This window comes from Melospiza melodia, unplaced genomic scaffold (genome assembly GCF_035770615.1).
Source record: "Melospiza melodia melodia isolate bMelMel2 unplaced genomic scaffold, bMelMel2.pri scaffold_18, whole genome shotgun sequence".
Taxonomy (NCBI): Eukaryota; Metazoa; Chordata; class Aves; order Passeriformes; family Passerellidae; genus Melospiza; species Melospiza melodia.
This window is the reverse complement of record NW_026948525.1, coordinates 11,051,667-11,123,025: the sequence shown is the minus strand read 5'-3', so window position 1 is coordinate 11,123,025 and position 71,359 is coordinate 11,051,667. Positions and strand designations below refer to the sequence as shown.

The following is a 71,359-nucleotide window of genomic DNA, read 5'->3' as shown; positions in this document are numbered from 1 at the left end:
TGGCCAGCAGTTTAATGTTCCTGAAAGCATCCAGTGATCAGTCTCCACACAGCAGCCTTGAGCTCCTGGTTCCTCAGGCTGTAGATGAGGGGGTTCAGGACTGGAGGCACCACTGAGTACAGAGCTGACAGGGCCAGATCCAGGGATGGGGAGGACATGGAGGGGGGCTTCAGGTAGGCAAATGCTGCAGTGCTGAGGAACAGGGAGACCACCGCCAGGTGAGGGAGGCAGGTGGAAAAGGCTTTGTGCCGTCCCTGCTCAGAGGGGATCCTCAGCACAGCCCTGAAGATCTGCACATAGGAGAAAACAATGAACACAAAAGAGCCAAAACATAAACAGACACTAACTGCAATGAGCCCAAATTTCCTGAGATAGGATTTGTAGCAGGAGAGCTTGAGGATCTGCGGCATTTCACAGAAGAACTGGCACAGGGTATTGCCATGGCACATGGGCAGGGAAAATGTATTGACTGTGTGCAGCAGTGAATAGAGGAAGGCATTGGCCCAGGCAGCTGCTGCCATGTGGGCACAAGCTCTGCTGCCCAGGAGAGTCCCGTAGTGCAGGGGTTTGCAGATGAACACATAGCGATCATAGCACATGATGGTCAGGAGGAAAAACTCTGCTGAAATGGTGCAAGTGCAGGGCAGCTGGAACAGGAGAGAGGGACAGAGCAGCTCCCCTCAGTCTGCACTAAGCCTCAGACAATCCTCCTGCCTCCCTGGACTCTCTGTTCTCCCGCAGTGCAGCAGAATCTCTTGTTCTGCCTCCTGCAATCCCCATCCCTTCATGCAGGCAGCTCCTTCTGCCTTGACTCAACATTCTTTATACAAATCCCAAAACCAGGACTGGCCCCTGCCCTTAATGTGCCCCTGCACTGACTTGGGATCAGGGCTGACTCCCACGTGTCCTGCAGACCAAGGTCCAGCTCCTCACACAACATTGGCCAGCAGCAATCAGGGCTCCAGCAACAAAGGTGAAGGAAGGTCTCCTAGACACAGACAAGGGGGAGGTGTTTAGAGGCAAAAAAGGGTCTATGAAAAAGGGCTTTGACTCTTCTGGAGAAATCTCCCCCCAGTTTTCACTGTAATTCCTTTTTGAAAAGGTTTCAATGTCCTGAGGCAGCAAATGTCCAACAGCAGCTCCATCAGGCACTTCCTCCTGCTGGCATTGGCAGACACACGGCAGCTGCAGCTCCTGCACTTCTGCCTCTTGCTGGGCATCTCCCTGGCTGCCCTCCTGGGCAACGGCCTCATCATCAGCGCCGTAGCCTGCAGCCACCACCTGCACACGCCCATGTTCTTCTTCCTGCTCAACCTGGCCCTCGCTGACCTGGGCTCCATCTGCACCACTGTCCCCAAAGCCATGCACAATTCCCTCTGGGACACCAGGAACATCTCCTACACAGGATGTGCTGCACAGGTGTTTTTCTTTCTGTTCTTCATTTCAGCAGAGTTTTTCCTCCTGACCATCATGTGCTATGATCGCTATGTGTTCATCTGCAAACCCCTGCACTACGGGACTCTCCTGGGCAGCAGAGCTTGTGCCCACATGGCAGCAGCTGCCTGGGCCAATGCCTTCCTCTATTCACTGCTGCACACAGTCAATACATTTTCCCTGCCCATTGCTGTGCTCAGCCTGCACAGGAGGAGCCCAAGGGCTGGGCCTGGCCCTGCAGCTGGAACTGCCATTGCAGAGAGCCCCTTAGCAATGCCAGCAGCACCTGATCAAGGCAAGGAGAGAGAGGGAGCCAGGCCTGAGGAAAAGCCTTTCCCTGGCCAGCCCTGCCCAGCCCCTGCCAGGCAGCAGCAGGGCAGGACAGTGGCCCTCAGGCCCTGGTCAGCAAGGAATGGGCACATGGCCAGAAAGATGCCCTTCATCTCTGGGGCTGCTCTGCTGGCCCAGGAGGGACTGAGGGCCCCGAGCTCCCGGGCTGAGGGCTGTGCTGGCTGTGAGGGGACACAAGAGCTGTGCTGCTCAGGGCAGTGTGTGCCCTGCAGGGCAGGCTCAGCAGGTGCCACATCTGCCCTGCAGCAGGGCTTCCCTCAGCACAGCCTCCCTCCCTCCCTGCCTGCCCACGGCTCTGCTACTGGAGCTGTCCCAGCCCCAGCTGCTCCTGTGGCCCCGGGCTCCTTCCCTGCCAGAGCTTCCAGAGCCCAGCCCAGCCCCTGGGCCAGCCCTGCCCTGCAGCTGCTGGGCCCTGCAGGGATTAAAAACAGCTCCCCCAGCCTGGGCACCATGGAAAGCTGACGCTGAATGGATCTGGGGGCTGGGCAGGTGCAGGCACTTGCTGAGGTGCCAAGGAATCCTCAGGGTGATGATTTAAGAGTCCCAGCCCCTGCTCCCAGCCCTGTGAACAGCTGAGTTTCCATTGCCCCCAAGCTGAGCCAGGGAAAAGTGGAAGCACAGATTCAGGAAAGCAGAGACCCAAGTAGGAAACTCCTGCCCTGAATGAGTTCATGACAAGTCCTCTCAGAAATGAGCAGGGCATGAGCTGGAGCTCTGAGCAGCCCTGGCTGCAGCCCCAGCTTCACCCCCTGCAGCCGTCCCTGGCAGCAGGACCCATCCTGCCCTGTCCCTCTGACGGTGCCCAGGGCAGCCCTGCTCTGCAGGACATCCTCCTTCTCCTCCTTCTACTCCTCCTGTGCCGCAGAGAAACTGGGAGAGTCCTCCTGACACATCCCCCAGGCTGTGGGGTGTGCTGGCTTCAGGAGATCCCTCCAGGAGCACAGGGGACATTGCCCTGCACCCACACACTCACCATGCACAGGGCTGTGAAGATCTTTCCCCAAGTGAAGTCTCAGCTCAATGTCTTCCCAATCCGATTGCTTTCAGCCTGTCTCTGCCTGGCTCCTGTCCCCTCAGTGCCTGCAGGCAGAGCCCTCAGCCCTGCTAGGCTGGGAGAGGAGCTGGTCCTGGGAAGAGCTGTTCCTTTAAAGCTCAGCAGCACAGACACAGCACAAGGACTTTAATGAGCCTCTTGGGGCTTGGGTTTTTTTTACATCAGGCTCAGTCCCTGAGAGAACGTTCAAAAAACTTCTCAAGAACTCAAAGTTAAATTGAAACACTGAACTTAAAAAAAGTTTTAATGGGTTCTGTGGAGAGACACGACTGGGAAAGTGTCCCCAGGTTCCACTTAGAGCAGAACACTGGAGGCATTGGCAGTGGTGACAGCTGGGGACAAACAAGGCAAAGGTGTCTCTGGTGCTGAGCACACCTGGATGTGTTTGAGGAATGCCAAGGGCCCAGGCCTGAGCCCCAGCCCCTGGCCAGGCAGATCCTGTCCCTCCCTCCTTGCTCAGGGCTCTTCCCAGGATGGGCACTGGCATGTGGGGATGGGCAATGGCAAGGGCAGGAGCATGGGGCGGCCCCTGCCAGGCTGCTGAGCAGGGACAAGAAGGCAATGAGGCCCCAGCCCTGCAAGGATCACTTGTCTCCTGCTCCTGCCTCAGGCCCAGGGCCAGCAGCCACGGCCAAAGTGCTGCCCAAGGTGGCTCTGGCAGGGCTGTCTTGCAGCTGCTGCCCATCCCTGTGCCCTGTGCCACCCAGGCTGTCCCACGGTGTCCCTGCCCTGCGCCTCTGTCCCTGCAGGCTGTCGGCATCCCCCGGCTGCCCCACCTGGCTGGGCCCTTCCTTTGCTGACAGTTCTGCCTCCTGCCTGCCCACACAAAGCCTGGGGCTGACCCAGGCTCTTTCTGGGGGATGTGTTGCACCACAGCCCTGCCCTGGGAGGGAAATTCTCATCTCCTCATGTCCAGTCTTGGTCTCCCCTTCTACATTTGTGGTATAATTTCTCTATCTGGCTGTTTCCCATTATGGAGAAAAAGCTCCACCTTTTCCTAATCCACCCTTCCAGCCCTTCCAAGACACTGCTGTTCTCTCCTCAGTCTCTTCACAGGTGAGCCCTGGCACATCAGCCTCCATACATGAGTTATGTTCTTGAGGCCTGTGTTATGGTTTGGGCCTGGCAAAGTCAGAGCCCCCATGAGTACACCTTTTCCCCGGTGTCTGCTGTGAGATGTGACCAGGAATAAGCAAAGCAGGCTCCAACTTAAACATAAAGAAAAGTTTATTAACTAAGCTACACACAAACAATTACTAAACTACACACAAAAGAAGAGAAAAAAAAAAAAAAGAAAACACGAGGAAAATGAAAACCTCACAAAAAAACACTCTCCCCCTCCTCCCCCCTAAATTCCCAATACAATACATCCTCCAAAATCACCAGTTCTGGGTCCAACACCACCCTTTAGATTGCTCAAACTTTCAACTCCTCAAGAGGAGAGGGAGTCCTTCCATGTGTCGTGGTGGCCTTTTCCGTCCTTGTTCCGGTGCTCTCACCACCGAACAGGGATCAGGACTGCTTCCAGGGTTGTCTTTTTAAGGATGCTTTGTCCAGTTCCAGAAAAGCACAGTATCTCACCTTCCCACCTTTGGGACATCTGTCCCCCCCATATTTTATATACCCCCTGGGGCTGAGGGGTACCCACACTGAATCTTCTTTGGCACTGGGACATTTCTCCCCCTGGACTCAGTCTCTGTATCACACGGAAACATGGCTCTGTCCATGGCTACACGAAAGAGTCCAGCATAAAATGCCACTCCATCTTCTCCATTCCTTCAACATCTCTCACTCTCTCTCTCTGGTCCAGACCTCCATCACTCGTTCATTTCCTTCGTCCTCCTCCACTCTTATCACTCGTCTAGGAAGGGTTAATGTTCTGTAAGGTTTTCATTGTCCAAACAACGTGATTAAAAGTGTGCCGAAAGGGAGAAACGCGACCCACCCCAAAGCCTTGACCACAAGGGTCGCTGATATTCCAATTGGCCATGCAGAAGCCTTTCAGATAGGCCGTTCAGCCGGATTGGACTCAGACCCAATCCTTCGTATGTTAGAAGCTACCTTCCTATCCCTGAACGAATCCAACCCTAACCTAACTGAATCCTGTTGGCTTTGTTATGATGTCGAACCTCCCTTTTACGAAGGAGTCGCTCTAAACACTCCCTTCAGTTACTCCACAGCAGACGCACCCAACCAATGTAGGTGGGACACCCCTCGCAAAGGAATCACCCTGAGTCAAGTGACAGGCCAGGGCAGATGCTTTGGCAATGCAACCCTAGCTAGGCGGAAAGGCAACCTCTGCACCGAAGTTGTCAAACCCAACGGGAAAAACAATAAGTGGGTAGTCCCATCTGCATCTGGGATGTGGGTTTGCCAGCGATCTGGAGTGAGTCCATGTGTGTTCCTTGCCAAATTCGATGACTCTAACGACTTTTGTGTCCAAGTTCTGATTGTTCCTATGGTCCTGTACCATGCAGATGAAGAAATGTATCGCCATTTCGAGGAACCCAGTCGGCTTCACAAAATAGAAATAGTAACAGGTATATCTATCTCAATGCTGCTGGGCCTAGGAGCAGCCGGAACGGCCACAGGAGTCTCAGCCTTGGCAACCCAGCACCAAGGACTGTCACAGCTGCAGGCAACAATTGACAAGGACCTGCAGAGGATCGAGAAATCCATCTCCTTTCTAGAGAAGTCAGTCTCCTCGCTCTCAGAAGTGGTCTTGCAGAACAGACGAGGACTAGACCTCCTGTTCATGCAGCAAGGGGGGCCTGTGGGCCACCTTGAAGGAGGAGTGCTGCTTCTATGCAGACCACACGGGAGTCGTGAGAGACTCCATGGCAGAACTCTGGAACAGACTGGCTCAGAGACAGAAAGACAGGGAAGCCCAACAGGGTTGGTTCGAGTCCTGGGTCAATCGATCACCATGGCTAACCACCCTAATTTCTACCCTAATAGGTCCATTGGCAATGCTACTTTTAGCTGTCACCTTCGGACAATGCCTGCTGAACAAGCTAGTCTCATTCATTCAGACCCGCCTAGAACGGGCCAACATCCTGTTCATAGGCTGTGAATTCGACCAGGGAACACTGCCAGTCACAAGATTTTCTACCCAGGTTTACCAAACCCCTTTCTTTGTGAACAACCCCATGCCTCATTTCAGTGCCTATGTATATGACTACTTCGTTCATTTGTGAAAAAGGAGGGGGGAGATGTAGTAGATAGGGTCAGGCGCTCGGAAAATCTCGCGATGTCACGGAAAGCAGCAGGATTCCTCTCCCCCTAACGCCTAGTGATAAGGGATCACCCAAGAATGTTGTCCCCCCTAACATTAGTAACTTTCTACTCCTTACTAACCAATTACAGTAAGGTAAGACCCCCTGACGTAGAGAAAAAACTTTCCCAGTATAAAACCCGACGAGGCGGGACAATAAAGGTCTTGAACCATCCACCATACTGGTGTCTGTGTGTGTTCTTGGCCCGAGTGACCCTGGAGAGTTTGGGTCGCCATGCCGTTTCCTCAGAACCAGGTCGCCTCGCCTTGCATCAGAAGGCAACAGCATCCACACCAGGGAATGCCCTACAAGTATGGGGAATGTGAGAACAGCTTCAGTCGTAGGTCCCAGCTCATCATCAACCAAATAATCCACACTGGGGAGAGGCCCTATGAGTGTCCCAAGTGTCAGAAGAGGTTTCAGACCAGCTCCAATCTCCTCAGCCACCAGTGGATTCACACTGAGGAGAGGCCCTTCTGCTGCCCTGACTGTGGGAAGGGCTTCAAGCACAACTCCATCCCCGTCACCCACCGGCACATCCACATTGGGGAGAGGCCCTACGAGTGTCCCCAGTGTGGGAAGAGTTTCTTTGGCAGCTCTGACTTGACCAGACACCAATGGAGACACCGGTAAGGGAAGTCCTGCAAGTGCTCCAACTGCAGAAGAGCTTTGTGCACCGCTCTAGCTTCATCCCCCATGGGAGGATCCACATTGGTCAGAGCCCTGGTGACCCACATTTCCTGTGATCCATGTTGGGGGGACACCTGGCTGGTTATCCTTTTGGTTTGGCCCTAATTTTCTTCTGATTTTTCTTTATCACTTAAAAACACCTGAAATATGACAAAAAAGAAAGTAATTGATCAAGGATATCTAAAATCCTACTATTTAACAGGTGTTTGAGGAATATTCTGGAAGATTTGTGTGTTCTTGGGGGATTTCAGGAAGTGTTCTCCATATCCTTGCACTCCAGAATTCAAGATAAATTGGTCTGTCACCTCAAAATTATTCAATCCCACTGAAAACACCTCGATTTTACCCCAAAATGGCTCAATTCATGTCAAATTGTTCCCACCTCAGAAAAACTCAGTCCCATGCCATATCTAGTTGATTCCACAATCTCCAGGGTGAGATGGTGTTGGAAGGAGACTGGGAGAAGTGAGATGGAAATTTTTGAGGGTGTGGGATTGGGATTGTGTAGGTCTGGGTGTGTGTGATCTATTTTGATAGTAAATGAAACTTTCAGAACTATCGATTTCTGTCCCATTCATTTTCCATCAGTTCCAGTTCTGATTTCAGAGTGCCATCTTCTCAGCTGATTGTGTTGGTGTTCTCCTTTCTCTCCTGCCTCACTTTGCCTGCTCTGTTTCTCTCTCAGTGTCTCCCTTAACCCAGGGCAGCTCCCACCAAAGATCCTGCCCTGATTTACTTCCCAATCCATGAGCTACATCAACCATGGGTGAAGTTATGAAGGCTGGCAGTGAAATGTCATTGTAGGATCTTGCTGCACTTGGCTTTTGGCTCCTTCTTAAGAGCTTTGCCTTTGAGGGCAGGAACATCTTTTCCTGGCTGGGAACTGGAATTCCAGCCCCTGGGAGTGTGTGCCATGGATCCCAGAGGGGCATTCCTGAGGCTCCCAGGGTGCTGCTCCTGCCATGCCTCCCAAGGAGCTGTGCAGGGCCAGGGGACAAGGTCCAGCAGCTCTGTTGGTTCTGCAGTGCCACAACAGCCGCTGGTTCCATGAGTGTCCATACTGCAAACAGAGGTTCCTTGGTTCCCATGATGCCCTGCTGTGTCACCATGGATATTTAGTGCCATGAAGTTCTTCAGTGTCACAATGGCCTCCCTCTCTCCATGAGCTTCCGCAGTGCCACAATGGCTTCCTTGGATGGGCAGTGTCATCATGGACCATTGACTCCATGCAGTCCCACTAGGACACCATGGACTCCTTGGTTCCATGAGGTTCCGGGAGTGTCTCCATGGTCTCCTTGGATCCACAGTGTCACAATGGTCCACTGGATCCACATGGCTCTGCTGTGTCACCATGGGCCCTTGGTTCCATGGGACCCCAGGGTCACAATTGACTCCTTGCTTCCATGTCACCCTCTTAGGGTCAAAATGGTCCCTTCATTCCATGAGGAATACAGAAGTTTTGTAGAAACATTGAGCAAATCCTTCTTAATAAAACTGGGAACATCTGTTTGCATTCAAAAGAGATGTTAATGGTGACGGTGGCACCAGCAGCCTCCATCTGCAACAGAGATCCAGGGAAAGGACAGGGACAGAGAATTCAGCTGCAAGACTCAGAGAATTCTGCTCCCAGAGACCATTTCTGCTCACACTGTCCCTTGGAGAAAGGTGACACCATTCCAGGCAGCCTGGACTGAGCAGGTGGCTCCCGAGTTGGGTTTGTTGTTCAGGAAATCTGCTCAGGCTTTTCCATTTTTTCTGGTTTGAAAGCAAAACCAGTGAGAGACTCCAAGTCACAATTACAATTTATTAGGAAAAGAAAAAAAAAAACAAACAACAAAATGCATTCAATAATACAAAAGAAAAAACATTGACAAAGTCAGAATACCACTTGACACCCTGTTGGTCAGGGTGTTGTTAGCAGTCCAGTTGGAATGGTGGCTGCAGTCCTCCTGGAGTGGCAGATGTGGTTATGTTGGAGCAGTGATCCTGTAGTAGGCTGTAGTCTTCCTCTGAAGATCCAGTGGAAATGGCAGCTGTTCCCTGGGAAATCCAGTGGAAAGGCAGCTTGTTCGGTCCCAAACCCCAGATTATATCCTGGTGGGGATGCTTAACTTCTCCCCACTGGGCGGAGCATCTCACAATGAGCTAAAATCATTCTATAAGTCATGGGGTGGGTCAAGAAATGGCTCCCAGAGGGAGTTATCTCTGAGTCGCATGGCAAGGCATTGATTGGCCCATTTACAGGAGATAAGGAAAAAGTAATGCCATTCCTGCTTTCAACAGCTCTTGAGGATTGGAATAGAATGCATCTTTACATTGTAACCTAGGACATCTATCACTGATGGAAGGGTGGGATGGAATAACTTCATATTTGAGGTCATTTTGAGCTCTGCTGGGGGTTTCCCGAGGTCTGGTAGTGCTGTTGGCTTCAGGAACAGTTTGGGCAATGGCTCTGGGACTGAGGGCTGGGTGAAAAATGAGAACGGTTGTTAGTCTTGTATTTACAGTCTTTTGCTATATGTCCAGTTTTCTCGCAGTTATAACAGTTTCCACTGCCTTTATTACATTCTGTATTGAGGGGAAGCACATTTAATGCAACCAGTGCTTCCATTGCACCCTGGCCTGTGGCCTTGGCTAGGCTGGAGTCACGGTCTGAGACTGCTTGACAAATGCAAGCATCAACCATCTGAGTGATGGTCGGCTCATGGACAAGGCGGAGGGTGTCCAGAACCTTTCTGCACTCAATAATGGCATTACAGAAAGCTAATTTGCTAATAAGATAATCCCAGACCTTTTGATCATCTACCTGTTTTTCCAGCACTTTATTAAGGTGATTGACAAATTTGATGTAGCTCTCATCCAGGCCCTGGCAAATGTCAGTGAAGTCAATGTGGGATGTAGAAGTGCCAGGTGCAGGAGGATAGACCTTGCAGCACCTTTGAGATCTTCCAGTATTGACCGGGGGAGGACTTCAGCCTGATATTGCAGTCTAGTATAGTCTCCTTCCCTGGTAACACAGTCCGTTGTGAGGTGTTGTCACCGTTCTTCCTCAACATAACCTTTTGGCAATTCATTAAATTTATTTATCCAAAGTTGTTTCCACAAAATAAACTCAGCAGGTGACAATATAATTTTTATACACTCTATTAAATTTTATGGTACCATCGTGTGGGCAGTAAATGGTGCATCCAGCAAATTCTTAAAATAGGGAGAACTCCTCCCATAGTCCTTTGCAGCATTAACTAAGTCCTTAATTTCCCTATGGAGGTAGAGAATCCAAGATTCAGATGGCACCTGTGCAGTATAAGCAGGGGCAAAACCTAAATGGGAATCCATAGGGAATAGATTTAGGTTTTGGCCCCCGCTTATACTGCCCAGGTGCCACCTGAATTTTGGATACCACCTCCCAGTCCCCCTCCTTCGCAGCTTTGCTCCACATCCTCTTCCAAGAATCCTTGGGCTCATCCTCACTCTCAGATAAGCTATCGCTCTCTTCCTCTGCAGAGGAAGCAGGTCTGCTGGGAGGGGCGTAGGGCATTCAGCCAACTGGCAACACACTGCGTTGAAGGCCTTTGGTAGCCAAAATGGCTTCCTTCCAGTTGGCCCCATGTCCAGTTCCAGGGTTGGAACTCAACATCAAGGTGGGGCCTTTCACAGGGGAGGTACGTGGAGCAAAGGCAGGAAATGGGGATGAAGGCCAAAGGGAATCTAAAATGGTGGTCTCTCTAACAGGAGCATTGCCATCTTGTGATTTATAGGAAGGGGGATTAGGATCAGGAGATGAAGTAATGTGGGTGAGGGAACATCTCAGGGCAGCATGGCCACTACCACCCTGAGGAGAGGACAGAAAAGGAAGGGAGATGACAGGCAGCAGATGGCTTGTCTGTGCCAAAGGGCGAGCTCCATCTCCTGTCCTGTTCTCAGGGAACATGGGTTTGGGAACGTGGTGGGAGGATTGAATAAACCAGGACAATGGGTTGGAACCATGAACTCGTTACATGATCCCATAAATTGAATGAAACAACAGATACAATTTCCCAACTTTTAAAACCCCTTGACCCCTTGTGTTTGTAAAATATAAAGCTTTTTCCCAACAGCATCCCAAAATAGTAACTGATAGATAGAATCAACAGACATATCAGGAAACTCCTCAAATAACCATGAACAATACCTTTTAAACTCCCCTCAGAAAATGAACTCCCCTCTAAATTTAAAACTCTCCAACACTTAACAAAAACATCCTTTGCAGCTTGGAACTGATTATTTTCCATAGCTGCACCCAATGAAAGAGGAAATGCCCATCCACAGGAACGGAAAATAAAAAGTCCAAACCCCTGGGAGCTCTCTGCCACTCAGTCACTCACTCTCAGTCTCACAGGCACAATCTTCAGCCAAAGTGGGGCCTGTGGGGCTGTCAGCAAAGCTGGTCTCACAGATGTTGAGGGGATTGTTGACTTCTTCAGTGAGATTCAATAAAACTCAAGTCTCATTTCAGTGTTGTGGTTGACCTGAAGGGGTACAGCTTCCAGTGACATCTGGCTGGCAGGATCACTGCTGGAGATGCTACCGGGGACCTTAACAAATCATGTCCCTGTTTGGGTGCCATGTGTAGCATCATTGCTCTGCTGAGGCCCTTGTAGCATCCAGCACTCATGAGCCCAAAGCTCACTGCTACCTTAGAAAGCTGACAGAACAGGCAGGATGGGTTTTCATATGATCTCCTGCAAACTGGGTTTATTGGTACAGGAACAGGGTACACAGCTGAACAGGGTCCAGGGATGAAGACAGGGTGTAGGCTGAGGGAACAGGGTCTTATATGGGGTAGTGAGGGTGGAGCTGAGAGTCAGAGTCCAATGGATATGGGGGAAAATGGTGCAGAGAAGGGGTCAGAGCTCAGGTCAGCCAATAGGGAAACAAGGGTGGAGGAATGCAGCAAACTAGGGTCAATGGAGGGACAGAGGGAGAACATTCTAGGGCTAAACAAATGTAGGCAATAGGAGTTGAACTAGGATAATTAGGCCAATGGGCCAATGGGGTAACATAACGTGACATGAATCATGTGTCTGCAAAGATCAATGGGAGAAGAAAGCATCTCACCCTAACCTGAAAGCCTATTCCTCTTATCTGGAACCAGTCCACCATGTCTAGGGGATTGAGACTCTGATGGCAGGGCTCTGGGCCTCCACACATCCTCACAGCTGGCCCAGGGCAGGTCTGGAGTGGTCTTGGTGGCAGCTTGGGCTTGGCACACACTTGAGGAGGGTGTCTGTTTTCAACAGGGAGCTTAGGAGTTTTAGATTACTAAAATAAAAGAAGAAAAACCCCACTCTGACTGAGTGCAGCAAGTTCTCCAAGATAAGCTGACCCCAGGTGAGTGAGGAGAGACAGGATGGGGTTTGGAAATGTGGAGCAAGGCTCTCCACACTGGGTCAGATCTCAAGACACAGCTTCTCAGAGCAGGCCAGACCTCCTTAGGAAAGCCCCTGGGTCTATCAGTCACAGAATGCTGCTATCATTTCTTCTCTAAAGAGAACGATATACGCCTAAACCAGGAATATGGATTTATTGGAAGCTATTTGAAATATTTCTCTGTAACAATAGAAAAAGAACTTCCTAGTGAGCTGCACTACAGTAGAGGGAAATCAAAGCAAAACCATGGTTTGTCAGCATGTACTTGATCATAATGAGCCCCATGGTGCATTTGGAGCTGAGCACTGAAACCTCAGGGCCTGAGAGGAGATTGCACAAACCTTTCCAGGAGTGAAAGACGGACAAAAAACCCAAAGTGTCTTGAGGCATGAATGTGTCCCTCTGAGGTCCATCCCCAACACAGGCTCCTCATGACTCCTTGGAGGAGAGTATTGGAGGCCAGGATGGCATGAAATCCTCTCAGAGACTCAATGTAGAAAGGAAAATCCAAAGTACCTTAAAAACCTTGAGTATCTCAAAGCATTAATGAGCACTACTGAGTGTCAGTACAAAGCTCTCAAGAGACTTATTAAAGCAGATAACTGGGGCCATGATTGTACAAAGCTCTCACAGAGCCTGTATCAAAAGGGAAACACCAAATACTTTGAAAATACTAAAGTACCCTGAAGTAATAATGAGCCCCAATGAGTGTTGTTACTGACAAAGCCTCTCCAGGGACTAATTACAGCGGATAGTTGGAGGCCATGATTGCACAAAGCTCCCAGAGACTCCAAGTTAAAAACCAAATCAAAGTCCTTTGAAAAACCTGCACAGACGCTCCCGGCACAGAGGCAGCTCCTGGCAAGGGCAACGCTGCAGAGAGACAGCTCTGGCCAGGAGCAGCTCCTGTGCACAGCCCAGCAGGGCTGGGGCACTGCCTGCAGCCACCCCGGGCACAGCACAGGGGCACAGAGTGGTTAAACTCAGCCTGGGCTGGGAGCACAGAGCAGAGCTCGCTCAGGGCTCACTAGAGCAGAAATCAGCCCAGGTTTGAAGCAGTCATTCCCTGGCTGTGGGAAGAGAAGCTGCCGTTCCTGCAGGGATCTCCTGGAGCTGGCACATCCCACAGCTTTGAGGACCTTTCAGGAGGATTCTCAGAGCTGCTCCAGAGCAGGGCTGTGGCCCTAGGGCAGGGCTGGCTTTCCATGCTGCCCCAGCCCAGGCACAGCCCAAGGCAGCTCCTGTTGCCAGGCTCTGCTGCAGGGCTGAGCAGCCGGGGCTGCAGCCAGGGGTGCCCAGGGCTGTCCTGCAGAGCAGGGTCCTGCAGCCCAGGGCGCTGTGCTGGGGCAGGGACTCTACTGCCTGCCAGGGACAGCTCTCAGCCGGCCCAGGGAGCTGCTCCCAGTGCTGGAGAGAAGCTGTGGGGGGAAGGAGCCACCCTGAGCAGGGCAGGGGCTGCTGCTGAGAGGGGCTGGGTGGCTCAGGGCTGCTCCCAGCTCCAGACCAGCCTGGGCACTGCTCCGGAGGACACTTCCCAAAGAAGGTAAGCCAGGGATTGCTGGAAAGGTCAGGAGCTTTTCTGAGAGTGTTTTCAATTTCCTACTTAGAGAAAGATGTGAATGTTGGAGTGGTGACAAAAAGATTTTTGTATTTTTTACATTTTTATATATTCATAGCTCTCTAAATTACTATTATATAGTTACAATTCTATAATCCTTACTTAACTCTATTAAACTCTTAACTGTATTAAACCACTATTATATTCTTATATAGCTTTAATTCTGAATTAAATCTAGTATGTTTCCTTACCTTTCTCTTAATAACCTGACTGTCTAAATATATTCCTAAAATGCTGTATAGTCCTATTCTTTTATATAGTCCTGAAATACTATATAGTCTTCTAGGAATTGGACATATAGGAGCATTTTGGGTTTTGAGAATGATCAGAATATGAGCAGTCATTATAAAAAGTGAAGGCAAAGAAGCCTTTGCACCTACTCCAATGGGTTGACCCAGGGGTGTGTAACTAGGGAAACTAAATCTCCTTTTGGATGCTCCTGTTAAATATCCTCATTATCAACCTTAATAAATTGTTGAAATCGGGAGGTGGGTGTGGCCTTTCCCACTGGGACACCTGGAAGTTTCCAATAAGTGTCTGGTTTATACTTTACTTTACTGTTCTAACACTGCTGCAAGGGTTTTTTTTTTCTCGTTGGATTATAGACAACAGGGGGATGAGAGAAGCAGATCAGGAATTGTAATCCCAGAATCACAGAACATTCTGAGTTGAAAGTCACACACAGGATCATCAAAGGAATGTTCAAACATTTACACAGACTCCAGAACTGTGACTTAAGCTGGTCAGTATCTCTGCTGGGAGCCTCCCAAAGGCCCTCAGCCACTCCTCAGCCCTGGACAGCAGCAGCATCACCTCTGCAGGGCCCAGCAGGGCTCTCCTGAGCTGTCCTTGCCCAGCTGCACACAGAGCCTGCCCCAGCCAGGGCCCTGCACACAGGCAGGTTTCTGTAGGGCCCCGGCCAGGGCACACAGGCTGGGATGGGCTCTGTGAGCGCTGGCAGGGACAAGGCTCCTCTCAGGAGGGAATGTGCAGGCCCAGGGAGATGCTCAGGGAAGGAGAGGGGGCTGAAGAGAGCAGAGCTGGGGGCAGGAGGGCACGGTTGGTGTGTGGGAGGTGCCAGGCACAGCTGGGCATGGGAACACTGTCCTGAGTGCCCGGCTGTCTCTGCCCTGCCCTCTCAGGCACAGCACCACAACATCTTCTCTTGGTTCTGCCCTGCCCTGATATTGTCACTGTTATCTGCTGCTCTCAGGGAGGCTCTGGCATTTGCAGCAGCTGAGTCAGGCACTGCCCTTGGCATTCCTGCCAGGCAGGGGTGTGTCCATGGGAATGGGGTGTCCAAGCTTCCCTGGCACCTGTGGGGCTGTGGGCAAAGCAGTCCATGGGAAAGGTGAATGAGCTGAGCCCCCTCCCTGAGATCCCATCATGGGCTCAGCCAGGGATCTCCTTGCTGTGCCCTTCCAAGCTCTGAGCTGCCCTCCTGGGTGCAAATCTGTGCCAGAGCCTCTGGGAGCTCCCTGAATGTCCCATGGGGAAGGGCAGAGCTGCAACAGCTGAGGAAATGCTGTTGGGTTTGCCAAGGGGGCCGTGAGTGTCCTTGGCACAAGGGGGTTCTGAGACCTTGTCCAGAGACCTTGAGGGAGAGTGAGAAATTCAGGGATCCCTCTGCTCTGGGTAGGGTCTGGTTTATCCCAGGGAGACCCAGGAGTGTGACTGTGCTCTGATTGCAGCCTAAGGTGCAAAGCCAGGGCAGCTGGGAACCAGCCCATCCAGCCCCTCACCTTCCTTTAGCCACAGGGAATACTTTCCCTCTCACATGTCTAAGTGGGAAACTCTGAGTGCAGCCAAAATGCTGGGGATTTCTGACCTCAGAGAGCCTAGAATGATGTGTGGGGAGGAAAACAATTCCTAAAACCAACTCCTGCCCTCTATTTCCTTTAGAAATGGGAGTGCAGACACTACCAAGGCTTTCTGCATTAGGAGTGGTTCCTCTGACAAATCCTGAATATCTAGCCTTGTCCCTCTGCCCCATGGCCACAAACCCAGAGCAGTGGGGCAGGGATGGCTCCTCAAGAGCCCCCATGCGCAGGCCTGGCTGCTCCTGGCAAACTCAGCCAGCACAACTGGAGCTCAGGCAGGGACCCAGGTGAAGGTTTTCCCAGAGAAGGAACAAGGGTGGGTGAGTCCCAGCAAGACAGTCTGCAGAGAATGGCCCAGGTTTGGCTCCAAGCAGCCTCTTCTGACCTATCACTGTCCTTTCTCCATGAACAGGTTCCCATGTGCAGCTCCAGCAAATGTCCAACAGCAGCTCCATCAGCCACTTCCTCCTGCTGGCATTGGCAGACACACGGCAGCTGCAGCTCCTGCACTTCTGCCTCTTGCTGGGCATCTCCCTGGCTGCGCTCCTGGGCAACGGCCTCATCATCAGCGCCGTAGCCTGCGGCCACCACCTGCACACGCCCATGTTCTTCTTCCTGCTCAACCTGGCCCTCAGCGACCTGGGTATGATCTGCACCACTGTCCCCAAAGCCATGCACAATTCCCTCTGGGACACCAGGGACATCTCCTACACTGCATGTGCCACACAGCCCTTTTTCTTTGTGTTCTTCATTGGAGCAGAGTTTTATCTGCTGACCATCATGTGCTACGACCGCTACGTTTCCATCTGCAGGTCCCTTTCTGCCTGGCTGCTCTCCAGCCACTCTGTCCCCAGCCTGTAGTGCGGCAGGGGTTGTTGTGGCCAAATTGCAGGACCTGGCACTTGGACTTGTTAAACCTCGCTGGCTGGCTCTGATCCCTGGGCCATCCTGTGGGTGCCCTGTGATGGCACTCAGGGTGATCTGTTCCATAACCTTGCTGGGCACCCAGGGCAGGCTGACAGGCCTGGAGTTCCCCAGATCCTCCTTCCAGCCCTTCTTGGGGATGGGCTCACACTGGCACCTCCAGTCCCCTGGGCCCTCCCTGCTGAGCCAGCACTGATGGTAAATGATGGAGAGCAGCTTGGGGAGATCATCCACCAGTGCCCTCATACCCCTGGGATGGATCCCATCTGATCCCACACACCTGTGAGCATCTGAGTGGCTCAGCAGGTCACCAACTGCTTCCTCCTGGATTCCAGGGGCTGTTCTGCTGCCTGTGCCCATTTACCAGCTCACCTGAGCACTTGTCCTGAGGACAGTGTGCCCTAATATCGAAAATTGAGAGAAACAAGATGTTAAGTAGCTCTGTTTTCTCCTTATCTTTAGTTTCTATATTCCCCACTGCATCCAATAAAGAGTAGAGGTTCTCCTTATCCCATGTTTTGCTATTAAATTAATTGTGGAAACATTATCTATTTTTTTTTCACGGAAGTGTTCAGGTTAAACTCTAATTGAGCTTTCACCTCTTGACTTTTTTTCTGCACGACTTAGCAACATCCTTAAACATTTCCTTGCTGCTTGACCTTCTGTCCAAAGTTGATGCATCTCTTGTTACCCTTGAGTTCCCACAAAATCTCCACGGCCAGCCAGGCCAGTCATTTTCCTCACTAGCTCATCTTTTGCCACACTAGGACAGGCTGCTCCTTCCCCCTTAAGATTACTTCCTTGAAATGTGTCCATCCTTCCTGGACCCCTTTTTTTAAGGGATGTTTTCCTTAAAAAAAATCAGTGCCTGATTCAGTACTCCCCAAATCAGCATCCTAAATAGGCCAAAGTATGCCCTTCCTAATTCCAGTGTAGAAGTTTTGTTGCTGTCCCTCCTTCTTTCATAGAATATTGAAAACTTGATTGTTTCATGGTCACTGTGCCCCAGGCAGCCTCCGAGCCCCAAATCTGCTACCAGCTCTTCTCTGTTTGTGAACAGCAGCAGACAGAGCTTTCCTTGGGAGTGGGAGTGTTACCAAAAATTCAGTAAAATAGAAAACTCCTTCACACCACTGCAGCAATAAAAAGCAGTATTATTTATTCAGGGGGATGCACAGGGGACAGCTCCTCCCAAAGCCATGCAGGCTGAGAGCAGGAAAATTTCTGTTTATATTCTGTATTTTGCATACATATTCATTGATTTTCCCAGACAAAATATACATCTGATAATAATTTACCTAAATCATTAATGTATTTCCCCTCCCCTGTTCTCCTGGGGGTCTCTCTGGTGGTCCCTGGTGGTCATGGACCCCAATGTTCCAGTGGCCCTGGCTGAGCTGGCAGGACACTGAAGCTGGTGAACTTCCAGTTCCCCTTCTCACTCAATGGGCATTGTGTGGTTTCCATAGGCCTGGGGTTGTGGAGAACAAGCTCCAGGTGTCAGCTCACCTGGTGGAGACAATTTATCATCTCATGACATAATAGACTGCCTCTGTGACATCACAGAGCCAGCTGTGATATCACAGGACAGATGTCAGACATCACACAGCATAGTATGTGTGAAGGTCCGCCTGAAATAAACGGGTGACGAATGATTTTTGGGTGCAAAAATAACCAACAAGAGGCACAGGGGTTTTGCAGTAACAAATCAACAAGGTGCAATTTATTGATTATAACCACAGCTAAATATGTGTTTGGTTAAGGGATCCGGGGAAGAGAAGGGTAAGACAAGGAAAAAAAAGGGAGGAAAGAAGGTCAGGGAATGGGGTATAGCTACCAAGACGTGATGTCTTCGGGGTCCCGCCGCCGAAACTCGCTGGTACACGTCTTGGGGAGATCTCAAAGGACAGTCGGGCCGAACCCCAATATATAAACTGTTCTTGGTTGGGGGAAGGTAACTGAAATTAGGTTTCCATGGAGGGGAGAAGTCCATTGTTTTCATGGCCGAATGCTCACATGTCCCAGTCTCTGGAAGGAGGTTGCCATGGGGGTGCCATGGGGGTGCCATGGGGGTGTCAATAGGGTGCCAGAGGGGTTCTTGGTTCCTTGATGAGGGGATTCGCATCTCTGTTGGTCTGTCACGGTGGTTGGAGACAGGCAAGAGGGGTCTTCTCATGGAGCGGGGGGGAGCCACCCCAGAGCTCAGTCCAGCCAGCTCAGGAGTTTGGAAGAAAGTCCAGTTCAATTGTCCAGAAAAGGGCAGCATGCCCGCTTCGAGTACAGCATGGCGTGTTCTGCAAGCATCACTTGTGAACACACTAGATAAGCAGGAGACTTTCTTTCCCAACCGGCTCAGCAGCTTTAACCCTTCAGTAGTCTTTTCTCATGACAATTGTGAGGCAAAAAATGAAGGATTTTCGGATGGACTTCTACACGACCCCGTGACTCACGATTGTCTTGAGGAATCTTCATCAGCAGAGCTCTAGAGTGTCTTTGAGACTCGTTGCACGTCGGTAGCATAACCCCAGAAAAGTAGGGATGACAGGGGAGAGGGGATAAAAGGAGAAGAGAAGGAAAAGAAAAAGGGAAAAGGGGAACCAACAAACATAAACATAATTAATATTGATCATCATAACAACTTCACACGTGGTTATTTGTTACAACAATTTCAAAAAATTATGATTAATTTTAACAATTTCAAAAAATATTCATCACTGAAAGCAATATCATTTGTTTAACAATTTCAAAATGATTAAAACAAATCACAAATAATCAAAACAACAAACAAATCATAATATTATCATCGTCTTTTAAAATTATTTTCTAAAAATAAAGTAACTTTCTGCAAATCATACTTGATATTTACGAAGTTGTTCTAAAGCACATATGCTTGATTCATAACCGTTTCGTATCAAGTGTTTTGGGGACATCTATTGTATTGAGTACATCAGCTAAGCGGTGTGCATTGACTACAGCTGACAGTCTCTTAAGCTTTTTCATCATTCTCCAATTCAAAATGAATAGGGCTGCTGACAAGATAAAGCCAAGCGTAACTAGGATCAAAAGAACAACAATTGGATGGCACACACTGTTCAGAACACCTGTGGCAGTAGGTGACCACCCAAAGAGAGTATCCCACCACCTATGCTCAGCATCTTGCTTTACCCTCTCCATAACCCGGTGTATTTGTCTCACGTTGTGATGAACAGTCACCAGGGTCTTCTGTCCGCTCTCCTTGATTTTCTCGAGGATGTCAATCAGGTCTTGATGGAGCAATAGTTGTCTCACGAGGGTGAGGTTCATTCTAATAGGAGTGGGCATCAGCTTCTGGATCAGCGTGTAGTTGGATTGCAGTAGGTGGTGAGAAGTAACTGGAGCTTCATAAGAGAAATCGCATCCTACTATCTTAGTAAAGTTACAAGCACAAAAATTTGAATGATTCTTTGTATCTACCACAACATCTTCTACAAAGACAGAATCACATGTGGTTCTAAAGCATGCACAGCCATTGCCTATGTATATAAGAGCTGTCTGGGTATCCTCATGTGGACGCATCTCGAAATGACAGATGTTCTGCTCTGTGTCCAAACAGATATCCTGAGCTACAATTGCATTGCTTTCACAGATAAACCCTTGCTGTTCTCGGACAATACAAGTTTCCAGGTTAACAGTTTGCCATTTGTCATCAACCTGACGGGCCCATCCCCTATGTTCAGTAGGATAGAGAACAGCTCCGTCATGGTTTAATCCTAATGCAATAACAGGGAAGACCAAATGTACAGAGGCATTGCGTATGGTTAGGACAAAAGCAGTGGCTGTGTTTGAAATGGGGTCATAGGTAAAGTTCACCAGGTTCCACCAGGATTGGAATTCTCTTTCAAATTCAGTGGCACTGTCCCAGATTATTTTCCGAATTTCTGTGGGGAAGGTGCCTTCCTTGCCCTCTCTTATGATTGCAGCAGAGACAGATTGCATCCACAATTGTGCCTGGATACAGCTGAGGGCTAAGGAAACATTGTTCTGTGTAGCACTAAGTGCATCAATTACCAATTTGTGATCATCCACATTCACTCTTTCCCAATTTGGTAATATGCTTGATAGCAGTCTCTGGTGTGTTCGCAAAAGCCAATAAGAATGACTGCAGTAGTTGCTGTAATTTGGTCAAATCTCTAATTGTGACAGCCAATTTATTCAAGTTCAATTAATTTACATGTTATGTATAATATCATCACCTGGTGTTACCATGAGGGGAAGGAAAAACATTATTTCTGTTGATCATCACTAGTGTTATCATGGTTTGTCAGGTCTTCATGTCCCTTGGAGTTCTTCTGAAAAAGTAAACACAACAGACTCTGCCACGAAGAGGCAGAAAAGGTTAGAACAATGGAATTGTCAGAGAGGTTTTGAACAGCAGTGGTACTTCCCCTACAGCAGCAGGGGGTCCACCAAAAACAGGTTGTCCAGGGTAATGCCCTGGGTTCTTGAAATCATCTGCTCCCTGTTCTGAAGGAATTGTGCTTGGAGCTGTCTGGCAAAAAGCAGTGATTTTGGAACACTCATTTACCCTCCATCTATAGTAAGAGGTGTGAGAAGTCCATTTAATCTTTTCACCTTCTGCCCTATCCTGCACACTTTTGACAGTAAAGTGAGAAACATTACCAGATTGAATTTCCTGTGGGTTTAGGAAAATCCCAAACCATCCCTGCATTGCTTTAACAGTATTATCTCCTGTACCTCTTTTAAAAGCATCAGCCTGGAGCAACCCAAATATAAACATAGCATAGGACTTGGTGTTAATACAGACAAGAAAGTAATTCTGTCCCTCACTTTGGAAAATACTCCAAACAGTTAACAGTTCCCCAACCTGGGCATTGTCCTGTTCCTCTCTGTTAGCAGAAGTGGGGGAGAGAGGAGGGGTTGCTTTAGTCACAGAGGCAGGTTTATTTTGGCTGCTACCCAAGCTCCCAGTTTCTTGGATTGCCCAGTTCTCCTTCACCTCCCTGGAAGCCAAGCCAACCACAAACACCCCTTCCCAGGTAGTGTACCTATTCTCAGCATCTTTGAAACCATAGGAATAAAACCCAACAGGCTTTGTCAGACCCTCGGGACCCTGCTGCCAAATGTTTACTGAAAGTTGTGAGGAGGCAAATCCCCACTCCACCTGAAAGGGGTCTGTAGGATAGATAGGGTCCAGTGCTTGGTGAGCTGTCACTTCAAGAATCAGCAATTGCAATGTTTCCTTCTGAGAAGAAGTCCAATCCCATTTTATTCTTTTTCTCAGCAAGTCATAAAGGGGAACAAAAGGGTCATTCTGGTTACTAAGAAGTTTATCTGGTCTTTCTATAGGAGACAGAGCTACTATGGTTTTCTGAAGGAGAATTGCTGTAGGTTTAAGTGTTCCTGGAAGCCTTTGAGTTAAAGAGGTCATAATTTCAGGCTTTACAGGTGATTGGATTGGAGATTCAAAACCAGGAATTAATTTCTTTTCATGAATCAATTGCAGGCAGCCAGTTTTGTGAATGTTTTCCAGGAGCTGGTCGGGCGTACTGACCAAAGGGTCTCTCCTTTCCAAGGGTGTAGCCCCCCTGCCCAATGAGCTGTGTGCTGAGTTAGGGACCATGGGATGCGTCTGTCTGCTGTGGTTAGAAGCACCCCGTGTCCCCAACACCCACTGGCTTTTTGATCTGACAAAAGAATCTGATCTCCCCCAATGAGAGACATTTGACAAATCTGTTCTGTTTCAGATTTTTGAGGGAGAAGCCTGTACTGCTTTGCAAGTTTCGTTAATTCAGTAGTAGTGTACGGGATTTCTTTAGTGGTTTTGTGTGGGCTAAAATCTTCATTATTGATATAGTTGCATTCTGTTTTAATTAGAGGTTTTATGTTGTTACAGCAGTGTTTCCCGCAATTTTTCATCAGGGCTAATTCTTTTTGAGTGAAATTTTGATTAATGTGAGGAGTTTCTTTCTCTTCTGTTTCTTTTGAGGAATCAGAGTTCTGTGAATTTTTAACATGTTCCTCTCTCAGGGCAGCCCACAACAACTTATTTACATTTCTTTCTTCATCCAATTGTTTTTGCAAAACTTCAACTAGGGTTTGGAGGGAGTCTATGATAGCATTGTCCTCACTTTTTCACTTAAAGCAAGTTTCTATGGCTGCTGTGAGACAGGCACCCAAGACTGAGCAGAGGATGGTTTTATTTGTGCCCAGTTTGAATTTTGTTTCATGTTGCAAAAAAGACATTCTATCAATAACATTTTCTAAGTTAAACCAATTGCAGCTTGCCCATTCTTCTCCCCCCGGAGAAGGTGTGGCATTGTATTTAGCAAGCAGAGCATAAAATTCAGCTTTACCTTTTGCACTGAAGTTCTTAGTCATTTTGTGAGGGGACCAAAGCTACACCAGGGAGTTAAGTTACACAAATCACACAGCCTTCTACTGTCCCCTTGCTTCCCTGGGTAGTTGAAGAGACAGAATCAGTCTGGGAGGCTCTGTGAGGTTGCTTCAAATTTGTCTCTTCCTTCCCAGACAGTACAGATACGCACTCACATGAACACACGCACACAAATGTTTTGTTTGTGAGGGGACCAGAAACCTAGAACAGGGGGAAAGCCATGCAGCCTTTGCTGGGCCACCCCTCACTCCCCTGTGTAGGTGAAGGGACAATATCTGTCTAAAAGGCACAGCTTAATTTCTTCAGGTCTGTCCCTTCCGTTTTAGACAGTCCAGGCACACAAAAATACAACAGTAAAAACAGTAACAGTTTCAAATTCAGCTCAAATACAACAGTAACAGGTTCAGATTCAACTCAAATACAACAACAACGGTATCAATATCAGTAACAGCATCAATATCAGGATCAGGAGAAGTATCAGTGTCGGCATCAGGGCCGGTATCAGAGTCAGCAACAGTAGTGACAGTGACAGTTACCCCTGTTTTGCACTGAGAGATCTTTTGTGCCAATTCCGGAGTCAGAGCACTCAATTTAGCATGGGATTTGCCTGCAAATCCCTCTGTCTACTGGAATCCTGTCCGTGACGCCAATTTAAGGTCAGGGTCCATCCTAATGGACAGATGACCTGATGGTTCATAGGAATGATCTCAGAGTGCAAAACACCAACATGGTACAAGGGGGGTTTGCAGTGATAATCAAAACAAATGCAGTTTTATTGAAATAACTACAGCAAAAATGTGATAGAGGGATTAAGAGAGAGAAAAAGAGAGAGAACGAGAGAGAGAGAGAGGGAGAGAGAGAGGGGATATAGCTACCAACTCAGAGACGAAGTCCTTTGGTGCAGTCCAGCCGAGGGTCCGCCTGCTACGCTGGGGAGATCTCAAAGGCTCTAGCTAACTCAGAGGTTTTTATTACTGAAAATTGTGAGGGGCGGGGAAACAGATACAATGGGGAACAGATGTAACAGGTAGTCTATGTTCTTAGCAGTAAATGAGCTTGATAGGTGTAACAGGTAGTCTATGTTCTTAGCAGTAAGCGAGAGCCATTGTATTCTCGGTCCAGTGGTCACAACCTGCAGGCAAACATCTCGCTTTGGTCAGCTTGCCTCCCCCACACACCTCCCTGGGCTGGGGGTTTCAGTCCCAGTCCTTGGAAGGAGCAGAGGGGCCTTTTAGGAGTTTCATGTCTCAGTCCTTGGTGGAAAAGCTTCTCACATCTCCGTCTGTCATGGTGGTTGTAAAACAGGTGAGGGTCTTCTGTGGGAGACCACCTGGAACTCAGGAGAAGTCCAGCCAGGCTGAGGGGTGGGACAGCTTCCAAAGCTGCTATTGTTGCAAACAGGGCATGGTTCCCTCTTCTTAGCATACAGCAAACACTCCTGTGAAAACAATAGCTCAACACTGAGCTTTCAGGTCTCAGGGCTCGTGGCGTGTGACTTTTCTCCTCCAGAGCCAGATATAGACGGGGGGGGGGGGGGGGTGGGGTTGGGTCTTCTCTTCAGTGGTCTCCCAAGGACGATCGTGAGGGCAGATGAGGGAAAATTCTGATGGACTCTCACACCCAGTGTCCCCAGTCTTCTCAGATTGGCCCCAGTGTCCCCTGTATGTCCCAGTATCCCCCAGTGTCACTCCCAGTATGCCCCAGTGTCTCCCACAGCATTCCCAGTGTTCCCCAGTATGTCCCAGTTCCTCCCCAGTGTTTCCAAGGACAGTTTCATTTCTCACAGTGGCCGCAGCAGCCAAACCCAGCAGTGGGGCCAGTGCAGTGCCCATGGCCACAGCCCCTTGCAGGGGCCCAGTGCAGCTTGGGCTGATGATCCACCCTCACAGCTGGCCCAGGACAGCTCTGCAGTGGCTTTGCTGGCACCTGGGGCTGGCACACACTTGAGCAGTGTGTCTGTTTGCACTGGGGAAACTCAGCAGTTTGAGATTGCTGCAAAAAGTACAAAAAGGGAAAACCCCTCTCAGGCTGGGTGCAGCCAGCTCTGCAAGCACAGCAGGGCCCAGGGCAGTGAGGACAGACAGGATGGGGCTGGGCAATGTGGAGTAAGGTTGTCCACACTGGGTCAGAGCTCCAGGCACAGCTTCTGTGAGCAGGCCAGAGCTGCTGAGGAGAGACCCTGGGTCAATATCAAGCACAGAATGCTGCAATCACCTCTGCCCTAAAGAGAAATTTAATAAAAGACACCCTTTAAAATAGGAATGTGTATTTTATTACTGCTCTTTGAAATCTTTCTGCATAACTGGACTAGGAAAACTTTAATGACCCTCTCAGGGCTTTCCTGTTCTTTACATCAGACTCAGTCCTTGAGAGTGTCTTGAAATAACTTCTCAATAGCACAGAGTTAAATTTAAACTCCAAATATTCTTGATTTTTAATAGGTCACACAGAGGGGACGCCACTGGGAAACTGTCCCCAGGTTCCAGGGTCAGCAGAACACTGGAGGCAGTGATGACAGCTGGGGACAAACAAGGCCAAGGTGTCTCTGGTGCTAAGCAAAGCTGGATGTGTTTGAGGAATGACAAGGGCAAAGGCCTGAGCCCCAGTCCCTGGCCAGGCAGATCCTGTCCTGCCCGCCTTGCTCAGGGCTCTTGCCGGGATGGGCACTGCCATGTGTGGATGTGCAATGGCAAGGGCAGGAGCATGGGGCAGCCCCTGCCAGGCTGCTGAGCAGGGACAAGGAGGCAATGAGGCCCCAGCCCTGCAAGGGTCACTTGTCTCCTCATGGCCTCAGGCCCAGGCCCAGCAGCCATGGCCAAAGTGCTGCCCAAGTTGGCTCTGGCAGGGCTGTCTTGCAGCTGCTGCCCATCCCTGTGCACTGTGCAGCCCAGGCTGTCCCATGGTGTCTCTGCCCTGCACCTCTGTCCCTGCAGGCTGTCGGCATCCCCCGGCTGCCCCACCTGGCTGGGCCCTTCCTTAGCTGACAGCTCTGCCTCCTGCCTGCCTCTGCCTGCCCACACAGAGCCTGGGGCTGATATCAAAAGGGTTTTTTCCATGTTTACCCTGCCCGTGATCTTTCAGCACAGGAACAAGACATGCAGGGGCTGCTGTCCCTGCAAGGATGGGTGGAAGAGAAGAAGAAGAAGACATCTGGCTCAAGGGTGCAGGGATAGAGAAAACAAAAAGTGAATCTGGGAACTTGGGGTGGGTTTTACGGAAATGGGTAAATTGTAATTCACATTTTGCAACTGCATATGTGCAACACACTGGTAGAATTACACGTTCATGTGAGGTTGGGAGATATTCCATGTTGGATCTCTCTCCTGAATAAATGATACCCTCTGAAATAGCAAATTAATGTTCAGGAGCCTTATTCTGATATTTCAGAGATTTGGTGACAGTGGTTCCTCACAGAACCAAGGACTCAGCTGTGACACTGTGCAAACTCATGGAACAAAGGGTCCATGGTGACACAACAGAACCCCATGGAACCAAAATCCATTTTGGCACATTGGGGCTACATTGAACCAATGCTCCATTGTGATACTGCGGATTCAAGGAGACCATTGTGACCCTGAGAAACCTCTTGGAACCAAAGGGCCATTGTGACACAGCAAGGCCTGATGGAACCATGGCTCCATTTTGACACTACAGAACCTCACGGAACCAAGGTGACCATGTTCTACCGCGAAACCTCATGGAACAAAGGGACCATGGTGACACTGTGTCATGGTTTAAGCCTGGCACAGAGCCAGTGCCCCCATGAGAATACCCTCTCCCTGGTGTCTGCTCTGAGATGTGACCAGGAATAAGCAAAGCAGGCTCCAGCTTGGAAATAAAGAAAACTTTATTAACTAAACTACAAGAAAAGAAGGGAAAAACTATAAGGGGAAAATTGAAAACCTTACAAAAAGCACTTTCCTCCTCCTCCCCACCAAATTTCTCGATGTAATATATTCCCCCAAATCATCAAATCTCAGTCCAGCATCCTTTAGAATACTAAAACTTCAGTCCATGAAGAGGAGAGGAGTCCTTCTTGCACCATAGACTTCCCCTGGAAACATGCTGAAACCTCGTGTGCTTCCATGTCACTCAGCACTGCCCGGAAAATCCTTTGCCATTATGACATTTTTCCTTCCATGCCCAGTGCTCTCACCACTGTGCATGGACCAGAGCTGCTTTTAGGGTTGTCTTTTAAGGATGCCTTGTCTCACTCCAAAAGAGGCACAGTCTCTCCTTCGGGACATCTGTCCCCCCCATTTTTTCACTCCCTGGGGCCGAGGCCTGCCCACAATGAACCCTCCTGGTTCTGAGGCACTGCCTCCCCCTAAATGCAGTCTCTGTGTCACAGGAATAAAAAATGGTTCAGTCTATGGCCACATAAGGATAGTCCAGCCAAAAGGCCACTCCATCTCTTCCCCCACTCAGCCAATCTTCTCCACTTTCCTCGGGCCTAGTCCTCGTTATCTCATCTCTTATCTCTCTTCTTATTCAGCTCCGAGGAGGATCAGCATTTTTGCAAGGTCCCAGTCATGTAAGAAAAGGGTTAAAAATTTCAGTCTCTGCCTGTCCTAGAGCTCCGGCACTCCCACGCTGCTCTGGCCCCTGCTCTGGCCGGGCACTTTCTTGCCGCACTCCCCCCTTCTCCTCCTCGGCCAGCTGCTATCACATTCTGTCGCCGGCTCTCCCTCTCTCTCTCTTGTTGGGGGAGATGGGGTGGCTCGATGTCTCTTGGGGCTCCTCCACCCTTCCATCCTCAAGAGCCTCCTCACCCCGCACCTCTGTCCAGGCCCAAGCCTACCGCATGGCTGCCCCTCCCCCGCCCAGCAGCAGCAGCGGGACGGGGGAGGGAGATCCGACCTCTTTGCCTCAAAGTCCCAAGAGAGAACTCCCAGGGCCGAAGCTCTGGTTTTTAACCCCTGCGTGATCTCAGGGGTGTGTCCAAACCCCACTGGCCACATCAGGTGCCAGTATCAAAATCTGAGCACCCATTGGTTTGACCACAACATCCCAGAATTCCCACTTCTTCCTGGTCAAACCAGCACACACTGCAGAACCGAGGAGACTGCCGCTGGCAGCGTGAGAGCTCATGGAACCAGAAGTCCATTGTGACACAGGATGTACACCAAGGGTCCTTGGGCCTGATGTACACCAAGGGTCCCTTGTTAAACTGTGTGGCCTCATGGAACCATGAGCCATTGTGACACAGCAGGGCCTCATAGAACCTGGAGGCCATTATTAAAATTGGTGGCCTTGAGAAAACAAAGGGCCTTTGTGGCACTTCAGAGCCTTGTGGAGCCAAGGGAACACTGTGACACTGTGAGGCTCCATGAAACCAATGGCCTGTTGTGACACTGCAAGGCCTTATGGGATCATGGAGACCATTGTGACACTGCAGGGCCCCATGGAACTAAGGATCCAAGAACAGTACAGGACCCCATGGAACCAAAGGTCCATTGTGACATTGCGGGGCCTCGTGGAATCCTGAAGGCCATGATGACACTTGGAGGCCTTGTTGGATCAAGGGGCTCTGCAGGGCCTCATGGAGCCAAGGAGACCCTTCTGACACTGTGAGTCCCCATGGAACCAAACGTCCATTGTGACACTGCAACACCAAGGAGACCCCTGTGACACCGCCAGGCCTCATGGAAGCAAGGGACCATGTGACACTGGAGCCCCATGGAAACAAGAGGCCAGTGTGAGACATCTGGGCCTGATGAAACCAAGGATCCAATATGACACCACCACTGTGACCCTGCAGGGCCCCATGGATCACAGGGAACAGGGAACAGGCCTGCTTGGCTTGGCCTGACTGGTCCAACTGCCCTTGGCATGTTGAGGGTCTCTTCTTACGTACCCCTGAAACCCTGGGGTCTGGGCTTTCCTTCAATTGGAAAAGAGCTGCCTTTCTCATTCAAGCATCTATGGCCAAAATGGGATTCCCCCTCCAAATTTCCCAATATCCAGGGATTTCTCCCACATAAAAGCTTCCATTACCAACACGTCTGGCTGACCTTGTCTTCCTGAGGGCTGGCTCTCACCTGCCTTCAAACAGTGAGGCTGTGTGCTTTCCTTCCTATGGAAAAGAACTGTCCCTCCTGCACAGGCACCCATGGCCGAAACTGGTACTTGTCCTCCAAAATTCCTACATTCAAGGGTTTTTTCTCCCAGACAAGATCTCCCAGTACAGACAGGTCGTGCTGGCCTTGGCTTCTGGTTGTTGCCTGAATTCTGCCCTGAAACACTGGGGCTCTGCCCTTTCCATCCTAAGGGAAAAGAACCATCCTTCTTCTCCAGTTGCCTATGGTCGAAATTGGGATTCCAACTTCAAAAGTCCTATATCAAATGATTGCTCCTACACAAAAGCTGCCATTACAGAAAGGTCTGGCTGGCCTTGGTCTCTGGTGCCTGCAGTTCATCAGCCCCTGAAGCACTGGGGTTCTGTGCTTTCCTTCCTATGGAAAAGAATCTTCTTATTCCTCAATGGCCAAAATTGCTACTCCTCCTAAAATATTCACGATATGAAGGGTTTCTCCCAGACAAAACCTGCCAGCTCTCTCTGGCACTGTGGGCTCGGATGGCCACCTGTCATCTACTCCGGAAACACTGGGGCTCTCTGCCTTCCTTGTGATGGAAATAGAACAGTCTCCTTGTCCAGGGGCCAGGGCCAAATTTGAGATTTGGCCCCTAAATTTCATATATCCAAGGATAGGTCCCAATCAAAAGCTGCCAGGAGAGATGAGTTTGGCTGGCTTGGCCTCCCAGTGGCTGCTTCTCATCTACCATCAAACCCTGGGGCTCTCTGCTTTCCTTCAGATGGAAAAGAAATGGCCTTTTCATCAAGGGACCAGTGGCCAAAACTTGTATTCTAACTCCCAAATTATGTGTATCCAAGGATTTCTCTCAGGCACAAGCTGCAATTCCAGAAAGGTCTGGCTCACCTTGGCCCTTGGTGGCTGCTGCTCATCTGCCCCTGAAACACTGGGCCTCAGCTTTCCTTCCAATGGAAGAGAATCGTTGTTCACATCAAAGAGCCCATGGGCAAAACTGAAATTCGGCCTAAAAAATTCTATTTATCCAAGGATTGCTCCAAGGCAAAAGTAGCCAGGACACACAGGTCTGACTGGTGTTGTCCTGAGGTGATTTTCTTAGACTATGAGCAGAATGTTTTCATTTGCCAATACCTTGGACAGGGCCCAGATATCTCCCAAGGTGGGGTTTGGAGGCCTCAAGCACATGAGCACTCTACAGGGACAGAGGAGCTCTGTGCTCAGTTGGGTGGGGACTGAGGACAGCAGAGGTGAGCCCTGGAAGGGACTGAATGGTGGTTTCAGAGGTGGTGGATCTTTTTTACATAGTAGAGAACAGACAGAGAAAGAAAGAATTAATGCAAAGGAGAGATAGGGAGGGCCAGACAGGACCCAAAGAGAAAGGAATTTCCCTCTCAGAGCAGGACTGTGGTGCAACATGGCCCCCAGAAGGAGTCTGGGTCATCCCTAGGCTTTGTGTGGGCAGGCAGGGGCAGGCAGGAGGCAGAGCTGTCAGCTAAGGAAAGACCCAGCCAGGTGGGGCAGCCGGGGAATGCCGACAGCCTGCAGGGACAGAGGTGCAGGGCAGGGACACCGCGGGACAGCAGGAGGCAGAGATGTCAGCTAAGGAAGGACCCAGCCAGGTGGGGTAGCCGGGGAATGCCGACAGCCTGCAGGGACAGAGGCACAGGGCAGGGACACCGTGGGACAGCCTGGGCTGCACAGGGCACAGGGATGGGCAGCAGCTGCAAGACAGCCCTGCCAGAGCCAACTTGGGCAGCACTGTGGCCATGGCTGCTGGCCCTGGGCCTGAGGCCATGAGGGGACAAGTGACCCTTGCAGGGCTGGGGCCTCATTGCCTTCTTGTCCCTGCTCAGCAGCCTGGCAGGGGCTGCCCCATGGTCCTGCCCTTGGCATTGCACATCCCCACATGCCAGTGCCCATCCCGGGAAGAGCCCTGAGCAAGGAGGGAGGGACAGGATCTGCCTGGCCAGGGACTGGGGCTCAGGCCTTTGCCCTTGGCATTCCTCAAACACATCCAGCTTTGCTCAGCACCAGAGACACCTTTGCTTTCTTTGTGCCCAGGTGCCATCACTGCCTCCAGTGTTCTGCTCTAACCGGAACTAACCAGGGACACTTTCTCAGTCATGTCCCTCAGTGGGAACCATAACAACTTCAAGAAACTTCAGACTTTCAATTTAAGTTTGAGTTCTTGAGAAGTTTTTTGAACACTCTCTCAGGGACTGAGTTTGATGTAAACAACACCAAAGCCCCAGAGGCTCATTAAAGTCCTTGTGCTCTGTCTGTGCTGCTGAGTTGGGCTGGGCTCCTGGCACAGAAGCAGCTCCTGGCAAACCAAGAAGACCTTCAAAAAGACATTTCTCCTGAGGAGCAGCTCCTCTCCCAGCCCAGCAGGGCTGGGGCACTGCCGGTAGCCACCCTGGGCACAGCACAGAGGCACAGAGAGCTTCAATCAGTCAGGGCTGGGAAGTGCTGAGAAGTGCCTGGGGTAGAATCACTGCCAGCATTTGCCGCAGGAACCTCTGGCTGCAGGACAATGAAGCTGCAGCTCCTGGAGTGATCTCCTAAAGCTGGAACATCCCAAAGCCTACAGACTCTGTGAGTAAAACTCTGAATATTTCTGGTTCAGGGGAGGTGAAATGCTCATGAAGCTTTGACATGCTGAGGAATGCTAGTCAGTCATAAAATATTTCCAATACAAGGATTTCATTAAAAATTAGGACATTTCCAAAGACTTCGGATTCCTAATATTGGAGAATGGCAGGGAGTGGGGGGATTAATATTCAAGATTGATTATGAATTATAATTACAAAATTTTAAAAGTTTCTGAGACATTGGAACTGTTATTTTTGTGTTCTGTAGATTCACAGGAGATCCCTAATGTACTTTCAGCCACTCTGCCCATGAACAGCACCAGCATCCCCTTTGCTGAACCCATCAGGCTCAGTCTGAGCTGTCCTTTGTCCCATCTGCAAACAGAACCTGGCCCCAGGCAGTGCCCTGAAAACAAGCAGGGTTCTGTAGGGCCAAGGATAGTGCACAGAGATTTGGGGTCTGTGAGTGCTGGCAGGGAGAGATCAGGCACTGGGAAACACCTGCTGGAGGGAAATCTGCAGGAAGCAGAGAGAAGATCAGGCAATGAGAGAAAACAAAACCCAGCAATGCTGTGTCAGGGAGAGTTTAGAGATGCCCACAGGATCCCCTCCAGTGCAGCCCCTCCCTCTGAACAAGCCCCCTCCCTCCTGTGCCCCAGCCAAGCCTCTGCCCTCATGGCCGGGGCTCCAAGGCGTGCAGCCCCTCCTGTGCAGGCAGAGCTGCAGCAGAGCTGTGGGGCAGCTCTGCAGACCCGGGCTCAGTTCCCTCTGCAGAGCACAGGGCTGGGAGCAGCTGCCCGGCCCTGGGGGCTCTGGAGGGGGCACAGCTGGCTCAGGGTGACGCTGTCCCCAGTGCCCGGCTCTGGGCAATGCTGTCAGTGCAGCCAGGGAAGGAGCTGCATCTCCCTTCATCCAATGCCATCATAGGGACACCTGGAATCTCCCTGAGATTTCAGTCCAAGCTTTGAGCTTCCCTCCAGGATACAAACCTGTCTGTAGCATCTCTGTGTTATCTAAAAGCCCCACAGTGAGACACAGAAGGTCTATGATGAGAAAATACTTTTGGGTTGGTGAAATGAGCCCTGTCCTGGGTACAAATGTGGGGCTGAGACCTTGAGAAGGGGATGGACATTTGGTGGACTGTGGGGATCCATCTGCTGTCAGCAATGTCAGGATGGTTTTTAAGGGAAACATGGGAGGGTGATCATCCTCTGTCTGGGAAAGGTGAAAGCTTAGAGAATCCTGAAACAGGACAGGGTGACAGACATCCTCCCCTTCTTCTCCACTCACCACCTTGCCTCAGAGAACTCACTGTTCTCCCTGAGGGCAGCAGAAATGCAGAGAGTTTCTGACATCCAAAAATAGTCAGCAGGGGAGATGAAGAAAAGCTGTAAATAACACTAGTACATTTTAAGAGACTTTACCATTCCTGTTCTCTGGCAGTGGGAGGGCAGATGCTGACAGGGCTGTCTGTGTTAACAGAGATTCAAAGAAGAACAAAAGGACAGGTCCCTGTGCCCCTCCTATGTCTGCACAGCAAGGCTGAACTATAAAAACCTCTGTGTGTACCTACCCTAAACCTGAAGTCCCACTCAGGCAGCACCAGCCAGGGCTCCAAACTTGGAGCTGAAGAAAAATCTTCTGGAAATTGAAAAGGGTGTCAGAGTGTTACAGGAGAAGGGTTTGTGGAAAAAGGCTTTGATTTTGCTGGAAGAAGTTTCTCCTAACCGGTCACTGACTTTTCTCCATGAACAGCTCCCAATAGCCAGAGAAATCAAATGTCCAACAGCAGCTCCATCAGCCACTTCCTCCTGCTGGCATTGGCAGACATGCGGCAGCTGCAGCTCCTGCACTTCTGCCTCTTGCTGGGCATCTCCCTGGCTGCCCTCCTGGGCAACGGCCTCATCATCAGCGCCGTAGCCTGCGGCCACCACCTGCACACACCCATGTTCTTCTTCCTACTCAACCTGGCCCTCAGCGACCTGGGTATGATCTGCACCACTGTCCCCAAAGCCATGCACAATTCCCTCTGGGACACCAGGAACATCTCCTACAAAGGATGTGCTGCTCAGCTCTTCTTTTTTATGTTCTTTATCTCAGCAGAGCTTTCCCTCCTGACCATCATGTGCTACGACCGCTACGTGTCCATCTGCAAACCCCTGCACTACGGGACCCTCCTGGGCAGCAGAGCTTGTGCCCACATGGCAGCAGCTGCCTGGACCAGTGCCTTTCTCTACTCACTGCTGCACACAGCCAATACATTTTCCCTGCCCCTGTGCCATGGCAATGCCCTGGACCAGTTCTTCTGTGAAATCCCCCAGATCCTCAAGCTCTCCTGCTCCAAATCCTACCTCAGGGAACTTGGGCTTCTTGCTCTAAGTGTCTGTGTAGCCTCAAGCTGCTTTGTGTTCATTGTTTTCTCCTATGTGCAGATCTTCAGGGCTGTGCTGAGGATCCCCTCTGAGCAGGGACGGCACAAAGCCTTTTCCACCTGCCTCCCTCACCTGGCTGTTGTCTCCCTGTTTCTCAGCACTGGCTTTTTTGCCTACCTGAAGCCCCCCTCCATCTCCTCCCCATTCCTTGATCTGGCCCTGTCAGTTCTGTATTCGGTGGTGCCTCCAGCCCTGAATCCCCTCATCTACAGCCTGAGAAACCAGGAGCTCAAGGCTGCAGTGTGGAGATTGGTGACTGGACTATATCAGAAACATTAAACTGCTTGCCAATTTCTGCAAATCACTTGAAATCAATGTAATCTTTCATTGTTCTTCTTGCGTATGGTGGTTGGTTTATTATTCTCATTCTTTTTTTATTTTTAGTATTGTCCAAATGAAGTGCTACTGGTTTTGCCATTTCTCATTTCATTTCTCTCCACCTTTGCTGTGGCCCCAGATTGTGTCAATGAGGAGCTGTGCTCTCAGTGGCTCTAAAGGAAGTAAAGGATCTCCAAGCAAAGTTTTAACCAGAGTTCCCCCTCTTGTTGCCTTCTCTGGAGCTGCAGCAGCAATGTCTGTGTGCAGAGCTGGGGGCAGATCAGTGCTGGCACAGCAGCTGTGCCCAGCAGCAGCAGCAGCACTTGGTGTTGCCAGTGCTGCTGCCGTGGCCTTGCCCCACTGCCCTGGTGGCCCTGGTGTTGCTGTAGGGCCTGAGTGCTCTCAGGGCTGGGCACAGTCCTGGGGTTGGCAGTGCCGGGACTGCAGCAGGGACAGGCCATGGGCACTGCTGGGGCAGCGCTGACGCCTCAGGCCAGGGACTAGGGGCTCCAGGCTCCTTGCCCAGGCTCTCTCAAGGACACAGCCAGGCCAATGCTCAGCACAGAAAAGCCCCGTGAGCAGCCCCAGGCTGGCCGTGGGCAGGCTGGGGGCAAACAACATGGCTGGGGCTCTACAAGGGCCCTGGGGGAGATGGGAAGGAGCAGCAGAGCAGGGGCTGATCCATCCCCAGTGCGCTGGACAGCCCAGGGCAGCATCCCAGAGCGTCCTGATGGAGCTGCCAACAACATCCCCCCTCTGCAGCCCTGGTCTCTCCCCCAGCTCACACAGGTGCCCCATCCTTGCAGGCACAGACACAGCAGCACTGGCTCAGCAGCCCCTGTTTGCATTGCACAGAGCAGGGGGAGCACCCCCATGCTGTTGGTGTGGGGACATGAACCTGAGGGAGCACAAATGCCATCAGCCCCTGGGGCCAGCAAGGGCTGGGGACACCAGGGAAACCACTCAGCTTTGTCCTGGCCTCTGCAGTCAGCCAGAAAGTTTGTTCCCATCTGCTGGGAGTTTCCTGTGCCACTGCAGATGCTGTTGCTCAGAGCCAGGGCTGCCTGGCAGCCACTCCCAAACTGCCCCGAGCATTTCCCTGCCTTCACCTTTGCTTTCCTTCCTCTTTCCTGATCCAGATTTCTTCCTACTGCCCATCCCTGTTCCCTCCCCTCCAAGGAGCCCATCCCTGTTTGCCCTTTCCTCTCTGGCCCCACTCCCCATTGCAGTTCCTGACTTCGCACCATGGGAACGTCCCTTGGGCAGCAGGATCATCCTACAAGCGCTGCAGGAATTGTCTGCAGGCTCCTGCAGTGCCTGGTGCTGCTCCCTTGCCAGAGGCACCCCAGGCCAGGGGGGCACATCTGGGCTGCTGTGTCTGGCTCTGGGGCTCCCTGTTCTGGGCAATGAGGAGGAGCTGCAGAGGCTCTGCAGGACTGACAGGATGGGCTTTGGGGCTGCCAGGAAAAGCTGAGGCACCTGGGCTGCTGGAGCTCCTGAAAAGGAGGCCCTGGGCTCATGCTGCAACTTCTCCAAGGGTGTTTCCAGAGGATCCCAGAATCAGCAATGTTGGAAAAGAGCTCGGAGATCATCAATCCAATCTTTCCCCTGCCACTGCCTTGTGTCTTCTGAACCTCCTCTTCTCCAGGAAAGACAACCCCAGCTCCCTCAGCTGTGCTCCAGACCCCTCCCAGCATTGTGTCCCTTCTCTGGACACCCTCCAGCCCCTCCATGTCCTTCCTAAATTGGGGGCACCAGAACTGCAAACAGCACTTGAGGTGCTGCCCAAGCAGTGCTGAGCACAGGGGAACAATCCCTGTCCTGCTCCTGCTGGCTGCATCATTCCTGATCCAGGCCAGGAGCCATTGGCCTTCTTGGCCACCTGGGCACACTGCTGGCTCCTGTCCAGCCTGCTCTCCATCAGTCCCTGCAGGTCCCTTTCTGCCTGGCTGCTGTCCAGCCACTCTGTCCCCAGCCTGTATTGCTGCAGGGTTTACTGTGGCCAAAGTGCAGGACCCAGCACTTGGACTTGTTAAACCTCACCTTGTTGGGTTTGGCCCCTGCCTCCATCCTGTCCAGGAGCCCTGCTCCCAGCATGAGCCCAGTTGTCGCCCCTGTGTGCTTCCAGTTTACTTGTCACTCCCAGGATGATCCTGCTCACTTCCCCTCACTCCTGGCAGGATCCCTCTTCTTCCCAGTATGAGCCCAGGCACTCCCAGCCATTCCTCATTATGATGCAATTTGTACCCAACATGGTCCCATTTGCGCCCAGTTGCTCCCACTTTCATCCAGTGTGTTCCCCATTCTCCCAGTTGCCCCTAGTATAGTCCCAGAAACTCCCAGTATGATCCCAGTCACACCCAGCATGCTCCTAGTCACTGCCACTTCCTCCCAGTGGCTTTCAGCCTAATTTCACTTGCTCACAGCCACTCCCAGTCAATCCCAGTATGATTCCAGTCACCCTCATTTTGATCCCAGTCTCAGCCAACATGGACCCAGCTGCTCCCACTGTGATCCCAGTATGATCCCAGCTGCTGCCAGAATAGTCCCAGTTGTTCCCAGTTCCTCCCAGTGTGATCCCAGTTGTCCCTCGAATAGTCCCAGTCCCTCTCAGCATGGTCCCACTCACTGCCAGTTGCCCCCAGCATGGTCCCAGCTGTTTGCAGTGTGGTTCCAGTCCACCCAGTATGGTCACAGACACTCCCAGTATATCCCAGTGTGCACAGTAATGTTCTGGTTAGCTCAGAATGATCCCTGTCTTTCCCAGTTCCTCCCAGTTTCTTCCAGTATGATTTCAGTTTCTGGCAGTTTCCTGAAGTAAGGTCTTAGTTGCTCCCAATATGATCCCAGTTATAGTCTCAGTCCCCTCAGCATGGTTTCAGTACCTTCCAAATGATCCCAGTTGCTCCCACTGTGCCACATTTTCCTCCCAGCATGGGCCCAGTAGCTCCCAGTAACCCCCAGTCAGGATCCATTCTCATCTGCAGTAATCTCAGTGGTTCCCAGGATGATCCCAGTTGCACCCAGTCACTCCCAGTATGGTTACAGCCACCCCCAGTATGATCCCAGTCTCTCCTAGTATGTCCACATTTTCCTCCCAGCATGGTCCCAGTAGCTCCCAGTACCCCCCAGTCAGGATCCATTCTCATCTGCTGTAATCTCAATGGTTCCCAGGATGATCCCAGTTGCACCCAGTCACTCCCAGTATGGTTACAACCACCCCCAGTATGATCCCAGTCCATCCCAGATCCTCCCAGTATGATTCCAGTCATGCCCAGAGTGACTCCCTGTCACTCCCAGTGTGAGTCCAGTTGCTCCCAGTCACCTCCAGCATGGTTCCAGTCACAGCCAACACCTTTCCAGTCACTCCCAGTTTGGTTCCAGTATGAATCCAGCCACTCTCAGATACTCCCAGTACTATTCCTGTCAATCCCAGTATGATGGCAGTCAGTTCCAGTATCACCCCAGCATGGGCACAGCTGCTCCCATTATCATCCAGTATAGTTCCAGTTGCTCCCATTTACCCCAGTGTGGTTTCAGTCTCTCCCAGTGTATCCCAGTTGCTCCCACTATGTTCTCAGTCAGTCCCAGTTGTCCTCAGTTGCTTCCAGCCTGATCCCAGTTGCTCACAGCCACTCCCAGTCACCCTCAGTGCAGTCCCAGTTGCTCCAAGTAAGATCCAGTATGATCCCAATCAATCCCAGCATGGGCCCAGCCTCTTCCACTGTGATCCCACTAGGACCCCAGTTGCCCCCAGCATGGTTCCGGTTGCTCCCTGTTCCTCCCAGTGTGATCCTATTTGCCCCCAGTATGGTCCCAGTCACTCCCGATATGATCCCAGTTCCTCCCAGCATGGTGCAAGTCATGCCCAGTTGCCCCCAGTGTAGACCCAGTCACTCCCACTCACTCCCAGTTTCTCCCAGTTTGTGGTCCCAGTTCTCCCCAGCACGGTCCCCATTGTTCCCAGTGTGTTCCCAGTCATCCCCAGTGTGATTACAGACACTCCCAGTATACACCAGTTGCCCTCAGCATGTCCGTGGTCATTCCCAGACACTCCCAGTGATCCCAGTAAGGTGCTTGTTACTCCAGTATGATCCCAGTCACACCCAGTATATCCCAGTTGCCTCCAGCATGCATCCAGTCATTCTCAGTTCCTCCAGTTTGCTTGTAGCATGATCCCAGTTTCTCTCAGTTGCTCCCAGTAACCCAAAGTGTGATCTTGGTTTCTCCCTTTCAACACCAATATGAGCCCAGTAAGCTCCAGTAGGATCCTTGTCACATGCCAGCAGTCACAGTGTGGTCCCAGTATAATCCCAGTAACTTCCAATCACTCCCAGTATGGTCCCAGTTGCCTCCAGCTAGATCAACACAGTCAGTCCCAGTATGATGCCATTTGTTCCCAGCGTGTTCCCAGTTGTTCCCAGTTGCTCCCAGTCCCCCCCAGTATGGAGGATGACGTGCAGGGTGTGTTCCCAGTCACTCTCAGACTCTCCCAGTATTAGTCCAGTCCTTCCCAGTACGATCCAGAGATGACCCCAGTGTGTTCCCAGTCCCTGCCAGTATGAACCAGTTGTGCTCCACATGGTTACAGTTGCTCCCTTTCACCCTCACTTTTGTTCCAGTCACTCCCAGTCTCTCCCAGTGTACCCCAGTTCCTTCCAGCATAGTCCAGGTCACTCCCAGTTCTTTTCAGCATGATCCCAGTTGCTCCCAACCACTCCCAGTCAGCCTCAGTGTAGTCGCACTCCCTGCCAGTGAGTCCAATCCCGGTCATCACTAGCATGATCCCAGTTCATCTCAGTATGAGCCCAGTTGCTTCCAAACACCCCCAGCATGCACCCAGTGACTCCCAGTTCCTCCCAGTTGCTCCTTGCATGATCCCAGTTGCTCACAGCTGCTCCTGGTCACCCTAGCATAATCACACTAATTCCCAGTATATCCCAGAATGATCCCAGTCTCTCTCAGTGTGATTATAGTCTCCCCAGGCATGGGCCCAGCTGCTCCCAGTATGATCTCAGTACAAACCAGTCCCTCCCAGTGATTCCACTCCCCACCCGTCTCTGTGTTTCCCCCTCCTGGATCTCCCAAGAGGAGACCCAAAAGCTGGCAGTCCCAAGCAGGGTCCCCAGCAAGGCCCAGTTTGGATGTGCAGCCCCCAGTTTGCCCAGTTTGCCTCTCCTTTTGCCCAGGCCGGGTTCCCCCCACCCAGGGTTGTGAGGGGTTTTGTGTGTTGGCAGAGCTGCATGTTATGGAGAGAATTTAGGTGGGTCTTGGGGAAGATGGAAAGGGGTTTTGTGATTTTTGGGGACATTTATGTTGCAGGGAGTGGTTGGGGATGTCCTAGCCTGGAGCTGTGGGGTGGTTGGAGGGGTGCAGGAGTGGCTATGGGGTTGGGAGGGGGTTTTTGGGTGGTCGTGATCCCCCAGAACCCCAAAGCTGCCACCAGACCCCACCCCACAAAATACTGCCAGCAGTCAGGGGCTCCATGTTGGGGTTCATCCTCCTGGTGCTGCAGGAGAAGGTGAGGGGGGGGTCCCCAGGGACTGTGCGTGCCCAGAGCGTGTGTGATCCCCCCATCCCAGTGTCACCCCCTTGTCCCTCCCCACAGGGCTCCTGCCCCAGCTCCTGCTCCCCTAGAGGGAATTTGGGGAGGGGGCAGAGGGGCTGAGCAGCCCCTGCCAGGGGATGACCTTGGCCCAGCCCCTTTGTTCAGCACCAGGCTGGGCTCAGGGCTGGAGGACGAAGAGGCCGATGGGAAGCAGATCCTGCAGCTGCGACAGTGCTTGGGGTCAGGGCAAGGTCCCACCCTGCACATCTGGCTCAGGTGTGACCCTGCCCCGGCAAGGGAGCAGGACATTCCCATCCCCATGGATCAGGGCTGGGAGCAGCACTTGGAGCACAGACATGGAAATACTGGGAGTGACTGGAAGCACACTGAGGGCTACTGGGAACAATTGAGAATGATGGGTGCATACTGGGGGCAACTGGGGTGACTGGGAATGAATGAGGTCATCCTGGGGGCAACTGGAATCATACTGGGGCAACTGGAGTGATTGGGAATGAGCATGCTGGGGGCAACTGGGATATACTGGTAGTGTCTGGAACAATACTGGACGGGACAACACTGGGAACAGCTGGGACCACGTTGAGGGGGAAACTGGGAGCCACTGGGAGTGACTGTGTCAATACTGGGGGTGACTGAGATCTTATTGGCAGTGACTGGGACTATACTGGGGCAAGTGGGTGCAACTGGGATCATATTGGGAGGAATTTGGGAGCAACTGGAACCATGGTGGAGGCAACTGGAACAATACAGATGGGGACTAGAATCCCACTGGGAGTGAGTAGGAGCATGCTGAGGGCAGTTTACAGTGTGTTGGGAACTCCTGGGATACACTGGGAGCAACTGGAACCGTACTGAGACTGACTGGAATCATGCTGGAATCAACTGGGAGGAAGTGGGAGTGACTGGGAGCATGCTGGGGACAACTGGGATATACTGGGAGAGACTGGGAGTCACTGGGATCATACTGGGACTGACTGGAACCCCGGCAATGGCCTGGGCTGGGTGATGTGGTGCCTCAGGGAGCGCAGGGAGCACTGTGACACTGCAGAGCCTGATGGAACCAAGGGGACATGGTGACACTCGGGGCCTGCCCTGGCCGTGGGGTGTTTTGGAAGCCCTGGGGTGCCCAGAGCAGCAGAGCAGAGCCCCTGGCTCAGGGGCAGCAGCTCCCCAGGACACCCTGGGCGGGCGGGCAGCACGGGATGCCCAGGGAGAAGAGGAAGCCAAGGCCCAGCGACCCAAGGGCACCACCGGCTGAGGGATGGGGCAGGAGGGAGAGACCCATGCTGGGATGGGGATGAGGCTGCCCAGCACTGAACCAAGGTTGTGTGACATCACAGGGGCCGTGTGACATCATAAGGGCCATGTGACATCACAGGGGGCTGTGTAACAGGTCACAGATGGCTGTGTGACATCAGTCACAGATGGGGAGTGACATCACAGGGTGTGTGTGTCATCACAGGGAGGTGAATGACATCACAGGGGCTGTGTGAGATCACTGGGGAGGTCACTCTGCCCCAGCCCCCCTCACAGTTCCCCCCAGAGCAGTCCAACCCTGCTCATGCACAGCGGGGTCCCCTGTCCCCCCGGGTCCCCCCACACCCCTCGCCGCAGCCTCCCCCAGAGGATGTTCCACGAGATCGACCCCAGAGCCTGACACAGGTACGGGGGCAGGGGCCATGGGGCTGGCACAGGGGGCAGGGATCCCCCAGCAGCATCCCCGTGTCCCCCAGGGCCAGAGCCTGGGCCAGGGCTCCTTCACCGTTACGAATGAGGCCTTGAGAGTGCTGAAAAAATCCCCAGCAAGGGATCAGCAAAAACCAGATTTAATATTAAGGGACAGCAGCACAAAGTTCCTTGACAAGAGTCACTCTGCTCCTGACTGGACACTTCAGGCACACCAAGGAAACAAAGAAACAGCAAAACCAAACAAAATCCAGGCAATCAAACCAGAAATCAACCAAGAACTGTCCCTCTGTGTGTGTGTGTGTGTGTGTGTGTGTGTGTGTGTGTGTGTGTGTGTGTGTGTGTGTGTGACACAAGGACAGTGAGGGCAAGGATGAAAGGAATATGGCCCAAAAGCTTAACAGAGCTCAAACTTAACAGGACTTAATTTATACCTTAACCTTAACTGATACCTTCAATTTCACAATTTAGCAAAAACCAGCATTTAGCAGGATTTAATCTTAGTTGTAACCTATGACTTTGCAATTTAACAGAGGATTCACATTTAACAGTATTTAACTCAGCTTTTAACTTATATTAAACATAACAACTTGGGAAACAACAACTCTTAGCAGTGTTTAACTTCACTTAGATCTTGTGACTTAACCTTACCTACAGGCAATGTAGGTAAGGTTAAGTCATCCTGGCACCGCCCTTGGCATAAACAGCTTTCTTTGCCAGTGTGAGAACAGGGATGTTGTGCCACTGAGAGAACAGAAACAGTTCCCAGAGCTGCTCCTTCAGAAGCCAGGAGCTGGTTGGGCAGCAGCAGTGGCTGGAGCAGACAGTGTTTGTGATGAGCTGCAGAGGAGCTGAGCCGAGGGGCTGTTGGCCAAGGCCCAGGCCCAAGGAGCATTTCTCAGCTGGCAGGGCGGCCTGAGAAGGGGACAGGGGGAATGCAGCAGCACAGGGCCCATGGAACCAAGGGACCCTTGTGACACTGTGGGGCCACATGGAACCAAGGGGCCATTGTGACACTGTAGGGCACCATGGCACCAGGGAAACCATTGTGACTCTGAGGGATCATGGAGACCATTGTGACACTATGAGGCCCCATGAAATAAACAAGGCATTGTGACACTGTGAGGCCTCATGGCACCAGTGAGACCATTGTGACGCTGGGGGGTCCCTACAGCACCAAGAGGACCATTGTGATACTGTGGGGCCTTGTGAAACCAAGAGACCTTTGTGACACTGCAGGGATGCATGGAACCAAAGCTCCAGGGTGACACAGAGGGGCCTCCAGTCATCAGTGGCCCATTGGGACACTGTGGAGCCAAAGGAGACCATTGTGACACTGCAAACCTTCAGAATCCAAAGGTCCATTGTGACATTGCAGGGCTCATGGAACAGAGGAGTCACGTGACATTGTGGGGCCTGTGGAACCACAGAGACCATTGTGACACTGCAAGGGCTCGTGGAATTTTTGGGACCATTGTCACACTACAGGGCCTTATGAACCTTGCAGCCACTGTGACGCTGTGATACCCCATTGAACCATGAGTCCATTGTGACACTGCAGGTCTTCTTGTAATCAACGGCATCATTGTGACACTATGGGGCCCCATAAAACCAAGGGAACACAGAACAGGTTTGGATGGTTTAGCCTCCCATATACTGCCTGAGCAGTCCAGCTGACCTTGGCATGTTGAGGGTCTCTCCTCATCTGCTGCTGAAACACTGGGGCTCTGTACTTTACTTCCTATGGAAAAGAACTGTCCTTCTGCTACAGGCACCCATGGCCAGAATTGGAATTTCACCTCCAAATTTCCTTATATCCAGTGGTTGTTCACATAGGAATATTGCCAGGACAAGATTGGCTGGCAATGGTTTCATGGGGCTCACCTCCCCTCTATCCACAAAATACTGGGCAAGGCTTTCTGCTTACCTTCCCATGCAAGAGAACTGTCCTGCTTTCTCCAGGTAACCCTGGCCAAGATTGGGATTCCACTTTCAAAATTTCCTAAATCCAAAGACTGTTCCCAGACAAAATCTGCCATTCCTGACAAGTCTGGCTGGCCTTGGCCCAGTGAGTATCTCACTTGCCTTCCAAATACTGGGGTTCTGTGCTTCTCTTCCTATGGAAAAGAACTGTCCACCTTGGCCAGGTGCCCATGGCCAAATTTGGGTTCCAGCTCCAAGAGTGCCTATTGTGACAGACTGGGGGAGATTGTTGGCTAGAAAAATTTCATGTGTGGGAGAGGAAGGGGCAGGTCCAGCCTTACCCTGCCCTGGAACCCCAGCCCTGCCCTGCCCTGGAACCCCAATCCCCCCAGAGCCTCTATCCCAGCCCAGCAGTGTCTGCCAGGCCCTGGCACACCACAGGCTCCTCCACAGCCACCTCTGGAGCCCCAGTCCAGCTCCTGAGGGACCAAATGAGCCCAATTCCCAGCTGAGGGAAGGGCCCAGGGAGACAAAGGGGTATTGAAGGCTGACCACAAGGCAAGCACACATCTTGACCATATCTCCCCTTGGAATTTCCATCTGAACAACATTGGAATCTGGGTGTGGGTACTTCTCTGTATCTTATTTGTCTTTCTCTCTTTGTGTATCTACTACTTCTATTTCTCTCTCCTTGCAAATTTTGATTAACTTAAAATTGAATAGGCTTACAGTTAGTGAAATTGAATGGGCCAAGCTAATGCTTTGAGAAGTGTTTGGTTTTGATTGACTGTCATATTTAACCTTTTGCCAAAGTTTCTCTGATTTTCTAAAGTCCCCACTAAAAGGCTGTTTGGTTGTTTTGAGCTCCTGAGAATCTCTTGTAGGCATTTCTCCAGTACATCTAACTCAGAGTACACAAATAATTGTAATTCCTTTTAAATGTCTCATTGAGAGAATTGTTTGGTGGGATGGGAGTCAGGCTTGTGTGTCCTGCTTGGCACAGCCCAGGCAGGGCTTTCCCAGCCACATTCCACACTCCATTTCCCAGCTGGAGCCGCTGGTGCCTCTGAGTTGTGCTGCCCCAGCCCCAGGGACGCTCTCCTTGTCTGCCCATTCCCCCACGGTCTCTGGGCAGGGATGGCCTCAGTGGGGGCTGCTGACATCCTCAGCAACTTGGAGGCTGCTGCTGAATTTTCCTGCTCCAGAGGCTTCAGCTTTTCAGTGCAGGAATTCAGTGTCCCAGGGCTCATTAACATTCAGAACACCTTAACAAGTCAAGCCTCTGGGAATAATTTGATTTAAGTGTTCAGATCTTTTGTGGTTGATTAGTCAGATTTCAGAAGCTTATTCAATGTGAATACCCTGAGATTAAAAAGACAGCAAGAAAATATTTTTTTAGGTCTTGTAATTTTTTTTTCACTAGTAATTCATTGACAAGTGCAATCTCCAATTGACATTTAATCCAAGTACCTCCTCATGCAGTTTGAATGGATATGAAAATCATGACCCCTCATGGCTGACAATCAATCAGACTCTGTCCCTGCCCCCACCCCACCATTTCCCCCATCCAAGCCCTGGCACTCAGAGCAGCCTTGTGCAAATCTCCAGCCCACACTGGATCTAGCCAACAGACCACAGCTGAACAGGATACAATTTAATAACAATCACACAATTACAAACTCTTCCCAGAGCCATGTTCAACGTCCCAGCAGTGTCCGATGAGTCCGTCATTCAGAAGTTATTTCCAAACTAAAATTTATTTCACACAAACATGGTTCTGTGATAGATATAAACACAATTAACTTCTTGTATCAGGATTCACGTCCTGGAGTGAGGACAGAACAGCTAGAACAATTCCTGATTTGCAAAGCTGTCAGTGGGGAATAGAGAAGGGAGGTCAGGCTGCTGTTGGTGTTGAGGAAATGCTGAAACCAGCCTGACTCATTTCATCTCCTCATGCCCTGGCTGATCTCCCCTCTTTCCCCTTCCACCCATTGGCTTTTGTCTCCCACCAGGCGCCCCGGAGAAGAGCCTGGCTCTGTGTTCTCCATCCCCTCCTCGCTGGCACTGCCAGGCTGGGATGAGGAGCCCCTCAGCCTTCCCTGCTCTGGGCTGGACAAGCCCAGCTCCCTCAGCCTCTGCTCACAGCTCTGACAAAATTGGTTCTTCTCCCAAATTCTCTACATGCACGGGTTTCTCCCAGACAAAAGCTGCAAGGACAGACAGGCCTGGCTCAATTTGGCTCTGGTGATTGCCTCTAATCTGCCCTGGAAAAATTGGGGCTCTGTCCTTTCCTTCCTGAGGGAAAGAACTGGCCTTCTCATCCAGGTGCTCATGGGCTGAAATTGGGATTCTTCCCCCAAAATCCCATATATCTGAGATACAGAATATTTATACCTGAGATACAAGATATTTATTTTGTTGCTCCCAGATGAAAGCTGTCAGGACGGACAGATTTATCTGGCCTTGGCCTCTAGTGGCTGCTGTTTATCAGCTCCTGGAAGACTGGGGCTCCATGCTTTCCTTCCTGCTTTCCTTCCTGTGGAACCATGATGTCACTTCAGGGCCTCAGGGATCCAAGGGACCATTGTGAAAATGTGTGGCCTCGTGGAACCAAGGACATCATTGTGGCTCTGTTGGGCTGCATGGTCCCAAGAGGCCAGTGTGAAGCAGCAGGGCTTTGTGGAGCCAAGAGGCCATTGCTGCTTTTCAGGGCCCCGTGGTGCCAAAGGGCCGTTGTGATCCTGTGGGGCACCATGGATCCATGGAGAGCATTGTGGAATTGCAAGGCCCCATGGAATCATGGAGACCATTGTGACCCTGTGGGGCCTCACAGAACCAAAGGGCCACTGTGACCCTGCAGGGCCTCATGGAAGCATGGGGCCATTGTGACACTGCAGAAGCAAGGAGAACATTGTGATACTGCACAGTGCCATGAAAGCAAGGGAACATGGAACAGATCTGTCTGGATTGGCCACCCAGGGCCCACTTGACAGGCCCAGCTGATGTTGGAATGTTGAGGGCTGTCTTTCATCAGCCCCTGGAGAACTGGTTCCCAGTGCTTTCCTTCCTATGGAAAAGAACCATTTGTCCTTCGAGGTGCCCACAGCCAAAATTGATACTCCCCTCGAAAATTCCCTGTATGCAAGGGTTCTCCGAGACAAAAGCTGCCGGACATAGAGCTCTGGCTGGCCTTGGTCTCTGGTGGTCACCTCTCATCTCAAGGAAGCCCTGAGGAAAGTATTTGAACAGGTTTGACTGCTGGGACATCAATGAGTCTCACACTCTTAAAAACTCAGATGCTCTTCTGTTTATGTGTCTCTTCTTTCTTATTGTGTATTATGTGTGAAGTATTATTTTCAGCTAAAAATATTATTCTTATCACTTTACCCGAGTTATCTGAAACAAAACAGCTCATCTACATATGACTCCAGGTCACCTGTATAAGCAAAAACAAGAAACAATCCAGTAGGAATTATTTGTCTCTGCTCCCATCTATCACATCTCTGGAGATGGAGGTGCAGCCCCAGCACTTGGCAGGGCTCAGGGGCTCACAAGCTCAGCTCCCACCCAGAGAACTTGCAGACCCTGGGCTGCTCTTCTTGGTCTCTGCACGCTCAGCCAGGCTGAGATGGAAACTGATGGTTTCTGGGCCAGGCTCTCTGAGCCCAGCCCAGCTCCCTGCAAGCTCTGCCAGCTGCCCTGAGCTCTGGGCAGCACCAAGGGCCTCTCCCCAGCCCAGCCCAGCCCAGCCGGCTCTGGCCCCACAGCTCTGCTCAGGCCAGGCTGCTCTGGCCACTGCCCCATGGCCTCAGCCCCTGGCAAGGGCACAGCAGCAGCTGCAGCTGCCACAGGACTCAGCCCCACCGTGGGGGAAGGTGCTTGGCCAAGGCCAAAGGAGGCTCCCTGGCTGCCCTGCTCCCCTCGGGCTGAGGTGCTGAGAGCTCTGCAGCCCCTGCTGCCATCCCATCTGCCCAGGGCAGCACAAGAGCCCTGGCCTTGGGGACCTCAAGAGCTGATCCTGCTCCAGGGCCAGGGCTCATGCCAAAGCTGAGGCAGCCGCAAAGCTGTGCCCATTTCTTTCCATTGCTGCTCGGAATGGGATGGATCCTTAGCCACTTGGAGGTTGCTGATGGATTTTACTACTCCAGAGGCCTCTTCTTTGCTGAGCTTTCCTGTTCAGGAATTCAGTGACAAAGGCTCATAAACTTTTGCTCAAAACACCTAAACAAGAAAAGCCCATGGGAATAATCTATGTTTTCAGTTCTTCTGTGGTTAATTAGACAGATTTCAGAAGAGTATTCAAAGTGAATCTGCTGTATTGAAAACAATGCAAGTTTGGTTTTCATTTCCTGTTTATAGATTGGTATCAGAAAAGTCCAATTGATATTGACCCCCAGACTCTTCTAAAGCAGTCTGAATACACATGAAAATCAAGACCCTTCATGGCTGACAATCAATAACACTTTGCCCCCACTCCCTCCCCACAATTTCCCTGATAAACCCTGGCACTCCTATGGATCAGGAATGGTGCGGCCAGCAGGAGCAGGGCAGGGATTCTTCCCATGTGCTGAGCACTGCTTGGACAGCACCTCGAGTGCTGTGTCCAGTTCTGGGTACCCCCAATTTCGGAAGGACATGGAGGGGCTGGAGCGTGTCCAGAGAAGGGCAACAAGGCTGGGGAGGAGTCTGGAACACAAGTTTTGTGAAAGGTGGCTGAGAGAGCTGAGGTTGTTTATCCTGGAGGAGAGGAGGCTCAGGGGAGACCTCATCACACTCTACAACTCCCTGACAGGAGGGCGCAGACAGGTGGGGCTCGGGCTCTTTTCCCAGGGGACAGTGACAGGACAGGAGGACACAGCCTTCAGCTGCACCAGGAAACATTTAGGCTGGACATGAGGAATTATTCTCCTCAAAATTGGGCATTGGATTGGGCTGCCCAGGGAGTTGGGTGAGTCACCATCCCTGGAAGTGTTTAAGGAAAGACTGGATGTGGCCCTGAGTTCCATGGCCTGGGTGACAAAGTGGTGTTGGGTCCCAGGTTGGACTTGATGCTCTCCAAGGTATTTTGCAGCCTGGCTGGTTCTCTGATGATTGTGACAGTGCAGGGCCCTGGGGAAGCAAGGGGACATTGTGACACTGCAAGGCCTGGTGGCACTAAGAGGACCATGGCGACACTGTACGACATGGCAGCACAGAGCCAAGGGGCCATTGTGACACTGTGGGGCTGAGTGGAAGCGAGGGGTCCATTGTGACAATCTGGGTCCTGGTGGAACCACAGAGGCCACTGTGACCCTGCACGGCCTTGTGGAACCAAGGGGCCCTTGTGCCACTGAGGAACCAAGGAGACCCTTGGGAGAGCCTGGGGACAATGGAATCAAGGGGCCTGTGCTCCATTGCAAGGACTCGGGGAACTGAGGGAACAACTGTGACACTGTGGTGCCCCATAGAACCAAGGGTCCCTGATGACACTGCAGGATCTTGTGTCACCAGGGCTGCATTGTGACACGGCAGCACCAAGGAATACATTGTGGCACTCTGAGGCCTCCTGGAACCACAGAGGCCACTGTGATCCTGCAGGGCCTTGTGGAACCATGCAGAGCTTTGTGACAGAGCAGGACCTGGTGTCATGATGGGGCGATCGTGACAATGCAGGGCCCCATGGAACCAAGGGGACAGTACTGCTCTTCAGGGACTCCTGGAATGAAGGAAACATGTTTGACACTGTGGTGACCCTTGGGACCAAGAGGCCATTGTGACACGGTGGAACAAAGGAGAGCATTGCTGCACTGCCAGACCTCATGGAACAAAAGATCCATTGTGACACTGCGGGGCCGTGTGGGCCAAAGGATCCAAGATACTTCGTGAAATCAAGTAGTCCTATGAAACCAAAGGGACATTGTAACACTGTGAGGCCTCACGGAATCATGAAGACCATTGTGACAAACACACTGGAATGGAGAGATCTTCAATTAAATAGTAATTGGAGGAGAAAAAAAGAAAATTTGGGAAATTTAGTGACTCCGAGAAAATGGCCCGGGATTATATCCAGTGCAGTGCAAAGGACCAAAAAATGCCAAAAGGAAGCTCACAGATGTTGCAAAAGAAGGGGAAAAAGTCAAGGAGGAAGACAAAACTTAGGGGGAAGGATATGAGGGACATGGAATAGACAATTCATAAAAAAGCCAAAAAAAGAAAAAACTCTTTCCCAAAGTCAAAGCCATCAAAAGGCATGGCATGCCATCAAGGGCAGGGACATGCACCAAAGATTCCTCTATTGGTCCCCATTGAAATCGCAAGATTCCTTTTACCTTCCTGAAAGGAAATATCACTTCCTTGTGGGAAGGGAAAAGGAATCTTGCGAATCCCGAAAGAAAGGCTAAGAAACACAAACTCTCTGGAAAAGGAGATAGGTTGAAATGAAATGCGACTGAAAAAAACAGAAAATCAGGAATTTTAGTGTCTTCATCAAATAGGCTGTGAGGAAATCAGGGTCGCATTGCAAAAAAACCAAAACATACTAATATAAGCTCTCAGATGTTGCAACAGCAGGAGAAAAAGTCAAGGAGGAAGACAAAACTTGGAGGAGAAGATATGAGAGACTTGGCATGGATGTTTAAGAAAAAAAAAATAATTGTAGAAAAAAATCTTTCCCAAAGTCAAAGCGATCAAAATGCAGGCAGGCCATACCCCATCAAGTGCAGGCACATGGATCAAAGCTTGCCAAAACTGATCCCCACTGAAGGCCAAAACCAAAAAGAAGGACTTACAAACATGCTGGAATGGAGATACCTTCAAAGGAATTGCAATTGGAGGAGAAAAGAAGAAAATTTGGGAAATTTAGTGACTCTAAGAAAATGGCCCGGGATTATATCCATTGCAGTGCAAAGAACCAAACATGCCAAAAGTAAGCTCACCGATGTTGCAAAAGAAGGGGAAAAAGTCAAGGAGGAAGACAAAAATTAGGGGGGAAGATATGAGGGACATGGCATGGACACTTCATGAAACAACCAAAAACAGAAAAAAATCTTTCCCAAAGTCAAAGCCATCTAAAGGCATAGCATGCCATCAAGGGCAGGGACATGCACCAAGAAGTCCTCTATTGGTCCCCATTGAAATCGCAAGATTTCTTTTCCCTTCCCAAAAGGAAATATCACTTCCTTTCGGGGAGGGAAAAGGAATCTTGGGAATTCCAAATGAAAGGCTTCCAAACACTCTGGAAAGGAGATAGGTTCAAATGAAATGCAATTGAAAAAAGCAGAAAATCAGGAATTTTTGTGTCTTCATCAAATAGGCTGTGAGGAAATCAGCTGCATGGCAAAGGTCCAAAACATGCCAAAACTAAGCTCTCAGATGTTGCAACAGCAGGGGAAAAAGTCAAGGAGGAAGACAAAACATAGAGGGGAAGATATGAGAGACTTGGCATAGATACTTAAAGAAAAAAAAAAAAAAGAAAAAACTATTTTCCAAAGTCAAAGCAATCAAAATGCAGGTAGGCCATACGCCATCAAGGGCAGGCACATGCAGAAAGCTTGCCAAAATTGATCCCAACTGAAAGCCAAAAGAGAAAAGAACGACTTACAAACACCCTGGAATGGAGATACCTTCGAAGGAATTGCAATTGGAGGAGAAAAAAAGAAAATTTGGGAAATTTAGTGACTCTGAGAAAATGCCCCAGGATTATCTCAGCTGCAGTGCAAAGGACCAAAACATGCCAATAACTAAGCTCACAGATGTTGCAAAAGAAGGGGAAAAAGTCAAGGAGGAAGACACAACTTAGGGGGGAAAATATGAGGGACATGGCATGGACACTTCATAAAACAACCAAAAAAAGAAAAAAGTCTTTCCCAAAGTCAAAGCCATCAAAAGGCATGGCATGCCATCAAGGGCAGGGACATGCACCAAAGATTCCTCTAGTGGTCCGCATTGAAACCGCAAGATTCCTTTTCCTTTCCCAAAATTTCCTTTCAGGAAGGGAAAAGGAATCTTGCAAATCCCAAAAGAAAGGGTTCCAAACACTCTGGAAAGGAGATAGGTTCAAATGAAATGCAATTGAAAAATGCAGATAATCGGGAATTTTAGTGTCTTCATAAAATAGGCTATGAGGAAATCAGCTGCATTGCAAAGGACCAAAAGATGCCAAAGCTAAGCTTACAGATGTTGCAAAAGAAGGGGTGTCCTTCGGTGACGTTATGATGCTTGTATCCCTATTCATCTTTTCTGTGCCTTTAAGACTGGCTTTGAAGTGTGGAAGTTTTTTTTGGTTTTCTCTTATCAGGGACACAGAGACGGGCAGTATATAGGGCTGTTTTCCCTTCTTGCTCTCATCTTTCTTCTTTGCTTGCTCTCTTTTCTTCTCTCGCTTCTGCTCTGCTTTGGCCTCTGCTTATTCGCTTGCTCTAGCTAAAGATACCAAAATCCTTCCTGGACTGTTTCTCCTCTCCTTTTTATCAACCATTTCGAACCTACTCTGGACTGGGACCTGGGGACACCGAGGGTTTGCACCCTTTTGGCCTGCAGCAGCTGCCCCAGCGCCGGAGGGACTGAGAACAGAGCAACCACCCCCGAAAGAGACTTTCTGATTTTGTCATCTTTCTCAGAGTGGTGTCATCGGGTATTGTTCATTTTGTGTGCTGGGGGGTGCTGTGCCTGAAATAAACAGGTTCTTTCCACCTCTCTCCGAGGAACATTTTTCCCGGACCAGTTGCGGGGAGGGCTTGTGTGGGTTTTGCTTTCTGGAGGGGCCCTCCTTGCAGATTCTTTGACAAGTTTGCCCTAAACCAGTACAAAACGTCGGTGCCCAAATGTGGGGCTCTAGAGAGAATGGAAAAACCCTGTTTTGACTGCATTTTGGTTGCTATTACTCTGTGTTCGTTTAAATTAGCTAATAGCCATGCTTTTTGGATTCATAATGTCTATTGGGGTGAAGATTTGCATGCATTTCTGGTCCCTAGGGTTTTTTGAGAATTTAATACCTCTCTGGTCCCTAGGTTTATTTTCTTATCCAGAAATAGCTTTAGTATTGCCCCTAATACGTAGTTTTTACATCAGAGGGGCAGTGACCAGAGTAGCTATCCTGCTGGGCTTGGTGGCAATGATGTGCAAGAAGTTTATAAACATGCTAGGGTCTGCTCCAGGTATGAATGGTTCATGGCTCTGGTTATGCATCCAGTTTGTTAGAGGAGCAGCAGGGAATGAGATTTTTCAGCCTCTGCTTTCCTTCTTCTCCTCTGAATCAGTTGCATCACTAGTGAAGGAATGTTCAGTTTCCCTTCAATATTAAAGAAACCATCTTTTTGGTATTCAATCTGGTAACCTTCTTCTATACAGCCTGCTGCTTCTCTAGAATGAGAGCTGAGATTTCTAGATGGGCTGATGAGACCCCTGACTCAGGAGTAGACCCCAGTGTGGAAAATCCCGAGTGATGTGGGAAATGGGAGGATATGGGCCAAATCCTGAAGGTATTCTCTGACCCTATAGTCTGGGATTTTCCCCATGAACAAATTCAGAACCCAGCTGAGGTGGGGAAATATCTGAAAGAGAAGTACCAGGATGAGCCTAAGGAGAGGAAGGTCATTGCAGTGAGCTGGGCCCTGGCATATGCTTATCTCACTCTTTTAGAGACTGTCGGGCAGCAGACAGAGGCAGGGGGGCAGGGAGATAAATCAGCAACTATCCCAGTGACTCAGGCTGCAGACAACACTCCAGGCTCGAAGCCAGCAGCCAAACCAGATAGTGAGACTAAGCCAGCATCTAAACCCATGGCTGTTGTTACCAGTACTAGAACTGGGAAATGCACCGACAAGACCAATCGACCAGTGGAGGATGATGATGATGATGATGATGATGATGATGATGATGATGATGATGATGATGATGATGGAGGAGAAGGAACCTCAATGCCTCCTGACATAAAATCAGGAGTCAAAGCAGCAGTTGCAAGATCAGATGCAAATATTGAGTCCTTTTCCCTGAAGGACCTTCGTGGCCTAAGGAAGGATTACACCAGACGACCTGATGAATCCATAATTAGTTGGCTGGTCCATCTCTGGAATGCTGCAGGCAAGGTTACAATTCTGGATGGCACTGAATCAAGGCATTTGGGATCCCTGTCGCAGGATCCTGTCATCGACCAAGGAATGATGAGGGGGGCTAACGCTCACAGCCTCTGGGCAGTGGTCTTGGACAGTGTTGCACAAAGATACCTGTGTGCAGATGATCTCTATATGCAGCAAACTCAGTGGAAGACAATAGAGCAAGGGATCCAACGCCTGAGAGAAATGGCAGTGGCAGAGATTATCTTCTCAGATGACGTAACAACTAGGAATCCAGACTTAGTACCATGCATGTCTGTGATGTGGTGAAAACTTGAATGACTTGGGCCTCATGAATGTGCTTCTGCCTTAGCCATCATGAAGAGGGATGAGAGGGATGAGACTGTGCTGGACATGGCAAGGAAGCTCCGAGCATATGCAGATGCTGTACATGGCCCGACACATGCCAGAATCGCAGCGGTAGAAACACGTCTGCAGAACTTAGAGGATAAGATAGAGGATAATCATAAAAAGCTTAGAGAGGAGATTAAAGAAGACCTTCTCCAAATTTCAGCAGTACAGATCAGAGGTTCTGGTATTCAAGGCAGACGTTTCCCAGATGGTGAGAGAAGGTACACCCCACAAGCTGAGCTGTGGTTCTACCTGCGTGATTGTGGGGAAAACATGAGAAGGTGGGATAGGAAACCTACTGCTGTTCTGGCACGACGGGTGCTGAACTGAAGGAAGCCAACAGAAGCAAAGCAGCTCCAGTTGCCCGTAGCCAAACCACCAGGTATGATGATGATGACATGTCTGATCCCCTCGAAGGAACATCCAAAATATATGCCCAGGGAAAGAAGGATAACCAGGCTTAGAGGGGCCCTGCCTCTAGCCAGGTAGAGGCCGGGGAAAACAATGTTTTCTGGTCTGTGTGGATTCGTTGGCCTGGCACATCAGAGCCACAAGAGTACAAAGCTTTGGTTGATACTGGTGCGCAATGTACATTAATCCCATCAAGACATGTGGAGACAGAGTCTGTTTCTATTGCTGGTATGACAGGGGGATCCCAGGATTTCACTTTGGTGGAAGCTGATGTGAGCCTAACAGGAAATGAGTGGAAGAAGCATCCTATTGTGACTGGCCCAGAGGCCTCATGTATTTTGGGCATAGACTACCTTCAAAGTGGGTACTTCAAAGACCCAAAAGGACTCAGATGGGCATTTGGAATAGCTGCTGTAGAGACAGAGGGCATCCAGCAATTGAACACCTTGCCTGGGTTATCTGAGATTATCTGCAGTAGGATGCCTGACGGGAGAAGAGCAACGAGTACCAATTGCCACCTCAACAGTGCATCGATGACAGTATAGAACCACTCGAGATGCTGTGATCCCCATCCATTAGATGATCCAAGAGCTGGAGAGACAAGGGGTGCTCAGCAAGACCCACTCACCCTTCAACAGCCCCATTTGGCCTGTGCGAAAATCTGAAGGAGAATGGAGATTGACTGTGGACTACCGTGCATTGAATGAAGTGACTCCACTGCTGAGCGCTGCTGTGCCAGACATATTAGAGCTCCAGTACGAGCTGGAGTCCAAGTCAGCAAGGTGGTACGCCACTATAGACATTGCCAATGCCTTTTTCTCCATTCCTCTGGCAGTAGAATGCAGGCCTCAGTTGCTTTCACATGGAGAGGAGTGCAGTACACCTGGAACCGACTGCCCCAGGTGGGGAAGCACAGCCCCACCATCTGCCATGGACTGATCCAGACTGCACTAGAAAGAGGAGAGGCTCCAGAACATCTGCAGTATATTGATGACATCATTGTGTGGGGGAACACAGCTGTGGAAGTGTTTGAGAAAGTGAAGGAAATCATCCAGATCCTCCTGGAAACTGGTTTCACCATTAAATAGAGCAAAGTAAAGGGACCAGCTCGTGAGATTCAGTTCCTGGGAGTGAAGTGGCAAGATGGACGGCGTCAGATTCCCACCAATGTCATCAACAAGATCACAGCAATGTCTCCACCCAACAATAAGAAAGAGACACAAGCTTTCCTGGGTGCAATAGGTTTTTGGAGGATGCATATTCCTGAGTACAGTCAGATCGTGAGCCCTCTTTACCTGGTCACCCACAAGAAGAACAATTTCCACTGGGGCCCTGAGCAGCAACAAGCCTTTGTCCAGATCAAGCAGGAGATTGCTCATGCAGTAACCCTTGGCCCAGTCAGGACAGGATCAGAGGTAAAGAACATGCTCTACTCTGCAGCCGGGAACCATGGCTTTTCCTGCAGCCTTTGGAAGAAGGTGCCTGGGGAGACACGGGGTCGACCACGGGGATTTTGGAGTCGAAGCTACAGAGGGTCTGAAGCCAACTACACTCCAACAGAGAAGGAAATCCTGGCTGCCTATGAAGGAGTCCAGGCTGCCTCGGAGGTAATAGGCACTGAAGCACAAATCCTCCTGGCACCCCGACTACCGGTGCTGGGGTGGATGTTCAAAGGCAAGGTTCCTTCCACTCACCATGCCACCAGTACTAGATGGAGCAAGTGGATTGCTCTCATCACTCAGTGCGCCCGTATAGGTAAACTGAATTGCCCTGGGATTTTGGAGGTAATTACAAATTGGCCGAAGGTGAACATTTTGGTATCATAGATGAAGAGGAACAAGAACCAGTGACACGGGCTGAAGAGGCTCCTCCCTATAACCAACTGCCACCAGAGCAAACACGCTACGCTCTTTTCACTGACGGTTCCTGTCGCATTGTAGGGATGAACCGGAAATGGAAAGCAGCCTTATGGAGCCCCACACGACAGATGGCAGAGGCCACTGAAGGAGAAGGTGGATTGAGCCAACTTGCTGAACTCAAAGCTGTTCAACTGGCCCTAGACATTGCTGAGAGAGAGAAGTGGCCGAAGCTCTACCTCTACACTGATTCATGGATGGTAGCCAATGCTCTGTGGGGATGGCTGGAGAGGTGGAAAAAGGCTAACTGGCAACGTAGAGGAAAACCAATTTGGGCTGCTGAAGAGTGGAAAGACATTGCTACCAGGGTAGGGAGGCTACCTGTGAAAGTCCGCCATGTAGATGCCCATGTACCCAAGAGTAGGGCCAATGAGGAGCAACAGAACAATGAGCAGGTATACCAAGCTGCAAAGATAGGGGTGTCCAAAATAGACCTAGATTTGGAACATAAGGGAGAGTTATTCCTAGCTCGATGGGCCCATGATGCCTCAGGCCATGAGGGCAGAGATGCCAGCTATAAGTGGGCATGAGACCGAGAGGTGGATCTAACCATGGACAGTATTTCTCAAGTCATCCATGACTGTGAGACGTGTGCTGCCATCAAGCAGGACAAGCAAGTGAAGCCCCTCTGGTACGGTGGGCGATGGTCCAAGTACAAGTATGGGGAGGCCTGGCAGATTGACTCAATCACACTGCCCCAGACACGCCAGGGCAAGCGCTACGTGCTGACCATGGTTGAAGCCACCACTGGATGGTTGGAAACCTACCCTGTGTCTCATGCTACGGCCCAAAACACCATCCTGGGCCTTGAAAAGCAAGTTCTGTGGAGACATGGCACCCCTGAGAGGACTGAGTCTGACAACGGGACCCATTTCAAGAACAGCCTTATCAATACCTGGGCTAGGGAACATGGCATTGAGTGCGTGTACCATATCCCCTACCATGCTCCAGCTGCAGGCAAAGTGGAGAGGTACAATGGACTACTAAAATCCCAGGTGAAAGCTTTGGGTGGGGGATCTTTCAAAAATTGGGAGCAGCATTTAGCAAAGGCCACCTGGTTAGTTAACACCTGAGGTTCCACCAAGCGAGCAGGTCCTGCCTAGTCTGAGTCCCTGAATATAACAGAAGGAGACAAAGTCCCAGTGGTACATATCAGAGGTTTGTTAGGGAAGACTGTGTGGATCAATTCTGCCTCGAGTAGAGACAAACCCATTCGTGGGGTTGTCTTTGCTCAGGGACCAGGTTGCACATGGTGGATAATGCAAAGAGATGGAACAACACGATATGTACCTCAGGGAGATCTGATTGTGGGGTAAGAATGATGTGCAATATCACTGTTCATTGGATGTTACTGCCATTGTCTGTACATTAAACCATACAGACATGAGATAGAAGGAAATGTGTAAGTGTCAAAGGTCTGAGCAAGTGATAGATGAAACTTTAAGTGAGTAAAGTGAAAGGGGGGAATCCTGCAGCTCTGTAATATAGGGCCTGGATTCAGTCATCCAGTGTGGGGATGTGATGAAGGCATGATGGGTATTGGTTGTAAATTTTGGGGGAACAGATGGACATTTTGTATGAATAATGCATGATGTGTTGTAGTATGTTGATGATATGGGGATAAGGGGTGGAATGTCCTGGGGTGACATCATGATGCTTGTATCCCCATTCATCTGTTCTGTGCCTTTAAGACTGTCTCTGAAGAGTGAAAGTTTTCTTCGGGTTTCTCTTATCAGGGACACAGAGATGGGCAGTATATAGGGCTGCTTTCGCTTTTTACTTTTGGCTTTTCTGCTTTGCTTGCTGTCTCTCCGCTCTCGCTTTTGCTTGCTTTTGCTTCTGCTTATTCGCTTGCTCTAGCTAAAGATACCAAAATCCTTCCTGGACTGTTTCTCCTCTCCTTTTTATCAACCATTTCGAACCTACTCTGGACTGGGACCTGGGGACACCGAGGGTTTGCACCCTTTTGGCCTGCAGCAGCTGCCCCAGCGCCGGAGGGACTGAGAACAGAGCAACCACCCCCGAAAGAAACTTTCTGATTTTGTCATCTTTCTCAGAGCGGTGTCATCCGGTATTGTTCCTTTTGTGTGCTGGGGGGTGCTGTGCCTGTTAAATAAGCAGGTTCTTTCCACTTCTCTCCGAGGAATTGTTTCCCGAACCGGTTGGGGGGAGGGGCCGTGTGGGTTTTGCTTTCTGGAGGGGCCCCTTTGGAGCTTCTCTACCAAATTCGCCCTAAACCAGGACAACAAGGGTTCTCCTTCTAGCAAACAAACAAACAAATAAACAAACAAAATATGAAAGTGTTACCTACTCCAGTGTCTAAAGCACTTGGAGGCCGTGAAGGGATGTTTGGCAGGGAAACAGCCCTCGTGCTGAGCATTGGCTCTATGGATCCAAGGCAGGGATCTATGGAAGTCTGCCTGAAGGTCCCTCATGAGCCCCCATGGTCCAGGCTAAAGCTCCCTCAGCCCCTCCTCCCTGGCCTTGTGCTGCACCCCTTGCCCAGCTCCCCTGTCCCTCTGTGCCCACGCTGCAGCCCCTCCATGACTTTCTGCTTCCCAGGGCCCACAGCTGCACACAGCACTCCAGCTGTGGCCGCAGCGCTGCCCAGCACAGGGCCACGCTCCCTGCCCTGCTCCTGCTGCCCCACTGCTGCTGGCACAGCCACCGTCCCCTTGGCCTTCTTGGCCCCCTGGCCCCACGCTGCCTCATCTTCAGCTGCTCACGGCCGCCAGCCCTGCGTCCTTTGGGCCCACGCAGCTCCCCAGCCACAAAGGTGCCCATTGCACTTCAGATACTGCAGGCACCATTGCAAGATGGCCTTCCTGTTCTACCACCTCATGTTCCAAGTAGATATCATAAAGTTTGATAGGAATAGGATTCTAAGTCACTCTGTTTAAATTAAAATTATCTAATACAACTGTAGAGGAAATTGCTCTTAATTAAATTTATCCTATCTGCTGTCTGCAAGCATCGTTCTCTTTTTAAAACTAGGTTTTTAGTTCTTCAAACTCTGAGAAGGAAATTTAAAAATATCTATCGCTGCCTTTGTTACTTTTGTTTCAGGCATGAATATGGATTTTCTTTCGGCCTTCCTAGCTGGCCCTCTTCAGTCTACTGCTACTGGCCAAGCTTACATCTTCCTCTACAATTCTTAAACACCAGGAACATGAAATGTTCCTTTCTCACTCACCTCAGGATCTTCAGCACTGCTGAATACACGCTTTCAGGTGACCTGTAGTGGGAAGGGAAAATGAACCAGATGCTGTCAGAAAACTGCCTGGGCTGCTGAATCCCACAGAACAAGTCAACCCAAACACAGATGATTTCCTGTTTCACAACACCCCTCCAGGGGACACATTTCATTCACACAGCCAGCAAGAGATCAGGACAATATTCATGGTTGTGCCAACACTTCGGCCTGTTTAGCCAGTAAATGAATACAAATATGACCAAGAAAATGCAAATTGCTCTTCAACACTCAATGCTCCTGTTCTACCAAACACATAAAAGAGCTTCTGAAATCCTCTCCTTCAGGTACTCTTTTTTTTCCCCAATCAGTTACATACACTAATTCTCATTAACTTGCAGGAAATAGTTGCCCAGAAAAGCTTCCCAAAATTCCCCTGAGCTGTGACAGTTCTATTGTGGAAGAGCACAGCAGCACCTCTACGGATCAGGAGCAGACACTCACTGCTTTAGAGTTTGCATTTTCTTTCAAAGGTAATAACTATTTTAGCACACAGTAAAAGGTTATTAAGTTAGACAGTCAAATCCTTTCATGACAAAATTTAAAAAGAAAATAAGCTTTCTCTGAATCCTGGGAACAACTGAAGAGTTTTTAGAAGGCCTTCCAAGAAGCTCTGCCAGTCTACATTTTCAAAGGTGTCCTGCTTGTCCCAACAAACTGAGGAAATTACAGACTCTGCTGCCACAGACTCTCCCGTGGAGGGAACGGAAGTCCTGCAGGTTCCCCTGCAAATGCTGCCCCTGTGGCTACAGACACCCCTTTTTTAGCTGGACCTCTTGACAGGAGCTTTAGCAAACCACTGGCATCCTAATGCTCTTTCTATTTCAAAACCAGAAACTCAGCCACCAAGAAAGAGCAGGAAGACATATAAAAGCCAGGTTAGGATACACCCTAGCCTAAGTAGAATGGAAACCTCTATTTACGTGCAAAATGTGTAATGTAATACACAGAAAAAGAAATGCCATAGGCAGCAATTGCTGCTTTAGCCAGATGATGAAACATTGTAACAGTGTTGTATGAGTTTTTCCTAAACTAGGAAAAACAAGGCTCTTGTCAGAGGGCAGCTATCCACTGACAAAGGCGCCAGCCAGGAAAGTTCTCCTGATGTGAGCAAGCACTAGGGCTGCTCTGACACTCAGGCCTTCTGTGCACCAAGGCAACCTTCTGATGCCACTACGACAAGGTGGCAACCATGCCCTGACATCACAAAGCAAACGCTCCATGTTGGCCTGTGAATTTATGCAAAGCAATAATCAACCTTCCCTACAGCAAACACAAAAGAGCCTGGGACGTTCTTATCTGTCACAAAGCAGCACAAATTGCCTTCATGGGCCAAACCCTGTTTTTCAGGGATCCAATAGGAACTCCCAAGGGTGCCCCAAGCACCTACAGCCTGTACCCCAGCTGAGCACTCAGATGGGACACAAGCAAAGGAAACCAGACCAAGACAATGGCCCACAGCATTGCACATGTGAGAAATGACTCTCACTTTTAAAATTGTAAACGTTTAGTAAACCTTTACAAAGGACTGAATAAGGAAAAATTGCAGCATTGGGAGTCTCTGTGACTAGCAGCCATGTGCTCATCTACAAAAAGGATGTTCTGCCATTTATACCCTTAGCCCCTCCAAAAGTTTTTCAGTCAACTCTTTCTCTGCTGCCCATGGGTGGAGATTACTTTCTTGCATCCTGACTGGGGGTCAGGTGTTGTTACACCCTGCCTGTTGGTCACAAGCCAGCCCTCCCCAAATGCCCTGACTACCCAGGCTATTACAAGGGGGACGGGAAAGAGGACTATGGGAGGATATATTACAATATAATCACTACTCATTTGAACATCCACATAACATCTACTTCTTAATTGTCAGAGCCAACCATTGCATTACTCGTCTAGAACACACAGAACCAGGAGAGAGGCCACTGTTGGCATCACAGATGAAATGCTTCCTAACAAATCTCCCCACATATTTGCACCTTTATTGGACATGCCCAGGGCTCCGGTGCGGGTACATCTCTGCCTTTCTTCCCCTTTGGCAGCAGTCGAACTGGCAGCATCTGCCCGCCAGCAGCAGCTGCTCCCAGCTGGGAACGCCACTGGCGGTGCTGATTTCCAGAGGCTTCTGTGTGCCAGGGGAAGCCAAGGCAGAAGTGGGTTGAACGGTGCTGGCGCTGCTGCTGCTCTGTGCCAGAGAGCCCTGGATGGGCAGGGCACGGTGCCCACTGCGCTGCGGGCTCCTTCTCCTGCCACAGCTGGGCACACCTGGCAACAAGGCGTGACAACCTGTGGGCAAGCCAAGGGGTTTCTGGGGCTGCACTGCTCTGCACACACCCAGCACACCTGCAGCACAGAATTTTAACCCTCAAACAGGTAAACCAAAGGGAAACAGCTGGAAAATATTTCATTTCAACCATTCCTTATGCTTCAATAGGAATGACCAAAATGAAAGTTAACAAGCAGGGCCAATCTACACTGCCAGCTCAGTGTGAGAAAAGAGGCATTACTTTATTTCAGTGCTGGGTGTGTGAGGAATCACTTCCCTGAAACATGCACACCCACGGGTTGGTATCCACGGAACTAAGACATTACTTTCATTACTTTTATTCATTACTTTGCTCAAACTCACAGGCTAAACATTCTCACAAAGTGTTTGACATGTTTAAATCACTTCCCCAAAATTACTGACATTTAGAGTAGGGGTCTCTTGAGGGTCTCTGGTGGTCATGGGGTGAACATCCCATTCCTCAAATTCTCCTTCCATGGTTAAGAGCCTTCTTCTCCTTGAATGCATTGCAGCTACCTCCTCAGTAGGCCCACTGTCTTTATTCTCAAGGCTAAGACATCCACTTGCACACATTAACCACTGCTGTGAGGGAAGGTACGACTAAGCACTGCCTATTAAGGCTTAACAAATTCACAATTTGTTGCAGGTCAACACTTCCCCAACATCTCTCGTTCCTTCTCTGGGAATCAAACACAAACATTTTGTGATTCATGAGTCCAAGGCCGCCTCCAGCCCTCCTGTCACCCAGCAGCCCTTCTCTCCTCACAAACAGCAGGCCCAGCAGTGCCTTCCCTCACTGGCTCAGTCACCAGCTGTGTCAGGAGTTCTCTGTCACACACTCCAGGACCATCCTGGACTGTTTGCTCTCCGCTGCACTCTGTTGCCAGCAGACATCCCCACCCTGTTCCATGCCCCTTGCAGAACCCTGCACCTGCTGTCCATGGGCACCTGGCAAGGGGAGGCACTCACGGCAGAGAGGCACCAGCTGCCCTGGGCAGGAACCAAAACCCTCTGGTGGCACAGCTGCTGGCCTGAGTCTGGCACAGCTCTGCACGCCCCACTCCTCACGGGCTCTGGGCTGGAAATGCAATTGCACTTTCTGCCTCATGGAGAAACACCAGGGCTGCACAAACAGCGGCCAGCAGGCCACATCCCAAAGGCACTGCAGCATGGAGCTGAGAAGGAAGAAGACCCTTCCCCAGTTCCTAACCATACCAAAACCACCATAAGGGGGACTGTTAATCTTCTGAATGTAGATTTGATTCACAGGGTGACAAGGGAATCTTCCAATGGAGTTGAAGTTTGGTAGAGTTTTTATTCTGAGTCCTACTCAGACTGTTGATTTGAAAATTTATTTTAAAATATTTTTTAAAAGGCTGTGCAGTCATATGGTTTTGTTCTAATACCAAAATGGCTAGATGAAATGTACTGGCATTTTAATTACATCCAAACTGATTAGTCTGTAAAAGCTTTCAAGCAGAATAGCCACTAAACAAGAAATTCAAATCTGTGGACTGTTGACTTTGCAAATTTCTACTAAAGTTATCAGATAATGAGGCATTTTTAGGTAGATCATAGAGAAAATTAATGCCTATGGATAACTTGATTTGGATAAACCTGTTGATTTCAAATTAAAACTGCCAGCACATACTAAGTGGAAATCTGAATACTCACTCCTATGAGCTCTGATGTATTAGATAGTCATTGTCTGCCATATTAACAAAAATTAACATTCTGGCTATTTTGTTTACTTACAGTCAGGTCTTCAACACTCTTTGTAACACCAGAAAGAGAGCTTTTAGCAATGTGAACCATGGGTTTGTGGAGCATTGCAGAAGGCTCCTATGCCAGCACTAAACGTTCACATTTACCATGGCATCCCTTCTTGCCTTTAATTCCAAGCTACAGCTCAGTTCCTGCAGTACAGATTCACACTTGTAGTCTGTATTTGCAGCTGGTTCTTACTTCCCTGTCCAGAAAAAAATCATGCTGAGATCTCAAATCAAAATAAAACGAGGAGAGAGTCAGGTTCTGGATAGGTATAGCAAGAACTGAGAGATTTTTTTGCAAATATGTTGAAAAGCAGTTTATAAATGCTGCAAAAACGGCAGATTAAAGACTTGCACTCTAACTTGCAAGCTGAGGTTTGCCTGTTCTTTCTGGACTGATTTCTTGAGGCCAGACACTGAACCTAATCAGTAAGAAAATCAAAACCACAGGAGTAGTTTGGAGAATATTGTAAATTATTCTGTCATGATGCTTTTTGCCTAAAAGTTCTGGCCATCATCTGATTGGAGTAATTAGAGGAGATCAAAGCCATCACACTGTGCCTGTGCACAGAATTCATTCCCAGGAGTAATCCATGAAGCAACGCTGACAAATCCACACCAGCAGCTGCTGCCACACAGCCATGAAGCAGACAATATGTATTTCTGCTATACTTGGACAGCTGAAGATGCCTCTGCTGAGCTAATTCTAGTGACTCCCCACCACAGATGAGACCTTGTGGTCAGTCTCCAACAAGTCAGGGCAGTTAATATTCTGCCTAAATGAAGTAAATCTAGCAATACATAGACCATGGAGCCTGAGGAAAGCCAGCAGTTGTGGGAGATTTAATTTGTTTCCATATCTTTCTTTTTACTAATTGATTGCAGTCAATTATTTAAAGAATGTAAACTTATGGCACACCATTGGCTGGAAGGTTGGTCAATCTTCCGTTCATGACTCCTCTGAAAGCATCACCGCAGTGTTTTTATCAGTAGCTCTTCCATCATCATGGCTCACACAGCATTTCCTGCAGCTCTTGCTGGAGTCAGGGAAAGGCACCAGGAGAAGGGGGAGGAAGCTGTGTGCAGAGACTGTGTCAGCTGAAGAGACATTTGTTTCTCTGATTTGGCTGAATGGCTGCAGGAACCTTGCTGGCACTGCTGGTGGGGTGGCCTTTGGCAGGGCTGGGCAGAGTTTGGGGCCCAGGATCCCTCCTCTCGGTGGGACACCAGGGTGAGCAGCCCCTGTCCCAGCCTGAGCAGAGGTTCTGTGGCTCTGCCCGGGGCACAGGGACCTGCCACTGCCATGAGCTCCTGCCACGGCTCCTCTGGGGCAGCTCCTGCTCTGCAGCGATGATGGGCGCAGCTGGGGGGGGCTGCAATGGAGGGGGGCTTCCAGTGGGCTCTGCTGGTCTGCCACACTGGAGCCAGCAGAGCTTCTGGAAGGAGTCTCCTCTTGTGAGCTGCTGGAGCTGGAGCTGGCCACAGAGCCGCTGTGTTCATCCCTGACAGGCCCAGAGCACAGCAGCCTCTGGGCCTCCTTGCTGCACGATGGCAGTGAGCAGGCCATGGAGCAGAGGTTCAGTATGTATGACTCAGTTTCCTGATAAACTCTGCTAAGAAAACCCTGCATCCGTCCTGCCAGATCTAAGACACTCCAAGAAATCTGTTGGCACTTTGGGAACTCAGAATTGTTTGAATTTTGAACAGTTGTCCTGTGAGCACTTTTGATGATTTTTGTCATTTTGTGTTGATTCAGTTGATCCTTCAGAGAAGCTTTCCTAATAATATAAAACAGGAGAAATTGTGGAGACCCTGGGGGGGCATTCCCTATTCTAGGGAGACACAAGAAGCTTCCCTCAAAAAGCTGCTAAACCCCATTGGCTCCTTCCCCTGTTCCTATGTCTGTTCCTGTGTTCCTGAGCCACACCTTCCCTATTCCCTGATCGGCCCCCTTACCTTTGTACTGCCCTGAGATCAGGGTCAGCCCCCAGGCCCCTATGGAGACAAAGTGAGACCCTCTGTGTGTGGGTGCTGGGAGCTGAACATCTCCCTGCACGGCTGAATGAAACATCTGTGGAGATTATGCAAAGGTCCTTTTTGCTTCTCTACCCTGGACTATGCTAGCAGCAATTCAGACTGCTACAGAGGAGAAGCTGCAGTACTGGCACCAAGGTTTTGGCAACTTGACCATAGGCACAGAGGGCGTGCAGGATGCTGCTCTATGAATTCCTTAACCAGCCATCTCTGGTGCTGGCATATTCCCTCCAGCTTCTGGTGCAGCCAGGACCACCTTTGGTCCAGTAGATGACATTGTTATTTGAAAAATTGGGCCCACTCCTTGGGCAGGAGGCCATGCACAGGCTCTGGTCCTGCAGCCCCTGCTCAGCTGGGGACAGTGTTCCCTGTGGGGAAGATGGAGCAGCCATCACAGGGTCTGGGGGGCTGCTTTCAGCAAGGTGGCCAGGCTCTCTCCCTGCTGGACTCTAGCAATTGTTTGGGGGAGCTGATGGCAAATTGTATGTAGTCCTGTTCATCTTACTCAGAACACCTGACAGCTTCTATCATTCTTCTGCAGAGTTGGCACGCTGGATTTCTCTTTGCCCACTGCAGGATGCAGCCCAGGCAGAACTGGTGGTGACAGGGCAGAGAAAAATTCACATCCTTCTTAGTGCCCTGGCAGATGGGGCAGCTCCATTCTGTCCCCATGGCCATGTCTGTCTGTCCCAGCAGCAGGGAAGAGCTGAGGACCATGAGCTGCTCTCATTGGCAATCTTGCTTGGCCAGAGCCCAAGCTCGAGCCAGAGTGGTCCAGGCTCTGTCAGTGCCCAAACATAAGCAGAAAGGGATGTTGTATCACAATCCATTCCTTGGTGAAGGAGGTCCATAGCAGCCTCAAGAGGCACCTCAGACACTCAACAGTCAAGGCAGTAACATATGGACAGGACACAGATGGCAGTTCCTGGCTGGGAGAGCATTCATAGGCATATCCAAGGACAAATTTCCCAGGAACTCTCCACAGCTCTGGGATCTGCCCACCAGCTCTGTCAGAAGCTTCAGCAGAACAACCAAAGTCCTAAAAAGCAGCTCCCAGACACTTTCCTACCATCCTGCCTGAGTAGCTGGGTTGCTTGCTGCAAAGCACTCTTTTTCTTCTCTTCCCCAATCCCCTGTGGACACTTGCAGCCAAAATAAAAAGCTCCTGGCCCTCTGTGTGATGTGATAATACAGTTTTTATATTTCCATGCTGGGATGAAAGAAAGCTGTGCTGTGGGTCAGGAGAGGCCAGGACCCACTTGGCCTTTCTGCAGGCTGAGGTGGTCCCAGCAGACATCCTGCTGCTTTTGGGGAATGTGTGAGGGGGAGTGGAGGGGGTGACAGAGAGGCTGAGATCACAGAGTGGAAACTCAGCTCCAGAGTGGCAGTGCAGACTCTCCCTGCTGAATGCCTGCTGGGGCTGGCAAAGAAGGAAAATGCCCCAATAACAGCCCGGTGGCACTGTGTCTCAGGGACAGGTACAGGGAGGTGACAACAAACAGCAGCATGGCCCGGTCGCACAGCTCCTAGGAAGCAGTGACAGAGGGGCCTCATGTGCCAGAGGTTTCAGAAAGGCTGTCTTCTCTAATGGCCACTCTAAAACCCCTTCTCTTTGCCTCTTGGGTTTGTGAATGCTTTTGACAGCCACAGCATCCTGGGGCAACGCATTCCATGATTTCATTAAGCACTCCTTGTAAAGCACCTCCCATTGTTCAACTGAGCTGCCAGCCTGGTCATTTCAGAGGGTGCTGCCTTGTTGGAGAGAAAAATCAATCTTCTGCCTTTCAGGGAGCTGAAGGAGGAGGGACTCTTCACCATCCAACACCTGGCTGGGTCCCATTCAGAGCTCCTGCTTTGTAGACTTGGTGAGGTTTGCTTGGCAGTTGCCAGCAAGGTGAGAACATTGTTCTGAATTGTCCCCCATACTTCATACACAGTGTGTAGAGTAGGTATGTGCTTGCTCACCTCCATGTGTGCTCAGGGTCTGCCTTAATTTCTGGTTTTAGACCTGATATTTCCAATGTCTGTCAGCTGTCTGTAGGATCTGTGGGCACATGCAGCTGTATTTACTGGCAGCTCGGGTATCTGACACTCATCTTTGAGTGTGGTGCCTTCATAATGCAATGTGCAAATGCAGAAACTGAGACACTAATGATGTTAGTTGCCAGAGTCCCAGTCTCTGCCCAAGCTATAATTCAACGCTGCAAATTATTCTGTAGACCTGAGCCTGTGTTTTCTGTTTCCTGGCTGAGTGCTTCAGCTGCTGGTGTTGCTTTTTTGAACAGGAGCACCTGACTCTTTTATCTTTATGACTTTTGCCTTCATGATTTGAAAGCAGCTCTTTATTTATTTTCTAGTAAAAGGGCCTAAAAACAAAGATGTGGACATTTAAGAAGGGTTAAATAGAACACTTAATGAAATTTTTATTTACGCCTGCAGTAAGCAGGTCTGAAGCCAGAAATTGGTGCCAGAGTAAGTGCCTTTCTGTGCTTGTGCTCTCCTGCTCTTCTGTCCTTGTATGCTCCTCTGGACACAATGGGAAGTGTTGTCATTTCCTGGGACTTCTGTTGAAGGCAACTGGTTTTCTTTCCAAGGTGATTCTTATGTTTCCCCTCATGGCTTCCCCAGGTGACCAACCTCGGTTCCAAGGTGTCCTGCTCTGACATTGTCACTCTGGGAGAGCTCTCTGTGACCTTGAAGAAGGACATGGACTCTGAGGTGGATGAGGTTGCTCGGGTCCTTCTCCAGATGGTGTCCAACGCCCCAGAATTTGTTCAGAAAGCAGCCAGTCAGACCCTCGGGATCATGGTGGAGAATGTGACTCCTGCACGAGCAAAGACTGCACTCATGGACATGGGAGTCAAGCAGGTTCTTCTTCTTTTAGTGATGTTCTTCACCTTTGTGTGTGGGGGAGGGAGAAGGGATGAGACAGACAATGGGAATGGTTGGAGGGAAGGGTCCTGTATCCTGCACCTTCTGTGGACTCAGTGACTTGATTCTCCAACCAACCTCCCTTCTCTCCTCTTGTCACCTATTTCTGCCCTCCTGCAGCCCATCAGTTCTCAGAATTACAGAAGTGCAGAATAGGGAAAGTTGGAAGGGGCCCATCAGGACCATCGAGTCCAGCTCCTGGCCTTGCCCAGAGCAGCCCAAGGGTCACACCAAGTGCCTGAGATTGTTGTCCAAATGCTCCTTCAGCCCTGTCAGGCTTGGTGCTGTGACCACTGCCCTGGGGAGCCTGTTCCAGTGCCCAGCCACCCTCTGGGTGAAAAACCCTTTTTCCTGATATCCAAACTAAAGCTCCTCTGACTCAGCTTCCTGCTGCTTCCTGGAGTTCTCCCAGTCTCTCAGATTTTCCTGGATGTGGTGACTGATGGGGAAGGGAAAGTGCCTGCAAAGGCCAAGGATAGAGCCTTGTGCTTTTGTGGGCAGAGGGACAATTGCAATTGCAGCTGTGAGCAGTGTTTTGTATTTCACAGTGCTAACCACAGAGGCCCTGGGAAAACCACGTCTCCTCATGATGCCACTAACTTGGGAAACGAAGAGCATCCTTGCCCTCATGGAGCACATGGGGGACAATCTGCTGGGTGTGGCACAGCCTGCACAGCAGGTGCAGCTCCTGCCAAAGGAGTCTTGTATGACTGTCATGGCCTTAGAGCTCTACTTTCTATTCAAAGTGATGTTTCATGTTAGCCTTGAGATGATAAATCACTTTACAGGCACCTTCACAGGCTGACTGCCATGGGACAGTTGAAGCAAATGCTGCCTTAAATGTTGGTGCTGGGCCTGATAGTTCCCAAGAGACACTCTCTAGAACAGGACAGCCTGGCTAAACTGCCTGCCACCCTTTCCTCAGCTTTGCAATAGGGTAAAACATTCAGATGGATCCATTGCCAAGCTCCACAGAAGAAACAGGCTGCATTGCTGGATATTCTGCAACTTCACAGCCCACCACGTGTTTTCCCTGCATTTGCTGTTTTCCAAAACTCTGCAGATTTCGGGATACATGGGTGAAAAGAGCCTCAATCCTGCTGCAGGTCTCTGTGGTGTGCATCTGCCCCTGCTCTCTCCATTGCCCTTCCTACTCATGGCATGGGGGGCCTGAAGCTGCTCCAGGTTGAGGACAAGGTGAAGGCAATCATGGCTCAGCCTCACACAGAGGTGAGGGGGGAGCTGGGCCAATCTCTGCTGGCAGGAAGGGTCTTGTGGCAGCCCAGAGAGGCTGCGCACATTGCCAGGGAACAGCTGTGCCCTGCATGTGCCCCTGCAAGGAGCTGTGCTGCTGCCAGTGCCCCTGGAGCTGTGGGGCTGCTGAGCTGTGGGGCAGGCGGAGGAGCAGGAGGGTGCATGTGCAGCTGAGCCATTCCTGGGGAGCACAGGGCTCTGGGCTCCCTGCTGTCCCAGGGCAGCCCAGAGGCCAGGCTGGGCCTGTGCCAGCTCTGGGCAAGTGGCTCAGGTTTGCCCTGGCCTGCCTCAGTGTCTGCCAGCAGGAGCATGTTTCCCTGTGCAGCTGTTTGGACATTTCCAGGAAATGTGTCCCATGAAATATGGAGCTTCAGCTGCTTTAGGTTTGCATGGTGGCCTCTGTTAAACTTTGCCTCTCTGTTAAACTTTGTGTCTCCATTTTGCAGATCTGACTGGTTACAGTCTTAAGGAGAAGTTTTCTCGGGACACTTCCAATGTTCCCTCACCCACAAAGTCCTCGCCTCCCATCCAGAAGAGCTCTCTTTCCTCCAAGCTCAGGAAGAAGCTGCCGCCTGTATGAAGAGTGTTTGAAGAATAGGATTGATGCGTTAGGCTTGATAGTTACAGATGTACATATGTTCTGATCTTTAGATGTAGTTTTGAATTAATGTGTTTTGATTCTGTCTTTAAGTTTTGATGACATGTTTTTAATTCTATATATTTCATTTTGATGATGAAAAAAAGTAAATAAATCAACAAAATTGAAAAAACCAAGAGGAGAATGTGAGACCATGACCTGCTAGCCTAGAGATTATGGGGGAGCATCTCACTCAATGTGCCAGTGTCTCACCACATCCTTTCCTCATTGGGCCTCTTCTCTTTCCTCTTCCTCTTTGGCCATCTTTTCTTTGTGTCATTTGTGCTGCTGTTTTCAACTTGTCATTGTAACAGGGCCACACATTAACATGTTTGGGGGACAATGGATCCAAAAGATCTTGTCTAGTCAAAGGTTTTCTACCTAGGTGTGTTCTGTGCTCACCAAAGGCCTGAGCAAAGAAACCAAGAGAAGTGTGCCCAAATCCCAAAGCTTTGCTCCTTTGCAATCTCCCACAGATCTGGCTCACAGGTGTCTTCAATCACAATTCCATAGGTAAGAAGAGGTCGTGTATTTCACCGGGAAATGATGCACTGCTTTGCCAAAATCACCTGTATGTAAATTTACCCGGGAGAGCAGTGCAGCTGTGTTGTTTTCCCCTTGTTTGCAGAAGGATGAGTGCACTGGGAGGCCAATAACAAGTGACAAGGGTTCCTCAAATCTGCACTGCAGCCTGGCTGCCGTTCAGCCCAGAGCTAGGGGATCATTTTTTCCCATGGACCAGTGCTTGCCAGTGGAATGAATTCCTGCACAGCTGAAAGAAGCAATTCTGGATTCAGCTCCAGCTGTTGGTGGGCTGCATGATCATTGACAATGCTACCCTTCCAGAAATTATTTTGCAGTTTCCTTTCATAGTCATTTGAAGCTTTGAAACT

General features: G+C 50.3%; 2 protein-coding genes across 2 annotated transcripts; both read left to right on the top strand.

Annotated features, from left to right (window-relative positions):
• Window positions 1–33,391: 33,391 nt before the first annotated feature.
• LOC134433455 (olfactory receptor 14I1-like) lies at window positions 33,392–33,769 on the top strand (the record flags this gene model as incomplete). The annotated part of the gene is made up of 1 exon (XM_063182308.1): window positions 33,392–33,769. A coding segment is annotated over exon 1 (378 nt), but the record flags the coding sequence as incomplete, so codon positions are not given.
• Window positions 33,770–33,772: 3 nt separating this feature from the next.
• Window positions 33,773–70,281, top strand: LOC134433373 (olfactory receptor 14J1-like; the record flags this gene model as incomplete). The annotated part of the gene is made up of 2 exons (XM_063182228.1): window positions 33,773–34,234; window positions 70,276–70,281. Coding segments are annotated over 2 exons (468 nt in total), but the record flags the coding sequence as incomplete, so codon positions are not given.
• Window positions 70,282–71,359: the final 1,078 nt, after the last annotated feature.